Source organism: Balaenoptera acutorostrata, chromosome 9 (assembly GCF_949987535.1).
Source record: "Balaenoptera acutorostrata chromosome 9, mBalAcu1.1, whole genome shotgun sequence".
In the NCBI taxonomy this organism is placed as follows: domain Eukaryota; kingdom Metazoa; phylum Chordata; class Mammalia; order Artiodactyla; family Balaenopteridae; genus Balaenoptera; species Balaenoptera acutorostrata.
In genome coordinates this window covers 81,513,099-81,585,187 of record NC_080072.1, presented here as the reverse complement: position 1 = coordinate 81,585,187, position 72,089 = coordinate 81,513,099, and the positions used below count along the sequence as shown (strand labels likewise).

At 37.2% G+C, this 72,089-nt stretch overlaps 2 protein-coding genes across 2 annotated transcripts; both read left to right on the top strand.

Annotated features, from left to right (window-relative positions):
- The first annotated feature begins 2,696 nt into the window (after nt 1-2,696).
- Nucleotides 2,697-8,918, top strand: LOC103015358 (macrophage metalloelastase). Its single transcript, XM_007191239.1, is given in 8 exon segments — nt 2,697-2,801; nt 3,322-3,569; nt 4,105-4,160; nt 4,163-4,252; nt 4,350-4,475; nt 7,327-7,488; nt 7,799-7,903; nt 8,818-8,918. Coding segments are annotated over 8 exon segments (993 nt in total).
- A 29,717-nt stretch (nt 8,919-38,635) lies between these two features.
- LOC103010042 (stromelysin-1) lies at nt 38,636-45,204 on the top strand. The gene is made up of 10 exons (XM_007191226.3): nt 38,636-38,775; nt 39,547-39,791; nt 39,882-40,030; nt 40,158-40,283; nt 40,666-40,830; nt 41,017-41,161; nt 42,056-42,189; nt 42,482-42,641; nt 43,746-43,849; nt 44,779-45,204. The coding sequence occupies exons 1-10, from the start codon at nt 38,665-38,667 to the stop codon at nt 44,877-44,879; spliced, it is 1,440 nt and encodes a 479-aa protein (XP_007191288.2). The 5' UTR covers nt 38,636-38,664; the 3' UTR covers nt 44,880-45,204.
- Nucleotides 45,205-72,089: the final 26,885 nt, after the last annotated feature.

Genomic DNA, 72,089 nt, shown 5'->3' with positions numbered 1-72,089 from the left:
TCTGTACCTCAAGCATGACAACAACCAGCTGAAGGTGATTAAATCAGGGATATACCTTAGAATGTGCTGGTGTTTGTCAAGAAGGAAACAATATAATAGAGCTTTAGATACTTTTGGAAGCTTTGGGTTATAAAATCTGCCTTTTAATTAGGAAACTCAGTGCAAGTCCTCCCTTGTGAGGAACTCTGATCTAGGCTACTTTCTGCACTTTCATAGATATGCTCTTTTTCACCTAAAGCATTGCCAATGATCCCTTGATTATCACTTCACTCAGTGTGTCCCCTGGAAGCCATGTCTCTGATGGGACTCTCGGCTTCCATCCTGGGCCTAGATCATAATCTTATTGTAGCTCCTTCTACCACAGGAGATTGGTCTGGGCATGTAGCTGATCTCCTTTTCTCATCCTCATTACCAGCCTCTTTTAAATGTCTTACATAAGAGTGCAGTAAAGGAAGGAAGATACCAAATCACTGAATCTTTAAGGTGTGTCAGGCATTAGGCTATATAATTTCCCCTATAAGTTAAAGTAATTCTTATAACAACTCTTGAGATAGCTGCTATTATTGTTCCAATTTTACAAATGAAGAAATTAAGTCTTAAAGGGATGGCAATGATTGCCCAAGGTCATAAAGTGATGGAGCTAAGATTCTAAAGCAGATCAACTTGACCCTAGACCCTCAGTTTACAACCACTGACTGCAATGTTCTCTGGCTTCCAAAGGGACCCAAATTACCCATATGGGACATCTGATGAGCAAAGACCCAGAGACCATTAAAATTAGGGTGTCACTTTCTACTTTTAGCAACCTGTCAGTGAGGACATTCTTTCACTTCCTTTGTATCTTGGGCAGCTTTAACCATGCATCTTACATCCTACACTTTCTAGACTTCTTGAAAGTCTTCCAAGAACCAGATTCTTTCCTGCTGTGTATAAGACCAGTTTTGTATGCTTTCAGAAAGGTTTAGGAGCACAATCTCTTGTGTAATGATTGCTCCCATAAAGGAAGTTTACTACTGATGTCTTTAGGCCCTATTCTCCAACTAGATTCATTCACATATATTTATTGAGCACCTACTAATTTTAAGGTAGTTTTAGGCACCAGGAATACAGTGGAGGGCAACACTGACTGTCCCTGCCCTCACTGGGCATTGTTCTGCTGTTGGAGAAACAACCCCTCCCATATTTTCTAATAAATTCCATTTTCCATAATTTATAGCCAAACTGTCATACTCCTCTTATAATTCTCTAGTTAAATTCAATATTTGAAAGGATTACCTTACAATTCTTCTATGTTATCTTCCTCTTCATGAATCCTAGAGCCACATCTGGTTGCAAACTTACAGTGCATGATGTTGTCCTTTGAGGCCAAGGGGAAAAGAATAAATATTAATGAGCACCTGTAGTATGTGCTGTACTTATTACACATCGCTTCATTTAATCATCATAAAAGCATGAGGAGGCAAAAGTTATCATTCTCATTTTCAAATGAAATATCAGAAAATCCTAGAGGTTAAATTACAGAGCTTGAAAAAGGCAGAGTATGGAGGTAGATACCAGGTGCAATGCAGGGGACCCCCTTTCCTTCCTACTTAAGAAGGAAATCATTCACTTTGGAGCCTGAGCCTCAGGGAAATCCTGGGGAGCAGCCAGCATTTCCCAGGCCTTGAAGGTGGGTCAGAGCAATGATTGAATCATAACACACTGTTTTGTGCACCCCCCACCCCCCAGACTATTCATATAGAATCAGAAGGGAGCCCTATTTCTTGCATTTCTGTCTTTGTAATTTATTCCTTGAGTCTTAAATGCTTTCAGTCTTCAAACATTCTTTATCGAATGAGAGACAGATTCTGTGTTAATGGGACCATTAGGGAGGAGGCTGAGCTGATAGGGAGACAGATAGATTCCATAGGCAAACTTTTGCTATCTCCCAAAGTTGAAGTGTTGACCTTCATGCTACCAACATGAAGGAGGAAAGGAAATTTGCCTCTGGAATCTCTCTACCCAGCTATGCAGTTGGGATTAGGCCTCAATTTAGATGCCTGAAAATCTCAAGTTATAGAAACAAGATCTAAGCCTGCACAATACAGAGAACAAACATCAAACATCATGATGTTATAAACTTTTCCTTTCTAAACATGGAATCTCTATATTACAGTTCTCTAGGGAGCTAAATTCAGCTTAGAGAGTATTCTTCTATTCTAACAAAAGAACTTTATCTAACTTCTTAAATTTAGTTTTTTAAAAAAAGCTTATTTCACTTATAATAAATATAAGGAAAGTATTATAGTGAAAGTTCAGATCCTGAACATCCTAAAAATGTATTTTTAAGTTATTTTCATATTTTAGGTGCTTAATATTTCTCATATAATGGTTTATTTTATAAGGTAGATGGAAGTTGTGGCTTATTTATTTTGAAGAAATATACTCTGAGTTGTCTGAATGAGGGATGAGTTTGATGCTAATTGACCCATTGATGGGTTAGATATTAACTGACCCACTGTTGGTCCTAGAATAAGGTCATACATGTGTTTGCATTTGTTTGAGATAAATCAAAGGATGATATCAATTGTGAGTCATGCAAAGGATTTTGTATTTACAGAGCCTGGCCTAAGAGCTATATAAAGAGAGACATTTAAGGAACTTGTACTGAAAAGGAACAGGATAAATTGGGTTAAGCTGTTCAGAAGAGGTGTAGAATGAAGTTTCTTTTATTGATACTGGTTCTGCAGGTCACTGCTTCTGGAGCTGCTCCCCTGACTGACTATTCAAGCCCTGAAGAAAATGATGTGGTATTTGTTCAGGTAAGTATTGACGCTATAGAATTTATCTAGCCTGATTTTTGTCTTTAACATTTATTGCATTGACCAGTTTTATCTTGAAAAGTACTAGTTGAAAACTGCTTCGGGAGGCTATTTGCTTTTAGTATGGTTTTTTGATGTTGTTGTTTTATTTTTATATATTTATTTATTCATTTATATATGTATGTATGTATTTATTTATTTACTTACTTATTTATTTTTGCCAAAGAGGAATGTAAGAAAAAAGTGTCTGGGAAGAAGAAATTTTCCTCTACTTTTCTAGATTCTTCTGGCTGGTCTAAAAATTAAATTGACATGAGACAGATTAACAGGAGAAAAATCAAACAAAAGTTTAATAACATCTATATATGTGAGAGTTCAGGAAGAAAACTGAGTAACTCTCCCAAATGGCCAAAACCCTTGCCTTAAAAAAGCATCAGCGTGCATTTGAGTTATAAATACAGAGCTCCAAGAGAAACCTTTCCACATAAAATAATGTATTAATAAATATATTTTTTTCCAGAGGTACTTGGTAACCTTTTATAGCCTTGAGATGGAAACAACTCCAATGACAAAAATGAAAGTCAATAGGAACTTCATGGAAGATAAAATCCAGGAAATGCAGCAGTTCTTGGGGCTAAAAGTGACTGGGCAACTGGACACATCTACTCTGGACATGATGCACAGACCTCGATGTGGAGTCCCCAATGTTCATAATTTCAGAGTAATGCCAGGGAGGCCAGTCTAGAAGAACCGTTTTATCACCTACAGGTATAACATCATAGCCAAGTATTTTTCTAATTTCCCCCAGGCCTACAGGAAACCTCCCTCAATTGTTAACACTATTCCTGTGTAAAATAGTGTCTCTAGAGGGAGGATTATTCACTCAATGGAGTTGTTGGGCTTATCAGTCCAGAGCAGAGTAGAAAGGCTGTAAATAAAAGGAGAATAAAGCTGAATCTATGATAAATAAGAGGCAAGAGAAAATTTTATAGACTATTTAGATGAATAAATGCAGAAGTCTGGGAGCAGGGGCAAAAAACATGAGCTTCTACAAATGTAAATCCTTCATAATGATGACCTGTAAATCATAAATGAGTAGAAATCAAGTTAGATTCTGTTTAAGGACTAAGGTGTCCAAGGATACATATTTCTGCAGCTAATGAAGCAAGTTTTTCTCATCTGGCTTATTGATTTATGAAACGCTTCATTCTCAAATGATGTTAGCAGAAATGAAGTAGTGTAATAAGACAAAATTAACACATGGTTTCCATGTATTTTTTTCTCTTTTGTTCTGCTGGTAAAGAATTAGCAATTACACTCCTGACATGAAGCCTGAGGATGTTGAATATGCCTTCCAGAAAGTTTTCAAGTATGGAGTGATGTGACCCCCTTGAAATTCAGAAAGATTAATGCAGGCAAGGCTGACATCATGATACAATTTGCATTTGGAGGTAGAGAACTTGGACTTACCTCATCTGTTTCATCTGGCATGACCTATAGCATGTATAGATGTACTAATTTTCTTTTTCTTTTTTTTCTTTTAATAAGTGCATGGAAACTTCAGTTCTTTTGATGGCAGAGGGGGAATCTTAGCCCATGCTTTTGGACCTGGACCTGGTATTGGAGGAGATGCACATTTTGATAAGGCTGAAATCTGGACTAAAATCTACAAAGGTAGGTTCCCCAAACCCCAAAACAATAGGAAAATCCTAACAAATTCTAAGTTATATCCTGTTTTTGAAAGGCTACATTCTAAGAAAGGATTATAAGATAGGAAAACTTCTTCTGATTAAAATTTTTGCCACTAAATAAAAATTTAACACTGTTTCAATTTCACTGTCTATAAATGGAGCATATTGGACTAGATTATTTTAAAGGTCAGTTCTAAGAATCTATGAAGATAAACTAATTTATTAGTATAAATTCAGGAACCTGAAGAACAATAGTATGGAAAGAAAAAAGCCATTATCTAGGGAATCAATATTTGGCAGTACAATCCATAAACTTGAGCAAACACAGATACTAATTCTGTGTATGCCAACAATCTTAGGATAGAGGTGATCATTTGCATGATTCATTGTATGCTAACAATCTCTGTGATTCGTAGTGACACATAAAGATGAAATTATATTATAGAGAATTTAGAGATCCTTATAAAGAAACACAAGTTTATAAGGTCATGTAGTCGTTTGTGATTCTGGGATAACATTTTCAGAATGCCCAGTTGATCATTTAGCAATGATCTTGTTAAAGATCAATGTAAATACCTGTGTGTATTTACAGAGGAGCTATAATTCATCATCCATCCCAGACAGTTGGGGGATAAGGGTAACTAGTATCCCCTGTTATTTGGAGAAGTCACCATCCACCGGAAAATTCAAACCATCATATCAGAAGCCTTCCTAATCTTTCTATCAGAAATTCTAGATTATATGACTGACTCATGTGGAAAGTAAATGAAGAGAAAGTCATCAAGAATATTCTCTACTTAGCATTCCCCCCTCTCTTGTCGATATTGCATGCATTGGATGGAGATATTTTTATAGACCAGAAAGGCTATTTGTTTTAGTCTGACACGTGGCCTAAGCTTATGAAATCCTTGATTGAGAAGTGAACTTTTTCATCCTCAAAAGACAAATGATGTAGGATTAGGTCCTTGCTGAGCCTCAAATCCTTAGTAGACATGTTAAATTTGTCTAAATTTTATCCAAGGGTATTTGGGGTTTGTAATCTCTTCATCTAACAGGAGAAACTTATTCTGGTTAGCCTCGCAGAATTTTTAAAATTCTAAAGAAACTTAGGAAAGTCATTTAATACAGATCTTTACAGATAGAGAAAAGAGAATGTTAGCGGTTACCTTGTGAAAAAGCTGGGACCAGAACATTTATTTCCTAGCTCTTATCTTAGCCCAGTGTATACTTTCTACTTGGCCATGTTGCCTTATTTTAATTTGTTTGATTCTAAACTTTCAAAAAATTAAATTATCTATGAAAATTCTAACTTAAAATACTTATTCTCAGCCTAATTTTGACACAGTAAATTAAATGAACAAGTCCCACCATCTTTACTGAGCTTCTGTTAGGGTGTTAGGTGATGGGGGTGCTTGGATACAGAGATGAAAAAGACACAGTCCTTTCAGAAGCCCACAATCTAAAAGGAAAGAGAACACAAACAAAAATCCATTATTTTGAGATGAGAACCAATGGTGATCTTTTGTACAAAGTAGTATAGGAATTGGGAATAAGATAAATTCAGGTTTAGGCCAAATTGTAAAAGGTTTTGTTTACTCTTTCCAGTCTTATGCAGAGTGGAGAGAATCAGTGTTTGCTTCTTCTTTCTCGTTATTTGAGAGAAGCAAAAGCATCCCTGAGTTAGTTACTGGACCTGTGTGTTACAGGGAATGCTTGGAAGATTTGTGTTCCTAGACATCCCCCCAGAGAGGTGTGAACTCTTTGTTCACCTTGGATTCTGGAGAGTATTTCAAGATCAGACTCTGTAGCTAAGTGGTGTTTGACCCTGGGAAGTTAGCTCTGAGCTTCAATTTTGCTATAGAAAAAGAAATACCAAAATGAATGCATTAGAATAGAATGCAGATTAAAAAAAATAACAGTCAGGAATTTTCAAATCTTCTGAGAATTAGGAAATTTGAGAGAAAGGACACCCTCCTGTCTCTTACCTACAAAGGTGCATCCTCTGAGACATATATTAAAAAAAATGAACAGGTATGACTATAACTTGGTAGTGTAAATATGTCTAAATTGTAAATATAGTCTCTTTGATTTCATTTAGAATCATGTATAGGAAAAGGATGAGCCAAGGAATTTTTAGAGCCAAGAAATTTGGATTTGAATCTTGGCTCAAACCCTAATTTGGTCAGTTAATCTTACTGATACTGTGTCCTCATTGGAAAATAGAGAACACGATGGCTTTCTTTGGGTTGTATAAGGTTTAGACATAATGTGGTGTATTTCTCAGTGACTCATAGTACCTGGAATTTAATATGGCCCTAGATTTGGGTTTTGTAAAGGATGGTTACTAAAGACTTTTCTATATCCAGTGAAACTTGATTAAGAGTAAAAGCAGAACGGGTCATGTGGGTTGAGAATTATTTAGAAGCAATGAACCCAGCTGTGAGTTATTCCAGAAATTTAAAAAATAGAACATATTTCACTTGTCTGATAGTGCACTGGTCCTTAACCAGAGGCAATTTTGCCCCAAGAGGGCATTTAAAAATGTGTGGAGACATTTTTTTGGTTGTCAAAACTAGAAGGGGAGTGGTGCTACTTAAATTTAATGGTAAAACCAGAGATTTATAAATAACTGTAATGCACAGGACAGCCCTGACAGCAAAGAATTATCTGGCTTATAATGTGCCAAGGTTGAAAAAACTTGTGCATGAAGGAGGGGAAATAAGTAAAGTATTGCCAAATGTTTCCCTTTTCATTGTGTTAGATGTTGTGTCATTATTTTCTAGATGTCAATATATTTTGCTGTTCTTTCCCTCTTCTGATTGGTTTCCTCTTAGGCACAAACTTGTTCCTAGTTGCTGTTCACGCGTTTGGTCATTCCTTGGGTCTTGGCCATTCCAATGATCCAAAGGCCATAATGTTCCCCACCTACAGATATACTGACTACAACACATTTCACCTCTCTGCTGATGACATACATGGCTTTCAGTCTCTCTGTGGTGAGTTGAACTTCTTTACTATTTTGCCAAATAAAGATACTCATTCATGAATAATTTCATACTATCAGCATTTGGATAAAACTTTAACATCTATCTTCTCTTTGAGGGTTTGAGTCCTATAGAAACTTGGAGTAAATGAGTGAACTGTTTAGGTCCTTGGTTTTCTTATGGGTGAAGTTTAAACCCTTTCAGGAAGAGCCTTTCAGGAGAGAATAATGTGGGTTTTGTGATTCATAATCATGAAATGTCAAGCTTAGTGTCATGAAATCCATTTTCTGATGCAGTTTCTGCTGGTTATTTCTCTGCTCAGGTAACAATGAGAGGAGACAATCCATGGACCCCAGTTATCCCAAATTGATTATCACATACTTCCCAGGAATTGGCCCTAAAGTTGATTCAGTCTTCTATTACAACAGTAAGTAGATTAGGAAACCATGAAAATACTAGAAATTCCTTTTTAAAATACTGAACTGATTATAAAGCCTCTAAGATCAGAGAACAGGGATCCAAATTAGAAAAGAAAGGACTCTTCAGTTCTCCATAGGGCCACAGAGAGAAAATCCACTATGTGTCTAGCTCAGAATAGGTGGGCTAGAAGAAAGAGTTAGGTGGAACCAATGGTGTATTTCTGCTAGGGTGGTCTATCAGACAGGGAGAATATGATTATTGTCACTTCCATGTGTCTGAGTCTCTGGAATTTCCGATCACATCAAGCTGCACAGTACATATGAGTGAGCATATAGCAGTCAAGATTCAGGCAAGCAGGAGTCTTCTGTATGCTTTTATATCTTGAGTTCTTTACCTTCCTTTCAGTCCCTTCCACCCTTCATGGGCTCTCATGGATTGGGGCTGAGAGTGGGATGAAAGAAGCTTGAGTTTGTTTGAGTTTGTGTTTATGAATGTCTTCAAGCAAGGTCAGCATAAGCAAAATTGCTTGGGCCAAGATATTTTGGGTTTTATTCCCACCCCCGTGTCTTGTTTACTTTCCTCATCAAGGCTTCTATGTACCCTACCTGAGTCCACTCTCCTCTCTTCCACTCTGAGTTCTCCACCTGGATTGTGACTTTTCAAAAACATTTTTATTTTAAGAGTTGGCTTTAAAGACCAAACAACCTTCTCAATAAGGTTAATGAAGATATTTATGGTGAAATGACTAGAAGTAGGAAGATATCTGGGGGCAGGATACCTAGCCAAGGGACCCAACGTTTATAATCTTGAATTGGACTTTATCTAATCTAGATAACCTATAAAAACACAGATCTGTTATCTTTCTTTTTTTAAAAGAAATACAAGCAGCTACTTAAACTATTTATTTGTTTTCATTTTTAGGACACTACTATTTCTTCCAAGGATCTAACGTACTTGAATATGATGTCCTATCCCATCATATCACCAGAAGGCTGAAAAGCAATACCAAGCTATGTTGTTAGGAGTGATATAATTAATGGTGTTTGTCAATTCACATCTGTTTAACAAGTACTTATTGCATATTTGCTATGTGCCCAGTACCATTACATGGTGATATGTATCATAAGATAAGGTAAAATCTATAGGCCATAGATAAATGATTATATAGGTAAGTGATTATATAAAATACATAATAAGATTCTTCAAATTTGAAAACCCTCATTGTCGATTTTTACTGGACTCTACTACTAAGTCTGAAAAGAGACACCTTCAAAGGCCAAAAGAATATCTTGTTTCCTAACATCCTTGAACTGAGAAATTATAATTATTTCTCTGGCTTAAATAAATCAAGAAATGATTAGTTTCTATAACAATTAAATGTTTCAGTAAGGGTATCATTTTAGTTATTTTGGAGTAAAAACAGACTATACTTAGAATTTTTAAAATGATAATTAATGGAAGTAATATATAAGTAAATTATATAATTATGGTGATAATGTAATTTTATTCTATTGTCAGTGTTGATTTTTCTAATATCTTTTATAATATATATATTTTGCTCAAATCAAAACTTTGAAAGTGTTTGGTTTTTAGGAATTTTATTCTTGAAAAACAGAATGTGTTTTGAAAATAATTCTGGACTTACTCCTAAATAAAACAAGCCTCAACGTTGCTGTACCAAAGGGTGAATAAGAGATAAGGCAACCAGAAAAAGGAAAAGGTTATATTTGTTTTGGCCACTTGTCTAAGACCACCTGCATCCTTGGTCTCAAGTCCAGACAGCATTCTCCAGACTACATACAACCCCAAGGACACCTACAGTGTATGACCACAAGCCTGGAGAGAAGAAGGAATGAAATGGGAACTTCCCATTCCAGTAAAATTTTCATCACAGCTCATGTCAATTTCCTCCATGACCTTGACACACATTCTCCCTCTCTGGATTACACACATATTAAGGCTTTCACTGATAACTTATGGGTCTGTGGAATGCTTGTAGCTTTCTATGTATTTTCACACCATTGTTGATTGATATACCCAAGATCCAAGAAATGGTCAAGCCCATTTCAGCTCAAATGATCTTTTTTGACTAGTTCAATAAACTGAGATCAGGGAAAATATGAGGATCAGAAAGAATCAGAAAGATAGGGATGGAGAGTGCGGGCCTTCATAGGTTAGACCCATTCTCACATATGTGCTCCTTCAGTATAATAATACAAGAGTTGCCTTTACAGGGATTAGGGTCAAGTTACCCTTGGAAGAAATGTTATTTCTCCACGGAAAGAGGTGGGATCTATACAGAATAAGCATTACAGAAATTGAAAGGAGTCCCCTGGAGTCTGTTGATGAATACTAAGCTGCATATACACCACCAAGGGCTATGGACTGAACAATTCCCAGCGATAACACAGGGCTTGGAGCGGTTTGAGTTCCACCCAGCAAGAGTGGCAAGGTATTGAACACCTAGGGCAATCGGTAAAGTTCCCTTAATAAGAAGGCTAAATTAGCCCTAGAATAAAGGCTACACTAAATCCACCCTAAAAAGCTTAAAATAAAACTTTGGAAAGATCAAGGTGATCTGGAAATTACTTAATACCTGCCAAAATTAAATTAAACAATTTTTAAAGGGAAAATGAAAAATCTAAGCACCTAGCAGCATAATATTCACAATGTCTAACCTGCAATAAAATGCACTGGACATGCTAAAAGGTAGCAAAATGTGACCCATAATAAGCACAACAATTAGTCAATAGAAACTGATGCAGAAATGACAAATGATGAAATTAGCAGAAAAAGGACTTTTTAAAAAGGTGTAAATATTTTCAAAGATTTAGTGGAAAACAGGGACATAATACAGAGAGAAATGAAAGATATGAAAAAGAAGCAAATGGTTTTAGAGCTGAAAAATGCAAATTTTCATTTGATTCATATTCAAATCTGACTTGTCATGTTCTTAGTTTCTTATTGATTGCTCATTTTTGTGATTCTATCTTTTATTTATTTATAACTTAAATTCGTTGTTGTTATAGTATGGATTGATAATTAAAATATCCGAACACCTTGTGGGTTTAAATCTGTTATTTGCTGTTTCTATTGACTTTCAGTCCTAGAGCTTGTTTCCTTGTGTATTAGGTGAACTTTGATTGTGAGCTCAATTTTTAAAAATCTTAATTTTCAATAATCTAGAAGGTCTAAAAAGGGCATACTTTTTTTCTTAAGAATATTGGTATATTGGCTTCTATTAGGAAGTCAGGGGATTTTTCTCATTTGGAACTACTTTGCCCCTTTTCTAGGATTTGTGGCAAGAGCCTTAAATGCAGACTTTCCACCTTACAGACTGCTCGAAATTTAGTATCCTCAAGGTCCTTCTGATAAAAGCATTTGACTTTGGGGAATTTCCTCTTTTTTCCCCATTTGTTCTTGGCTAGCTGCTCACTCATCCTTAATCTAGCTTCAGCTCACTCTGTATGAGTGTATGTGTGCACACGCATGTTTGTAGGGGAACTAGGAAAGCTCTGGAGATTTCCATTATCTTCTATAAGCCCAGGAAAGCATTGAAAAGTAGGTTTTAAGACCGAAGTTGTTTTACAGTGAAATGACCCTTTGGAATACATCATCTGCTATACTGCAGGAAGTGAAGGGGTGGCTTCTCTCTTGACTTGTTGCAAATATCTTGGAAGGCAGAGTTGTGGGCAGTGACTGGTTGTACAAAGACCATGATATTGATGAGTTAGAAAATTTGCACTGTGACTCATCATGTGATCCTCAGCAAATTAGTTGACCTCTTTGAATCTCAGGGAAAATACTATATGCCTCTTAGGTATGTTCTGAGAATTGACATAAGTGAAGCCCCTAGCACTTAGTAGGCACTCCACTGAAGCTTATCTCTTGCCATCTCAACTTCCTCTTGACCCAGAGTTCCCCAGTTTTGTTGCTTTTCTCCCCAACAGGTATATTTACATCTCAATAAATACTCTGCCCCATGTGGGTCCTCTTCCATTTTTTCCATATTTCCCTCATTCCCAACTACTAAAGACCATCCAAAGTTAGAAATACAGTCACCTAATTTTTGCCAGCACTATAAATATCTAATTGTTACAAATAATAATGTTTATTAACTGTCTAGAAATTTATATATACATTTCTGTTACATATACCAAGCTCAAAGGTGAGACATTTTCCCCTCCGAAGGACTCTTAGTTTATTTAACTAAAATATAGTTGACATACAAATTATGTTAGCTGCAGGTGTACTACATAGTGATTTGACATTTGCATACATTATGAAATAATATTCACATTAAGTTTATTTTATTTTGGTTTTTTTTTTATTGGAGTATAATTGCTTTACAATGCTGTGTTAGTTTCTGCTGTACAGTGAAGTGAATCAGCTATATGTATATGTATACATATATCCCCTCCATCTTGGACCTCTCTCCTCCACTCCCACCTCCACCCCCACCCAACTAGGTCATCACAGAGCCCCAAGCTGAGATTCCTGTTCTTTATAGCATGTTCCCTCTAGCTATCTATTTTACACATGGTAGTGTATATATGTCAATCCTAATCTCCCAATTCGTCCCACCATCTCCTTCCCCCTATGAGTCCACATGTCCATTCTCTACATCTACGTCTCTATTCCTGACCTGAAAATAGGTTAATCTGTACCATTTTTCTAGATTCCACATATATTCATTAATATACGATATTTGTTTTTCTCTTTCTGACTTACATCACTCTGTATGACAGACTCTATGTCCATCCATATCTCTACAAATGACCCAATTTCGTTCCTTTCTATGGCAAGGTAATATTCCATTGTATATATGTACCAGATCTTCTTTATCCATTCATCTGTCATTGGACATTTAGGTTAGTTCCATGACCTGGCTATTGCAAATAGTGCTGCAATGAACATTGGGGGTGCATGTGTCTTTTTGAATTATGGTTTTCTTTGGGTATATGCCCAGTAGTGGTATTGCTGGGTCATATGGTAGTGCTATTTTTAGTTTATTAAGGAACCTCCATACTCTTCTCCACAGTGGCTGCATCAATTTACATTCCCACCAAGAGTGCAAAAGGGTTCTCTTTTCTCCACACCCTCTCCAGTATTTATTGTTTGTAGTTTTTTTGATGATGCCCATTCTGACCAGTGTGAGGTGATATCTCATTGCAGTTTTGATTTGCATTTCTCTAATAATTAGTGATGTTGAGCATCTTTTCATGTGCCTCTTGGCCATCTCTATGTCTTCTTTGGTGAAGTGTCTGTTTAGGTCTTCTGCCCATTTTTTAATTGCATTGTTTGTTTTTTTGATATTAAGCTCCATGAGCTATTTGTATATTTTGAAGATTAATCCTTTTCCTGTTGCTTCATTTGTAAATATTTTCTCCCATTCTGAGGGTTGTCTTTTCATCTTGTTTATGGTTTCCTTTGCTGTGCAAAAGCTTTTAAGTTTCATTAGGTCCTGTTTATTTTAGTTTTAATTTTTATTACTCTAGGAGGTGGGTCAAAAAATATCTTGCTGTGGTTTAAGTCAAAGAGTGTTTTTCCTATGTTTTCCTCTAGGAGTTTTATAGTGTCCAGTCTTACATTTAGACCTTTCATCCATTTGGAGTTTACTTTTGTGTATGATGTTAGGTAGTGCTCTAATTACATTCATTTACATGTAGCTGTTCAGTTTTCCCAGCACCACTTATTGAAGAGGCTGTCTTTTCTCCATTGTATGTTCTTGCCACTGTTGTTATAAATTAGGTGACCATATGTGCATGGGTTTATCTCTGGGCTTTCCATCCTGTTCCATTGATCTCTATTTCTGTTTTTGTGCCAGTACCATACTGTCTTGATTGCTGTAGCTTTGTAGTATAGTCTGAAGTCAGGGAACCTGATTTCTCCAGCTCCATTTTTCTTTCTCAAGATTGTTTTGGCTATTCAGAGTCTTTTGTGTTTCCATACAAACTGTAAAATTTTTTGATCTAATTCTGTGAAGAACGCCATTGGTAATTTGATAGGGATTGCATTGAATCTGTAGATTGCTTTGGGTAGTATAGTCATTTTCATAATATTGATTCTTCCAATCCAAGAACATGGTATATTTCTCCATCTGTTTATGCCATGTTTGATTTCTTTCATCAGTGTTTTATAGTTTTCTGAGTACAGGTCTTTTGCCTCCTTAATTAGGTTTATTCTAGGTATTTTATTCTTTTTGTTGGGATGGTGAATGGGATTGTTTCCTTAATTTCTCTTTCTGATCTGTTGTTAGTGTATAGGAATGCAAGATATTTCTGTGCATTAATTTTGTATCCTGCAACTTTACCAAATTCATTGATTAGCTCTAGTAGTTTTCTGGTGACATGTTTAGTATTTTCTATGTATGCTATCATGTCATTGGCAAACAGTGACAGTTTTACTTCTTCTTTTCCAATTTGTATTTCTTCTTTTCCTTTTGCTTCTCTGATTTCTGTGGCTAGGACTTCCAAAACTATTTTGAATAAGAGTTGCAAGAGTGGACAGCCCTGTCTTGTTCTTGATCTTAGAGGAAATGCTTTCAGTTTTTTCACCATTGAGAATGATGTTACTGTTTTGTCATATATGGCTTTTATTATGTGGAGGTAGCGTCCCTCTATGCCCACTTTCTGGAGAGTTTTTTATCATAAATGGGTATTGAATTTTGTCAAAAGTTTTTTCTGCATCTATTGAGATGATCATAGGGCTTTTATTCTTTAATTTGTTAATATGGGGTATCACACTGATTGATTTGTGTATATCAAAGAATTTTTGCATTCCTGGTATAAATCCCAACTGATCTTGGTGTATGACCTTTTAATGTGTTGTTGGATTCTATTTCCTAGTATTTTGTTGAAGATTTTGCATTTGTGTTTATCAGTGATATTGGTTTGTAATTTTTTTTTTGTAATATATTTGTCTGGTTTTGGTATCAGGGTGATAGTGGCCTTGTAGAATGAATTTGGGAGTGTTCCTCTCTCTGCAATTTTTTCGAAGAGTTTGAGAAGGATAGGTGTTAGCTGTTCTCTAAGTGTTTGGTAGAATTCAGACGGCCTGTGAAGCCATCTAGTCCTGGACTTTTGTTTGTTGGAAGTTTTTAAATTACAGTTTCAATTTCATTACTTGTGATAGGTCTGTTTATATTTTCTAATTCTTCCTGGTTCAGTCTTGGAAAATTGTACCTTTCCAAGAATTTGTCCACTTCTTTGAGGTTGTCTGTTTTATTAGCATATAGTTGCTTGTAGTAGTCTCTTATGATCCTTTGAGTTTCTGTGGTGTCCGTTGTAACTTCTTCTTCATTTCTAATTTTATTGATTTGCATCTTCTCCCTTCTTTTTCTTGATGAGTCTGGCTAAAGGCTTATCAATTTTGTTTATCTTCTCAAAGAACCAACTTTTAATTTTATTGATCTTTGCTATTGTTTTCTTCATTTCTATTTCATTTATTTCTGTTCTGATCTTTATGGTTTCTTTCCTTCTACTGACTATGAGCTTTCTTTGTTCTTCTTTCTCTAGTTGTTTTAGGTGTAAGGTTAGATTATTTGAGATTTTGCTTGTTTCTTGAAGTGACATTTAATTGCTATAAACTTCCCTCTTAGAACTGCTTTTGCTGAGTCCCGTAGATTTTGGGTCATCATGTTTTTGGTGTCATTTGTTTCTTTGTATGTTTTAATTTCTTCTTTGATTTCTTCAGTGATCTCTTGATTATTTAGTAGTGCACTGTTTAGCCTCCATGTATTTGTGTTTTTTACCGTTTTTTTTCCTGTATTTGATTTCTAATCTCATAGCGTTGTGGTCAGAAAAGATGCTTGATATGATTTCAATTTTCTTAAATTTTCTGACACTTGATTTGTGAACCAAGATGTGCTCTTTCCTGGAGAATGCTCTGTGTGCACTTGAGAAGAAAATGTAATCTGCTGTTTTTGGATGGAATGTCCCATAAATATCGACTAAATGTATCTGGTCTATTGTGTCATTTAAAGCTTGTACTTCCTTATTTATTTTTTTGTTTGGATAATGTGTCCATTGGTGTAAGTGGGGTGTTCAAGTTCCCCACTCTTATTGTGTTACTGTCAATTTCCCCTTTTATGGTTGTTAGCATTTTCCTTATGTACTGAGGTGCTCCTATGTTAGGTGCATAAATATTTATAATTGTTTTATCTTCTTCTTGGATTGATCCCTTGATCAATCCAAGTGTCCTTCCTTATCTCTTGTAGCAGGAGTGTCCTTCCTTATCTCTTTTAACAGTCCTTATTTAAAGTCTATTTTATCTGATAAGAGTATTGTTACTCCAGCTTTCTTTTGATTTCCATTTGCATGGAATATCTTTTTACAACCTCTCCTCTCACTTTCAGTCTGTATGTGTCCCTTGGTCTGAAGGGGGTCTCTTGTAGACTGCATATATATGGGTCTTCTTTTTGTATCCCTTCAGCCAGTCTGTCTCTTTTGGTTGGAGCATTTAATCCATTACATTCAAGGTTATTATCAGTATGCATGGTTCTATTACCATTCTCTTAATTGTTTTGGGTTTTTTTTCTGGGTCTTTTTCTTCTCTTGTGTTTCCTACCTAGAGAAATTTCTTTAGGATTTGTTGTAAATCTGGTTTGGTGGTGCTGCATTCTCTTAGCTTTTGCTTGTCTGTAAAACTTTTGATTTCTCTGTCAAATCTGAATGAGATCCTTGCTGGGTAGAGTAATCTTGGTTATAGGTTTTTCTCTTTCATCACTTTAAGTATATCCTGCCACTCCCTTTTGGCCTTCAGAATTTCTGCAGAAAAATCAGCTGATAACCTTATGGGGATTCCCTTGTGTGTTATTTTTTGCTTTTCCCTTGCTGCTTTTATTATTTTTTCTTTGAATTTAATTTTTGTTAGTTTGATTAATATGTGTTTTGGTGTGTTTCTCCTAGGGTTTATCCTTTATGGGACTCTCTGTGCTTCCTGGACTTGGTGGCTGTTTCCTTTCCCATGTTAGGGAAGTTTCATCTATAATCTCTTTGAATATTTTCTCAGACCATTTCTTTTTCTCTTCTTCTTCTGGGACCTCTGTAATTCTAATGTTGGTGCATTTAATGTTGTCCCAGAGGTCTCTGAGATTGTCTTCAATTCTTTTCATTATTTTTTCTTTATTCTGCTCCTCAGCAGTTATTTTCACCATTCTGTCTTCCAGCTCACTTATTCATTCTTCAGTCTCAGTTATTCTGTTATTGATTCCTTCTAGTGTATTTTTCATTTCAGTTATTGTGTTGTTCATCTTTCTTTCTTTGTTCTTTAGTTCTTCTAGATCTTTGTTAAACATTTCTTGTATTTTCTTGATCCATGCCTCCATTCTGTTTCTGAGATTCTGGTTCATCTTTACTATCATTACTCTGAATTTATTTTTCAGATAGGTTGCCTATTTCCTCTTCATTTATTTGGTCTTTCAGGTTTTTACCTTGCTCCTTCAGCTGTAACATATTTTTTGGTTGTCTCTCTTTTTTTAATTTTTTTTGATGGGTGGGTTTGTGATCCTGTCTTACTGGTTGTTTGGCCTGAGGCTTCCAGCACTAGACTTTGCAGTCTGGAAAAAGACCCAGAGCTGGGTCTTGGTGCTGAGATGAGAACCTCCAGGAGACCTCACTCTGATGAATATTTCCTGGGGTGTGAGGTTCTCTGTTAGTCCACTGGTTCTGACTAGGAGCTCCCACCACAGAAACTCAGGCCTGTCCCCCAGCTCATGAACCTAGATCCTGCAAGCTGTGCAGGGCGGCAAAGAAAAAAGAAAAAAAGGAGAACAATAACAAAGAGTAAAAAATAAAATAAGATTAGAGGGCTTCCCTGGTGGCGCAGTGGTTGAGAGTCTGCCTGCCAATGCAAGGGACACGGGTTTGAGCCCTGGTCTGGGAAGATCCCACATGCCGCGGAGCGACTAGCTCCGTGAGCCACAATTACTGAGTCTGCGCGTCTGGAGCCTGTGCTCCGCAACAAGAGAGGCCGCGATAGTGAGAGGCCCACGCACCGTGATGAAGAGTGGCCCCCGCTTGCCGCAACTAGAGAAAGCCTTCGCACAGAAACAAAGACCCAACACAGCCATAAATAAATAAATAAATTAAAAAAAAATAAGATTAGAAAACTAACAGATATGTTAGAAAAAGTAAAAATACAGATGAAACTACAACCAGAACATAAAACAGAACCACAATAGCAAAAAGAGGAAAAAAATAAAAGTCTGGAAAAGGCCTTAGCTGTGGGGGGCGGGGCTTAGGAAGAGGCGGGATTTAGACAGCGAGCAGATGCCTATGCTTAGGTCCCATGCAGCCGGAAAAGGACCTTGGGGGGTGGGGGCAGGGCATAGGCACAGCACGGCCAGAGGGGCCCAGGAGTGCCTCTGACCTCAAGGGTGGAAGACAAAGTCTGGCATCCCAGCAGGCTCCCTGGACCTGAGTGGGTGGGGGGAATGCTAGGTGTGTTCCCCTGATCCTCCAATCCTGGAGGGTCCCTCCCTTTTTGCCTCTCCTCTTCTTCCCCCCCCCCTTCCTATGCCCCTAGGACCAACGTGGCCAAAGAGGGCCCCAGAAGGTGGAGGACCCAGCCCAGGACCCCAGCAGGCTTACTTGGGCCCAATTGGGCAGGGGAAATGCTAGGCATACTCCCCCTGATCCTCCAAGCCCCCGAGGGTCTGTCCAGGTGTGGGAAGCCCTCCCCTCTCCCAGCCACCCCTCAGGGGTGCCAGTCCCATCTGGACTCCACTTCTCCTCCCCCTTCACTCCCCCCCACATCCTACCTGGTCGCTCGGGGGTTCCTCCTGTCTCCTTGGGCGTAGAGGTCCCCCACCAGTGTCTGGCAGGTGCTCTAGTTGTGGGGAGACGTGAACTCCGTGTTCTCCCACCCCGCCATCTTGACTCCATCCCCACAATAAGTTTAATAACCATCTGTCCCCATACAAAACTATGACAACATTATTTACCATATTCCTTATGCTGTATATTACATCCCATTAGTTTATTTACTTTATAAGTGGAGGTTTGTACCTTTTAATCCTCTTCACCTATTTCATCCACTCCACCAAATATCTCCAATCTGCTAAACACCTATTTGTTATTGTATCTATGAGTCTGTTCTCATTTTGTTTTGTTTCTTGGTTTGTTTGATTTTCAGATCCACATGTAAGTGAGATTATACAGTATTTGTCTTTTTTTGTCTGATTTATTTCACTTAGCATAATACCTTCTAGATCCATCCGTGTTATCAAAAATAGCACAATTTCACTTTTTATGGATGAGTAATATTCTGATGTATATATATACAACAACTTCCTTATCCATTCATCTGTCGACAAAAAGATTGTTCCACATTTGCCTATTGTAAATAATGCTGCAATAAACATTGGTGTGCATGTATCTTTTTGAACTAGCATTTTTGTTACATTTATCATCAGTTATTTTATTTTTTATTTTTTTATTTAAGTATAGTTAATTTACAACATTTTGTTAGTTTCAGATGTACAAAACAGTGATTCAGTTATATATATATTATATGCATTCTTTTTTTTCAATTCTTTTCCATTATATTCAACTATATTGAAAATAGTTCCCTGTGCTATACAGTAAGTCCTTGTTGTTTATCTATTTTATGTATGATAGTGTGTACCTGTTAATTCCATACTCCTAATTTATTTCTCCCCTGCCTGCCCCTCTGGCAACCATAAATTTGTTTTCTATGTCTGTGAGTCTATTACTGTTTTGTAAATAAGTTCATTTATACTATTTTTTACATCACACATATAAGTGATATCATATAATATTTGTATTTCCTTGTCTGGCTTACTTCACTTAGTGTGATAATCTCTAGGTCTATCCATGTTGCTGCAATTGGCAATGTTTCATTCTTTCTTATGGCTAAGTAATATTCCATTGTGTGTGTGTGTGTGTATACCACTATCCTTTATCTATTCATCTGTTGATGGACACTTAGGTTGTTTCCATGTCTTGGCACTTGTAAATAGTGCTGCTATGAACATTGGGGTGAATGTGTCTTTTTCATTTAGAGTTTTCGTTATTTCTAGTTATATGTGCAGGAGTGGGATTGCTGGATCATATGGTAACCCTATTTTTAGTTTTTTAAGGAAACTCCATACTGTTCTCCATAGTGGCTGAACCAATTTACATTTCCACAATAGTGTAGGAGGGTTGTCTTTTCTCCCCACCCTCTCCAGCATTTATCTGTGGTCTTTTAAATGATAGCCATTCTGACATACAACTACAACTACCTCATTGTAGTTTTGATTTGTATTTCTCTAATAATTAACAATGTTGAGCATCTTTTCATGTGCCTTTGGAGAAATGTCTATTTAATTCTTCTGCCCATTTTCTGACTGGGTTGTTAAATTTTTTTTTTTTTTTTGATATTGACCTGTATGAGCTGTTTGTATATTTTGGAAATTAAGCCCTTGTTTGTCACATCATTTGCAAATATTTTCAACCAGTTTGAATGTTGCCTTTTTGGTTTGTTTATGGTTTGCTTTGCTGTGCAAAAACTTATGTTTGATTAGGTCTCATTTGTTTATTTTTGTTTTTATTTCTTTTGCCTTGGGAGACCAACCTAAGAAAATATTGCTATGATTTTTGTCAGAGAATGTTTTGTCTATTTTCTGTTCTAGGAATTTTATGGTGTCAAGTCTTATATTTAAGTCTTTAAAACCATTTTGAGTTTATTTTTGTGTATGGTATGAGGGAGTGTTCTAACTTCATTGATTTACATGCAGTTGTCCAACTTTCCCAACACCACTTGCTAAAGAGACTGCTTTTCTCCATTGTATATTCTTGCCTCCTTTGTTGAAGATTAATTTATTGTGTGTGTGGGTTTATTTCTGGGCTTTGTATTCTGTTCCATTCATTTATATGTCTGTTTTTATGCCAATGCCATGCTGTTTTGATTACTGTAGCTTTGTAGTATAGTCTGAAGTCTAGAAGGGTTACGCCTCCAGCTTTGTTCTTTTTCCTCAGGATTCCTTTGGCAGTTCTTGGTCTTTTGTGGTTCCATATAAATTTTAGGATTATTTGTTCTTGTTCTGTGAGAAATGTCATGGGTAGTTTGATAGGGATCACATAAAATCTGTAGATTGCTTTGGGTAGTATAACCATTTTAACAATATTAATTCTTCCAATCCAAGAGCATGGGATGTGTTTCCTTTTCCCTGAATCACCTTTGATTTCCTTTATCAATGTTTTATACTTATCAGCCTATGAATCTTTCACCTCCTTGGTTAGGTTTATTTCTAAGTATTTTTTTTTTTTGGATGCAATTTTAAAAGGATTGTTTTTTACTTTCGCTTTCTGATATTTCATTGTTAGTGTACAGAAATGCAACAGATTTCTGCATATTAATCTTGTATTCTGCTATCTTGCTTAATTTGTTTATCAGTTGTGATAGTTTTTGTGCAGAGTCTTTAGGGTTTTCTATATAAAGTATCATGTCATCTGCATATAAGGACATTTATATGCAGATACAAAGAGGTAACACTTCCTTTCCAGTTTGGATAGATTTTATTTCTTTTCCTTATGTGATACTATGTACATAGTATTCCAATACTATGTTGAGTAGAAGTGGTAAGAGTGGGCATCCTTGTCTTGTTCCAGAATTTAGTGGGAAAGATTTCAGCTTTTCCCCATTGAGTATTATGTTGGCTGTGGGTTTGTCATAAATGGATTTTGTTATGTTGAGATATGTTTCCTCTATACCCACTTTGATGAGAGTTCTTTTTGTCATTAATGAATGTTGAATTTTATCACATGCTTTTTCTGCATTTATTGAGACAATCATATGGGTTTTGTCTTTTCTTTTGTTGATGTGGTGTATCACATTGATTAATTTGTGTATGTTGAACTATCCTTGTGACCTTGGGATGAATCCAACTTGATAATGGTGTATGATCCTTTTTATGTGTTGTTGGATTTGGTTTGGTAATATTTCGTTAAGGATTTTTGCATATATACTCATCATGGATATTGGCCTGTAATTTTCTTTTTTAGTAGTGTATGTTTGGTCTTGTTATCAGGGTGATGGTAGCTTCATAGAATGAGCTTGGGAGTGTTCCCTTCTCTTCAATTTTTTGGAAGAATTTGAGGATAGATATAAATTTTTTGTATGTTTGGTAGAAGTCAGCTGTACCTGGACTTTTGTTTTCAGGGAGTTTTTTGAATTACAGTTTCTATTTCACTGCTAGTGATTGCTTTCAAATTGTCTGTGTCTTCTTCATTCAGATTTTTCAGGCTGTAAGTTTCTAGAAACTGGTTTATTTCTTCTTTGTTGTGCATTTTATTGACATATAGTTGTTCATAATTTTTTTTTCTGTTGTATTTCTGTGGTATTGGTTGTTATTTCTCCTCTTTCTTTTCTTATTTTATTTACATGGGTCCTTTCTTCTTGGTGAGCCTGGCCAGAGGTTTTCTGAATTTTGTTTATCCTTTCAAGAAACCACTTCTTGCTTTATATTGATTTTTCTACTCTTTTTTAAATCTCTATTTTATTTATTTCTTGTCTGATCTTTATTATTTTCTTCCTTCTGCTGACTTTAGGATTTGTTTTTTCTTCTTTTTCTAATTCTTTTAGGTGGCCGGTTAGGCCATTTATTTGGGATTTTTCTTGTGTTTTAAGCAAGGTCTGTATGACTATGAACTTCCCTCTTAGAACTGCTTTTGCTGCATCCCATAAATTTTGTATGGTTGTATTTTCATTGTTATTTGTCTCAAGATATTTTTTATTTTCTCTTTGATTTCACTGTTGACCTACTGGATTTTTAGTAGCATGTTGTTTAGTCTCTAAGTAATCTTTTTTGTTTTTCTCATTTCTCTTTCTGTGGTTGATTTCTAATTCTATGTCATTGTGGTAGAAAAGTTGCTTGAAATAATTTCTATCCTTTTAAATTTGTTGAGGGTTGTTTCACAAAACAACTAGTATATAGTATATCCTAAAGAGTGTTCCATGTGCTCTTGAAAAGAATGTGTATTCTGGTTTCTTTTGGATACAGTGTCCTGTAGATATCAATTAAGCCTAACTGTTCTATTGTGTCATTCAGGATGTCTGTTGCCTTATTGATTTTCTGTCTGGAAGATCTGTCCATTGATGTCAGTGAGGTGTTAAAGTCTCCCACTATTATTGTATTCCTGTTAGTTTCTTCCTCTATGTCTGTTAGTATTTGTTTTATGTATTTAGGTGCTCTTGTATTGGGTGCATATATGTTAACGAGTGTAATATCCTCTCCTTGTATTCATTTTTTATCATGATATAGTGTCCTTCTTTGTCTTTCTTTATGGCCTTTGTTTTAAGTCTATTTTGTCTGTTATGAGTATTGTTAACCCTGCTTACTTGTCATTTCCATTTCTATGAAATATCTTTTTACATCCCCTCACTTTCAATCTATATGTATCTTTCATTCTAAAGTGGGTCTCTTGTAGGCAGCATATCGTAGTTTCTTGTCTTATTGTCCAGTCTACCACTCTGTCTTTTGATCAGAGCACTTAGTCCATTGACATTTAAAGAATTGATTGATAATTATGTATTTATGACATTTTAAACCTTCTTTTCCAGTTGATTTTTTATTTCTTCTTTCTTCTTCCTTTCATTTTTCCTTTTGTGATTTCATGGTTTTCTTGTGCATTATGCTTGAGTTCCTTTCTTTTTGGTTTTTGTGAATCTGTTGTATGTTTTTGATTTGTGGTTACCCTGGTTTTCAAGTATGTTAACCTGTAACTACACCTACTTGCTTTAGACTGGTAATCATATAAGCTCAAACACATTCTAAAAGATTTACATTTTCTTATTCCCTTCCCCAACATTTCATAATTTTGATGTCCTACTTTACATTTTCATCTTTATCCTTTTGCTGTTCCCTATAGTTATAATCACTTTCACAGAGTTTTTTTTTTATTGTTTTTTAACCTGTTTAAGTGATCTTCAATTATTTTATATATTTACCTTTCCTATTGTGATTTCTCTTTCCTGTAGATTCTAGCTTCTTTTCTATTTAGAGAAGACCTTTCAATATTTCTTTTAGGATAGGTTTAGTATTGTTGTATTCTTTTAGTTTTTGTTTGTCTGAGAAATTCTTTTATCTCTCCTTCTATTCTAAATTATAATCTTGCTGGGTAGAATATCCTAGGTTGCAGGATTTTCCCTTTCAGGACTTTGAATATATCATGCCATTCCCTTCTGGCCTGCAAAGTTTCTGCAGAGAAGTCAGCTGATAGCCTTATGGGGATTCCCTTATAACTAACTCTTTGTTTTTTCTCTTGCTGTCTTTATTTATTTATTTTTTTTATTTATTTATTTTATTTATTTTTGGCTGTGTTGGGTCTTCGTTTCTGTGGGAGGGCTTTCTCCAGTTGCGGCAAGCGGGGGCCACTCTTCATCACGGCGCGCGGGCCTCTCACTATCGCGGCCTCTCCCGTTGCGGAGCACAGGCTCCAGACGCGCAGGCTCAGCAACTGTGGCCCACAGGCCCAGTTGCTCCGCGGCATGTGGGATCTTCCCAGACCAGGGCTCGAACCCGTGTCCCCTGCATTAGCAGGCAGACTCCCAACCACTGCGCCACCAGGGAAGCCCTCTTGCTGTCTTTAGAATCCTCTCTTTGTCTTTAACTTTTGCCATTTTAAGTATGATATGTTTTGGAGTAGGTCTGGTTGGGTTTATTTTGTTTGGGACTCTCTGTGCTTCCTATACCTGGATATCTGTTTCCTTCTTTATGTTTGGGAAGTTTTCAGCCATAATTTCTTCAAATATATTTTGAATCCCCTTTTCTCTTTCTTCTTCTGGGATTCTTATTATGTGTAGATTGGCACACTTTATACTTTCCCATAGGCCTCGTATGTTGCTTTCTATCTTTCCATCTCCTGCTCTGATTGAGTAATTTCCATAATTCTATCTTCCAGATGACTGATTATTTAGTTTATTTATTGCCTTTAGCTTAGTTTTCATCTCAGCAACTTAGTTGTCTAATTTTGATTGGCTTCTCTTTATAGTTTCTTGTTCCTTGTTACAGTGAGCTCTGTTTCTATTGATAGTCTCAATACCTTCAGCATTTTTATCACTTTTTTTGAATTTGGGAACTGGTAGACTGGAGAGGTCTGTTTCATTGTTCTTTCAGGGTATTTCTCTTGTTCTTTTAATTAGGAGTAGTTCCTCTGCTTTTTCATTTTACTTATATTTCTCTGACTCTATTAATTTAGGAGAAACAGTTATCTCCTGTGGTCTTGAAGTGTTGTTTTTATATGTGAGTGACTCTGTGTAGACAGTATGTGTCCAATATTTTTGGTGCAAGGACTGCTTTTGGTATGGATGCTTGCCCCATCTTTCCATCAGGGTGTGCTGGTGTTTTCCCCCTTGATAGAGGGTGTGCTTTGTGTTGAGGAGACCAGAGCCTACACTGGATGTTGGGCAGGCTCTCCTCTTTGCTCTGTGGTTGTCACAAACCTGTTGGGGGTAGGGTCTGCTCCCCAGCTGTTGAAGTAGAAGCCCCCAGATCCAGGTCTAAGCTGTGCTGTGAGGAGGTGGTACTGGAGTGCTCCCTTTGGGAAAGGAGCCTGCTGCATATTCTTCCCCAGGAGTTCTCCACAGGGACATGAAAGTTTGTTATGCAGGCTGCCACCCTGTGTGTGCCCACAAAGATCAATGTTGCTGGCACTACACTTGGGGACTGCCTCTGCTCTGAGAGAACTGGAAAATAGCTCAGAGGCCCCTTAGGCATGCATGTGCACTCACAAAACTGCCTGCCCAGAAACTGCAGAAGCTAAGCCCCCATGCTTGCTATGGAAATGCCAGTAATTGACTCAGGTTTCAGCCCCACCTCTATGTATACATGCCCACAAAGTTCTCAAAACCCATGGCAGCCCTGAGCAGTGCCCTGCTGAGTGTGCTGATAATGAGGCTGCTATGGCAGATTCATGCATCTCCCTTGTTGTTTTGACAATGGGGCTCCTGTGGCAGACCTGCCTCTGTCTTTTACACACCCCCAGTTGTGGCCCAGGCCACACTTCAGGCCCTTCAGTCTGTCCTTGCACAGCTAAACCAAGTCCTCTCCCTGTGTCTATCTGCTGAAGCCCAAGTTTCAGCACCCACTCACTGTACACACCAGCAGGTATACCACTCGAACTTGGGAAATGTAGTGATGTGAAAAGGACCATCTCTGTTGGTGTCTTTCTGAGCCTCTGAAGCTCCCTGTCTGTCCCAGTGGACCTCCCAACCAGTGAAGGAGGTTCCCAAGGTGAGGGAACCTTCCTTCTTTCACAGTTCCCTCCCAGGGACACTGGTCCCATCCCAAATCCTCTTCTTCTCCCTTTTCCCTTTGTCCTGCCTGGTAATGTGGGGTTCTATCTTGAAGCTTTGCTTGTATGAGATCTTCTGCAAGCTTTCAGTAAGTATTCTGTGAGAATTGTTCCAGATGTGGATGTATTTTTGATGTATTTGCACTAGAAAAACATGTGCATTCTGCTGCTTTTGGATGAAATGTTCTTTATATATCCATTAAGTCCATCTCCTCCAATGTGTTGTTTAAGGCCATTGTTTTCTTATTGATTTTCTGTCTGGATGGATCTGTCCATTGATGTCTCTTTGGTGTTAAAGTCCCCTAATATTATTGCATCACTTTCACTTTCTCCCTTTATGTTTGTTCATCTTTTCTTTATGTATTTAGGTGCCTCAATGTTGGGTGCATATATATTTATAATTTTTATGTCATCTTCTTGGGTTGATCCCTTGATTATTATGCAATGTTCTTCTTTCTCTCTTGTTACGGTCTTTGTTTTAAAGTTTATTTTATCTGATATAAGTATTGCTACCTCAGCTTTCTATTTATTTCCATTTGCATGGAATACTTTTTTCCATCCTCTCACTTTCAGTTGTGTGCATCTTTAGATCTGAAATGAGTCTCTTATAGGCAGCATATATATGGGTCTTAATTTTGTATCCACTCAGCCACTTTATGTCTTTTGATTGGAACATTTAATCTATTAATATTTAAAGTGATTATTGACAGGTATGTACTTATTGCCATTTTAATTGTTTTGGGGTTGATTTTGTAGTGTTTTTGTTGTTGTTGTTGTTACTGTTCTTTTCTTCTTCTTTTGCCCTCTTCCATTGTGATCTGATGACTCTCTTTAGTGTTGTTTGAATTACTTTCCCTTTTGTGTGTGTATCTATTATAGAGTTTTGGTTTGTGGTTACCATGAGATTTATATACAGCTATATATATTTGATTATTTTAAGTTGGTGATGTTTTAAGTTCAAACACATTTTAACTATCCTGCAATTTTACTCCCCTCTCTTCAAAGTTTACTGCTTTTGTCATCATATTTTATATTTTCTTGTTTTGTGAATCCCTTCACTATTTATTTTGGTTATAGATGATGGTACTACTTTTGTCTTTTAACCTTCACACTACCTTTTAAATGATTGATCTATTACCTTTATTGTATGTTTGCCTTTACTGGTGAGATTTTTCCTTTTATCATTTTCATATTTCTAATTGTGGCCTGTTCTTTCCCACTTAGAGAAGTCCCTTTAACATTTCTTATATAGCCAAATTAGTGGTGCTGAAATCTTTTAGCTTTTGCTTCTTTGTAAAGCTCTTTAGCTCTCCTTCAAATCTAAATGATAACCCTGTTTGATAGAGTATCCTTTATTATAAGTTTTTAATTTTATCTCTTTAAGTATATTGTGCCACTCCTTTCTGGCCTGCAATATTTCTGCTGAGAAGTCAGCTGATAATCCTATAGGAGTTCCCTTGTATGTAACTAGTTGCTTTTCTCTTGCTACTTTTAACATTCTCTCTTTATCTTTAATTTTTGCCATTTAATTATAATGTGTCTGGGTGTGGATCTCTTTACTTTTATCTTGTTTGGGGTTTCCTGTACTTCCTGGACCTGGATGCCTGTTTCCTTCCCCAATTTACAGAAGTATTTTAGCTATTGTTTCTTCAAATAAGTTCTCTTCCACTTTCTTTCTTTCTTCTCCTGCTGGAACCCTTTAAATGCAAGTTAAGTATGCTTGATGTTGTCGCAGAGGTCACTTGAACTACCTTCATTTTTTCAAAATTCTTATTTCTGTTCAGCTTGGGTGATTTCCACTACTCTGTCTTCCAGATTGCTGACCCATTCCTCTGTATCAACTAATCTACTGTTGATTCCTTCTATCATATTTTAAAATTTCATTTATTGTATTCTTCAGCTCTGTTTGTTTTTTATTTTCTAATTCTTTGTTGAAATTCATACTGTTTTCATCCATTCTTCTTTCGAGTTTAGTGAGCATTTTATGACCATTGCCTAGAACTCTTTATTGGATAGATTGCTTATCTTCACTTTTTAAAAGATATTGTTACTTTGTTTGGAACATTTTCCTCTGTCTCCTCATTTTGCCTATTTCTTTGTGTTTACTTCTATGTATTAGGTAGGTCAGTTGAATTTCCAGATCTTGGAAAAGTGGTGTTATGTAGGACATGTCCTATGGGGGTCAGCAATATGTTCCCCTCTGGTTACTAAAGCTATATGCTGTAGAAATGTCCCCTATTGAGTTGTGTGTCCCCTAATTGAATTGTGTGCCCCCTTCTTTTGTGGCTGGCCCAACTACAGTGTGCACACTGGAAGGTGGAGCTGGTCCAAATGGCTGCTAGGTTCTGTCTCATGCAGTGGATGTGGGCCTGCTAGAGCATGGAGCCATGTCCCCGTGGAGCTAGCTGCACAAGCTGGGGTCCATGGGCCCTCTGGGCTGGTGTCAGCCCACGGGTAGTCAGGGGTAGGATAGACATTTTTATTGCTATTTTAAGAATAAAGAAAAAAGGACACAGAGAAGGTAAATAATTTGTTTGGTGTCACAGACCTAGTAAGTCCATATTAAGATTCTAACTGAGGACTGTTTCACCAAAACTCAAGCTGTTTCTACTATCCCACTTTGATTCTATTGACTGATAATTTTTCAACTAATAAGGAGCATGATCTGATACAATTTGGCTCAACTATTAGGGGCAAGATAAAAGAGTTAATAAATTATCAACAACAAAAAATCTTACTCTAATTCTGTACTTTTTTTGAGCAGTCAAGTTGACAATAATATATCTTGAGGGAGATGTGAATATAAGTGAGGGTGGAAATTTGAGAAGTTTTTCCACTTTTCCTCTAAATTCATGACTTGGAACAGTATGTTCCAATCTTGTAATTGCAGAAAATATGATTTTCAAAGGAAGGCAGGATTGTGAAATGTGTTTTGGGCCACAAAGATACTGAATTTTGTGTTTATGCTTAGAACCTTAGAGTTGGATTTTTTAATGAGCACTTAGGAATTCATGGCTAGCAAGATTTTTGCTGATGTTTTCTGGAATTGGAACTTTGACCAACCTTGCTGACTGAGGAGACTTTGGTTTTTTGAATCTCAATAACACATAGTCACTGCTCATATACATTTGTCCTAACTGGGTTGCATATGGACAGCACAAGTGAAAGATAATTGACAGGAAAGACTGGACTTAGAAAGAAGAGAGAGAAGTCAGAACATCAGAAATTCATGAGAGGAGGCCCTAATATTGAAGACTACGAGACATACACTGGGGTAATAGACATATCCAGTATTTAGTTTTTGAAAATATGAATATTTGAGAGAGAAAATTTTTGGAAAGGGTTAGGTCCAGGCTAAGATGGTGTTATAAATAGATGAAATGCAGAGATTGAATTTAGTGTGAAGACACTACAAACTCTTGTTTCTATTTGATTTATAGGTTTTGACTGAACAACATGTGCATCATCTCTGCTACTTACTGTGTATGTGAACTTGAACAAATGTTTTAACTTTTCTGAACTCCATTTTTTCATCTGTGAACTGAGGATACTGATATTTACCTTGTAATGTGGGTGTAAAGATTACACATAATATAACATGCTGGGTTCATAGTAGATAATCAATATATAGTGGCTTTCTCCTTTCTTAAAAGAGAGTTCTGATACATACCTGTTTGACCATACTACACATTCTGGGAAGAGTAAGAGACACTAATTACCTAAAAGTATATAAAATAATGAAAGTTCAGAACCTTTATTCCGTTATTCTAATGGTATAGCTTTAATGGAGAGTAAGCTGGCACATCAACACATGCTCTCTAGGTTTATGTGAGTTAGCTCTGCCTTGGTACATATCCAACTCTAATTTAGTTATACAATACAATTTCATTTTGTCCTTCCTACATAATATGACCCATCCAAAAAGGTGTGTCAACATTACAAATCATGACTCATAAGAAGGTGAAGTGTCTCAGCCGTGGCAAAGCAGTGCCTAGGATCATTACACAGATTTGTCAGGGCAATGAGTATCACTGGTTACAGATATTTGACCTAACCCGCAGAATAAAGCACTTATAAATTCCAGAATTTAATCAAAAAATATATGGATAACAAAAGAAAAAGTAATTCAGCCAAGTGTAAATACCCCAAACTTTCATCTATTTCAGAGGCGCATAAGGCATGGAGTAGAGACTTTTCCAGTGAGAGATTGAATAGACAGACAATGATTGTACTATATATAAAAATAGAACTTTGACCCACAACCTGTAGCAACCTGCCCAGGAAACCAATCTCCTTATCTTCAATAAACAACCCAGGAAGCCAGCTTGTTGTAAGTGCAGGAAGCTAGATTGATATCTCTAGTGACAATCCAGGAGGCTAAACAACAACTTCTGTGATTATCAATCTAAAATGCCTAAGATTTTCTGAGAAACTGACTGCCTTGTTTTTGTCTCATTTCCAAGTGAGGATCCAATTGGATTTCCTAACCAATTTCACAGGATACGCACTTCTAGTTAGCCCACCTACAGCATCCCCAGATCAATAGCTTTCAATCAGGATATACACGAAAAGTTCCCTTTTCCACACCGTAATGTTTCCCATGTGTCTATCTGCTTTGAGTCTCTGTGAAAACACACGTTTCGGTGGCTGTCTCCCTTGCTACAGCAGGCTCTAGATAAATAGCAATTGCTTGGTCTCATTTGGTTGGTCTTTGTTTTTCTCCACACCAGGGAGAGACCTGCCAAGTCACAAAGAAAGGAACTCAACCTCAACTGTAGATGAGCTAGTTTCAATTCTTCCCATTTTGCAAGATTAATGGCATCCATGCCTTTTTTTTTTAACATCTTTATTGGAGTATAATTGCTTTACAATGGTGTGTTAGTTTCTGCTTTATAACAAAGTGAATCAGTTATACATACACATATGTTCCCATATCTCTTCCCTCTTGCATCTCCCTCCCTCCCACCATCCCTATCCCACCCCTCTAGGTGGTCACAAAGCATAGAGCTGACCTCCCTGTGCTATGCGACTGCTTCCCACTAGCTATCTATTTTATATTTAGTAGTGTATATATGTCCATGCCACTCTCTAACGCTGTCACATCTTACCCTTCCTCCTCCCCATATCCCCAAGTCCATTCTCTAGTAGGTCTGTGTCTTTATTCCCATCTTGCCACTAGGTTCTTCATGACCTTTTTTTTTCCCCCTTAGATTCCATATATATGTGTTAGCATACTGTATTTGTTTTTCTCTTTCTGACTTACTTCACTCTGTATGACAGACTCTAACTCCATCCACCTCACTACAAATACCTCCATTTCGTTTCTTTTTATGGCTGAGTAATATTCCATTGTATATATGTGTCACATCTTCTTTATCCATTCATCCGATGATGGACACTTAGGTTGCTTCCATGTCCTGGCTATTGTAAATAGAGCTGCAATGAACATTTTGGTACATGACTCTTTTTGAATTATGGTTTTCTCAGGGTATATGCCCAGTAGTGGGATTGCTGGGTCATATGGTAGTTCTATTTTTAGTTTTTTAAGGAACCTCCATACTGTTCTCCATAGTGGCTGTATCAATTTACATTCCTACCAACAGTGCAAGAGGGTTCCCTTTTCTCCACACCCTCTCCAGCATTTACTGTTTCTAGATTTTTTGATGATGGCCATTCTGACCAGTGTGAGATGATATCTCATTGTAGTTTTGATTTGCATTTCTCTAATGATTAATGATGTTGAGCATTCTTTCATGTGTCTGTTGGCAATCTGTATATCTTCTTTGGAGAAATGTCTGTTTAGGTCTTCTGCCCATTTTTAGATTGGGTTGTTTGTTTTTTTGATGTTGAGCTGCATGAGCTGCTTGTATATTTTGGAGATTAATCCTTTGTCAGTTGTTTCGTATGCAAATATTTTCTCCCATTCTGAGGGATGTCTTTTCGTCTTGTTTATGGTTTCCTTTGCTGTGCAAAAGCTTTTAAGTTTCATTAGGTACCATTTGTTTATTTGTGTTTTTATTTCCATTTCTCTAGGTGTTGGGTCAAAAAGGATCTTGCTGTGATTTATGTTATGCCTTTTTTATCCTTCCTGTCCCTTTTCTGTCTGTATCATCTCTTTCCATTCTCAATTCTTTTTACTTATATCTGCAATCCTTCAGATTCCCCTTACAGCTCACTTAAATGATTATAATAAACCAGTCAATGTTACTTTCTTTTTATTCTAATCCACCTCAATCACTACTGCCGGATAAATCTCATAGAAGCAAGGTTCCAATGTTTTCACTTATCTTACAAAAAACATTAAATGGGAAAATTTTCAGTCTGAGAAAACAAATGGCCTCAATCAAAATCCCAGCAAGTTATTTTTTGGGTATAACAAACTAATACTAAAGTTTATATTGAGAGGCAGAAGATCCAGAATAGCCAACGCAGTGTTGAAGGAGAACAATGTGCTACAGTAATCAACTCAGTGTGGTATGGGTAAAAGAATAGATAAATAGATCAATGAAACAGAATAGAGTCCAGATATAGATTCACATAAACATAGTCAACTGATCTTTGACAAAGGATCAAAGGCAATGCAATGGAGCAAAGATAGTATTTTCAACAAATGGTGCTGGGACAACTGGACATGCACATGGAAAAAACTGAATTGAGATGCAGTCTTACACTCTTCACAAAAATTAGCTCAAAATGAATCACAGACCTAAATGTAAAACACAAAACTATATATAATTAGAAAATTATATATATGTATATTTAATAGTTCTTTTAAAAAAAGAAGACACTGGCTAGTAGCCACTGAAGTAGTCTTTCCCAAACTTGCACTACAGCACATAAAATGCAAGGAAAAAAAGAAGTTATAACATTGAAAACAAAGTTGCTCTTTTAGAATACATTTTTCCACTGTTTATAAGGACAGAGAAGCTATATTGGATAAAACAAAAGGTTGCTTAGCTATGTTTATCATATGAAACCTCAGGAACTTATGGTCATTTGAAAGAACTAGAAATATATTCTTTTCCTCAAATGTCTGATCAGAGGCGAGGACATTTATTTTTCTATGAATGAGAAAACACTGAAGCTACATCTCTATCGGATGGTTGTTGATTCTGGAAGAGAGAAAAGAAATTGTGACTGTAGAGTTGCATACCCATCCAAGATATCTTCCATAAGAGAGGTTAACAAAAGAGATGCTCAGATATGCTAGAATCAGTAAATTTCTCCTGAACCACCCTTGGAAAATTACATAAAGACATACAATTGCCAACTGACTCAAAATGAACAATTCCAGAATGCATAGTTCAGGCTCTAAAAAGTTTAACAGAGCTATCTTTTCTTGGTTTGTTTGCAGTTTTCTAACTGAAAGGTGACTTAGGTGGATTTGGCAGTATGGGGTTATGCTTGGTCCATGCTGCTTCTCACACCTATTTCCCTTCTGCTTCTACTCTAATCATCATATGAAAAAAAGTGTTTCTCGAGCAACATTTTATATCCTACAATCAGATGAAATATACTGCCCATTGGAGTACCACTAAAAACTTTGTTATTTGTTTGCACAATTGAAATAATTATGCCAAGAATATTACAAAATGCTCTCCTTCTTTCCATAAAATCAGAGTTGCCTGGAGCCACATAATGGCCATTGTCATTGCTAAGGAATTTGAATAATGGATTTCAACACATTTACCACTCTTGTTGAGTGATCTGAGTCATTAGGCTTTTATAAATGAAAAAGATAGTCATTCCACGTGCAAATATTATCTGTTCGCAATTCCCTCTTTCTACTCTAGTTCACATTCCAACTAAAATGTTTGAATGTTTCTGTGGAAAACAGACATAAAAATTAGCATATATGATCTAATTTCAACCATGAAAAATGTACATTTTAAGAAACCCGTAAGCAACATGTTTTATTCTATAATGCAGAGGGAATACATCACCTTATTAGTGCTTATTTTTGGCTGATGAGATTCAGTTTTGTGGGAAAAAAAAATAGATAAAATTTTATAACTTTTCCATGATCAGCATGATGTAAAAAAGTATACACAGGTATTAAAAAATCAAAAGTACAGTAAAGTGTTAATAGTGTTTTCCTCCTAGCAGCTTGAATGTAAATGATTTATTTTCCTCTAACTTTTTTCTATATTTTAAATTTTCTATAGTAAAAATACAAAATTTTATTGAAATGTAAAAAATTTAATTGAATGTATTTTGTAGAAACATGGCTTTCTATCACCAACAAAATCAACTAAACATCTACAGTAATTCCCCTTACATACTAACGAGTTCCGTTCCGAGAGTGCGTTCATAAGTCCGATTTGTTCATAAGTCCAACAAAGTTAGCCTAGGTACCCAACTAACACAGTCAGCTATATAGTACTGTACTGTAATAGGTTTATAATTCTTTTCACACAAATAATACATAAAAATCAAACACAAAAAATAAAGAAAACATTTTTAATCTTACAGTACAGTACCTTGGAAAGTACAGCAGTACAGTACAACAGCTGCCATAAAGGGGCTGGCATCGAGTGAATGGGCAAGAAGAGTTACTGACTGGAGGAGGGAGAGGAGGTGGGAGATGGTAGAGCTGAAAGATGGTCAGCAATAGGAGAGGGAGGGCAAGCTGCAATTTCACTCACGCCTAACGTTGATGGAACGCATGTTCGCATCTTTGAAAATTCGCAACCTGAAGGTTCATATGTAGGGGACTTGCTGTAAAATAAATTAAATAAACTAAACGTCTTAGCTGCAGGCTAATGGCTTTCCACAATGAGCTTCAATCTGTCTTCCCATAACTTTATTTTTCATTTTTCATTATTCCCCTTCACACATTTTTCACTTCAATAAAAAATTAACCCTTTGCCATTTTACGTATAGACTCTAAATTTTCTTGACTCTGTATGGTTGTTTATCCTGTTCCTGGATTTTCCTCTATGTCCAAATCATTTCAGGCTTCACTTATTTGTGGGTTTACCTTGGGCTTTTTCTAAACTAAACAGCTTTTCTTCTGCATATTTCTGGTACAGCTTCTTTCTTTATTTCTTATAAAATCTTATGCAGAGGTCATCTCCTCTATGAGATTATACCCTTTTCTCCTTCATTCATTCCTTCATTCTGTCATCTCATCCTTCCTTCTTTCCTATTTTTAAGTAGCTAATTTGGTCACTTTTTTTCCCCTATATTTCTCATTTAAATATTATCTCCAAATCTACTGTCTTACTTTGTTTATTCTGAAGCATTTAAGACTCAGACACTTGAGAAATGAATGAATACCTGAAAGAATGATATATCAGCTGGAGGTAGCAAGGATCATGTGTTATCTCATCTGATTAGTCATGGAGAATCATGATAAATAGGAAGACAAAAGTGAAAAGTTATGAGACAGAATGTTACTTGGAATAACTGCCTGCTTTTGAATCTAAGTTTGGATCAGATTTAAGTTTACTTCTAGACCTCTGATCCCTGGAGGTTAGATTTACAAAAGCACCCATTCTGACCCTTGTATATATTTCACCGTATGACAAACGATTGTTCTGTGGAACAGTCATTTTCCTTCCTGTGTAGGAAAAGCCCATTTTTTAACCTAGTGTTCACAACTCCCCTCTACATTTGATGTATTGGGTTGGCTAAAAATTTCGACAGAAAAATCAGAACGAACTTTTTGGCCAACCCAATATTTACTCTTTCTTACTCTTTTTCCTTCTTTTTTCCCTTTCCCTTTCTCCTTCCCTCCCCTCTTCCTTCCTCCATTTTGTCTTTCCTTCCTTCTTTCCTTCCTTCCTCTTCCCTCCCTTCCTTCCTCCACTCAGTTACTCTGTAATTTGCCTATTCCTTTGCATTAATCTGTTCTCTTTTAAAATTTAATCCACAAAATTCAAACTATCTCATTCATTGTCAGAAAACTCCTTGATTCCAGTCTTAGTTTGGGTGTTCAATAGATATAAGAATAAGTATCTTAAGTATATAAGTCTTTTATTTATTCTCTTATTAGAGAGACTTAAGAGGATAGCTTGAAACTTTTTCTATGAAAATAAAATAAAATAAATCAGTTATTAGGGTATTTAGTAAATATGACATGTAAGATATGGGAATTTAGATATGCATCATTTGTGAAATTTTTGACTTTTCATTTACCTGTTTGACTTTTGCTGTGAGCCTTTCATTCATAATTAATATATTAATTAATTCTCTACCAAATTTTGAGGTTCCTGCTGTATGCAAGGCCCCACCCTAAGTATAAGGAGTACAGAAATAAATGGGAAACAGTCCCTACCCTCAAGAATTTACAGTAATATGGGGAGGCAGATAAGTAAACCATTACACTACAGTTCAGTATGAAAAATCAGGAAGGTACATATACTGTTAAGAAATAAGTAATGAACTCTTCCTGGGGCTCAAGGAAGACCTCTCAGAGAAGTCTGTTTTAAAAGATGACAAAGTTCTGCATTGGCAAACTTGTGATTTTCTCAGGAAAAAGATGGCCTCTTTTGTCAATCACTTTTGAACAGTTTGGAAAATAAGCATAAAGTCTGTCAAGTTTCCCTCTAAATTTAAAAAATGTTTTTTAAATTATGCTAGCAGAGAAAATTTACAATGTAAAACCCTTAATTTAGAAGGAATTGACAATTGTGGATGTCACAGCTCTTCTTTTAATTTCTCACTGCCTTTTCTGCCTGACTTCATTGTTTCTTCCTGGTACAAGCCCTTACCACTCCAACCCCCTTAGCTGCCCTGACATCAGTGTAAACAAATATTTTACCCTTATCTCAGTCAAAATGAAACAAGACACTAAGGAATATAGAACTCTAGTTTTGAGGTGTCTTTGAACAGAATCTAGCCTAAAAATGGATACTTAAATGTACTGTATAACCCCCTGCCAACTGGTCATTAGGCATCTGGAAACCTCCAGCTACAGGTTACAACCACTGAGGAATCCTATTACCTCTTCTATAAATATTGAGTGAAACATCTCCAATATTTCTTTAAAAACACACAAAAAGTAAAGCAAAAAAGGAAAATGCAAAAGGGATGCAAGTGGGAGAAATCAAAATGTACACTTATTAAATGTTCATTAAATGCACATTTTTATTCATCATTTATTTAATTCTCACTCCCAGGATATTCTGCTCTTTAGTAAACAAATAAGCAAGCAAACAAAGAAAAAACAAAGTGTGGTGATAAATAAAAGTTTGTGCACTTAGTAAATGTTTAATAAGTGTAAATTTTGCTTCCTCCTACTTGCATCCCTTTTGAATTTCTTTTTTAATTTATTTTTCTAAGGATATAGGAAGTGAGGTTAGTGGGGAGATAGGTGGGTGGCAGGTGGCAGGAGGATTGTATGTAAAGTGTTTAACAAAGTTTCTTCTTCTGGGAAAGTTTAAGGTCTTCCTTACAAGCATTTATTTCACACAAGTGATGTGAGCAGTACTCTAGTTGACAAAGAAAAAGAAAGAAAAGGTAGGAAAGGGAAGAGAAGGAAAAGAAAAAGGAAAAAAAGGAGGAGAAGAGAAGAGAAAAATGATAAGCAAGGGACAAGAATTTAGGATGGATTTTTTTTAAACTTTAAAATATCTACAAATTTGAATTTAGGGAGGAAGAAAAGAGATTGAAAGAGAATAAGAAAAGAGTAGGAGATAAGACAGAGAAGAATTTCAGTCTAATGAACAAAGTAATTTATATCAATTCTTTGAGTATTTGTGGAGTAGCTATTACAGGTCCATCACCCATTAATAAATTGGGTACAGAATTAAGACCAACCAAAAGAAAATGGATATGTGTCCTTCTTCCTCAAAATCTTGAGGAATGAGCATCCTTCCCATGAGCATCTCCTCCTCAAGGACTAACAAATCCAAGCAGAATGTGACAATAGGTATTTCAAATCAAAGGCTCAAAAAGTGAATTTCCCTTTCAATTTTATTCTAGATAGTATTTCTTCTGTTTTTACAGAATTTAATAGTATAGACTGCAGCTATTTATGTACAGCTTTGCATTTACTTATATCTTATTACATTTGATTTTAAATATGTTCTTCTTAAATTAAAATTACATTTAAAAGTTCTACAGAATTCTGACTTTTTTACCATGTCATCCTACTTCTCAAATCCACAAACATAAACTCTCTAGTAAATTCCAGTCACTTTTTTTTTCCAGAATAAAAAAAAATGCCCCAGTTTTCTTCTTACGAAGACAGGAAGCATTTCCTGGAGATTAATCACTCTTTTGACTTGCAAAATTGGAAAGGTTGAGAGAAATTAGTAAAGTAGGTTGTATCATCCTATTTTGGATTTGGAGTTTTTGGAAATGGTCCTGCTGCCATTCATAGGAAAGCAATCATGAGTCAAGCTGTGTGTGGGTGATCTAAACAAACATTGTCACCCTATAAAAGTCGGACTCCAGACCGTTAACCTAGAAGAAGATAGGCAGAGAGCAAGGCATTAAGACAACAGAAAGCTAAGAAAAGTCAATGGAAATGAGGAATCTTCCAGTTCTGCTGTTGCTATGTGTGGCAGTTTGCTCAGCCTATCCATTGGACAGAGCTGCAAAGGACCAGGATGACAGCATGGACTTTGTTCAGGTAATTAAGGAGCCAGCCCTCACGCTCCCTGGCAGGGCCAAGTGGAAACCCTCTCTGCTTTCTATTTATAAAACTCACAGAATTTTTTGAACTTAATGTATAAGAAGTCCAAAGGCAGAGAGTTATAGAGTGTTGTACGTGGAGAGGGTCTCAGTATCACCTATTTGGACTCCTCTTTTGATGCCAGAAGAAACAAAAGCCAGAGATATTAGGTAATTTCCTAAGATCAAAGCCACCTTACTAGCAGCACTGCTTAAGACACATGATTAGCAAGTGGAGAGTATATGAAATATATCTTGCTTTGGAACTTCTGTAGGTATTTTAATCCAATATAAAGTTAGATGGATGTTTTTATTTCTGGTGTCATGTTTAGACATAGAGATTTGTCTAAGTTTTTTTCTCAAGCCAGGTCCTTGTGAGAAGCATAAAATGGAAAATTGAATAAATGTAGCTGAAATATACAATTATGCACAAGGAAGTTTGTTTTGTTTTTCTCCTTTAAGTTCCCTGGATAATTATCTTGATTTTCCAATTCATTGCAATTTTCATTGCTTTGGTAGTAAAATAAGCTGCAGAGATATTCTGTTACAAAGATAAAATGAAAGTGAGGAGGAGTCTGCAATTGAAGAATTAAACAAATATGACACTTACTTTGATTTCAATAAACTAGAGGAATATTTCAAATAGATTAAGTGAGCAACTGTACAAGTTTACCATAAACCACTAAAAATCATAAGAATGACCTAAAAACTATACTTATGTTTCTGCTAGCAATACCTCGAAAACTACTACAACCTTGAAAAGGATGTGAAACAGTTTGTTAGAAGAAAGGACAGTGGTCCTGTAGTTAAAAAAATACAAGAAATGCAGAGGTTCCTGGGGTTGGAAGTGACAGGGAAGCTGGACTCTGACACTCTGGAGGTGATACGCAAGCCCAGATGTGGGGTTCCTGACGTTGGTCACTTCAGCACCTTTCCTGGCATGCCCAAGTGGAGGAAAACTCACCTCACTTACAGGTAATGGGTCCAAAGAGATTTTGACATAATACTGAGGTTTATAAATCACTATCACAGGAGAAATAGTATCTTCAATTTTTTTTCATACAGGATTGTGAATTATACACTGGATTTGCCAAGAGATGCTGTTGATTCTGCCATTGAGAAAGCTCTGGCAGTCTGGGAGGAGGTGACTCCATTTACATTCTCCAGGATCAATGAAGGAGAGGCAGACATAATGATAATTTTTGCAGTTCGAGGTAAAAAACAGAAACAAGGAAAAAAAAAAAACCCATGCAAAATTTTATCTGTTGTTGTTTCATTAGAAAAGATTCCAGGGAGATCCTAATTACTAATCTTGCCAATAAAAATTTTTTTCTCTCTTAGAACATGGAGACTTTAGCCCTTTTGATGGACCTGGAAAAGTTTTGGCTCACGCCTATCCACCTGGGCCAGGGATTTATGGAGATGCTCACTTTGATGATGATGAAAAATGGACAAAGGATACATCAGGTTAGTTATTCATCTCTCAGAATGATTTCAGTGTTGATTTTTGTTTTAACTTGGAGAACTCTTAATAGCTAAGAATACTGAAGAAATGGGGTGTTATGGATTTCCCAATGGGTCAAGAATCAGCAGAATCAGGCTGGAGATGGGAGTAATTGGATATGGCTGGATATTTTGTCCCAGAGATTGATTTCAAGAATGAGCCTTGAAAAACACTTGGCTTTCCATTAAGTGTACTCAGTCAATTGATCAATTAACCAAAAGAAAAAAAAAGAGGGGGGAAGAACTGTGTGTTTCCAGGAAGTAAACAAATATAATACACAGCTGATCTGTGTAATGTACATGTATTTAAGGAATGAGTAACTATTATTTATGATTTCTTAAATAGGGATCAATTTATTCCTCGTTGCTGCCCATGAACTTGGCCATTCCCTGGGTCTCCAACACTCTACCAACAGTGAAGCTTTGATGTATCCAGTCTACAAGCCATTCACAGACCTGACTCGGTTCCACCTTTCTCAAGATGATGTGAATGGCATTCAGTCCCTGTATGGTGAGTGATGCTGGAAAAATTAGGCATTGTAACTTTGCAATGACGGTCTTCAGGAAAGCTTCAAAATGCTGCATAAAGCATTTGTAATTTAACTCAAAGCACTTTGAGAATGTTTGGAAAGGATATAAATTGACAGAAGAATCACATTTCTTCTAATGTTTGCATCCTCATATCTGTTCCCTTTAGGACCTCCGACAGCTTCTCCAGATGACCCTGTGGTGCCCACAGAATCTGTGCCTCCAGAACCTGGCACACCAGCCACATGTGATCCTGCTTTGTCCTTTGATGCAGTCAGCACTCTGAGGGGAGAAATTCTGTTCTTTAAAGACAGGTCAGACCAGAAAACTATATTTTCCTATCTATTCTTTTGATGTATCTATACAATGCTTAGCGAGGAAAACAAACAGAAACTTGATAGGGATTTTTAAATATTTAAAACGAAAAATTTTGCTCTGAACTTGGAATCTTTCTGATGCTTCACTTTCCACATTTTCCTAAAATTGTCAAGTTCATTTTCAAAGACTTAGGATGATTTGATTTTTACCCTGTAATTGTCATTCCCAAATGTTATAAGTTACAGTTGCTTTTCAAAAGGCACAAGTAGAACTTTAGAATCAGAATTTTATCTTTACTTCCTTTAAAAATGATACCAGGATACCATTACATTTAATCAATTAATTTACTCACTGCTGGATAAATATGCACATGATAAAACTGCACAAGTGGAAAGAAAGTTAAAAGGAAGTCATCACCACATCATTGACTCTTAGTTCCTCAGTTCTCCCTATCTTCATCCATAGTGATGAACTCTTAAATATCCTTCCAGAATTGTTCTGTGTATATATAAAAATATACTTACATGCACGTATACATACACACACATCTGTCTATCTTTTTGAAAATATAAATGATGGTATAATATATATATTGTTTTGCATGAATTGTAGATATTTAAAGGTTACAGTCAGCTGATTAATTTGTATTGTAAGATAAATTTCCTTTCACAGAAGACATTACTCTGGAATCCTACGGCAACAGGTCCAGTGCAATCTTCTGGAAAAAAAGGAAAGATTTTTCCCCAGTGACAACATACCTGATTTCTGTCTGTCATCGAGCCTAGATGATGTGGGAATGGGGGAAGATGTGTAAGACAGGACAATGAAGAAAATATGCTGAAAGGTGAAAGACTTCTTTCAATTTTCATTTCTTTTTACATATTTTTCAGACATTTTTGGCGCAAATCCTTCAGGACACTTGTACCTGAATTTCATTTGATCTCTTCGTTTTGGCCATCTCTTCCTTCAGGCATAGATGCTGCATATGAAGTTATTAGCAAAGACAGCGTTTTCATTTTTAAAGGTAATTATTATATAATAATTTCTTTAACTTGCTGAAATAAAGCCTCTCACTGGCAAATTGATTAAGAGTTTAATTGGAAATTGCTCAGAGTTGTAAATTCCCTCATTTGGTCTGTGTTCATTCATTCAAGCTGCAAATTTTTGTTTAATGTCTATTTTGAGCTGGTGACTAAATCTAAAATTCTGGCTTCCCTTTTACTATGAAAATTAAAGATGCTAAGAAGTATTTCTAAAACCAAAGATATCTGTTATAGATTCAAAGTGATTGTGATTTTTAAAAAAAAAACCCACAGGAAATCAGTACTGGGCCATCAGAGGAAATGAGGTGCAAGCAGGTTACCCAAGAGACATCCATACCCTGGGTTTTCCTTCAACAATAAGGAAAATAGATGCAGCCTTTTCTGATAAGGAAAAGAAGAAAACATACTTCTTTGTAGAGGACAAATACTGGAGGTAAAATTTGATTGGAATGACTTTGTATGATCCTAATTAGGGAAATTATTTTCTTTCTCTAAGGAAATCCCCCGCCTTACTCTTAGACCTGCGTCCCTCACAATAGGAATGGTGGGGCTTTAGACAACTGTGGGGAAGTACTTACTTTCAAATATAGCAGTGCCTGATAACAGGCATTTCTTAAGCTCTCCTGTTTTGAGTCACATGTACAATAAGCTGGAGCTTCCCTTTGTGTTGTTGACCCATCCGCCTGGAGTGTTCTCCTTTCTCCTCCACCGACACAAACCCTGCCCATCCTCCAAGTCCTGGCTCAAGTCCCACTACTTCCATGAAGCTTTCCCTGCTGCATTCCAAACCCAACTGTACTTTTCTTTTTTGAAAGAAGCCCTGCGAATCCAGGCCACAGGAAAATCATTCCTTTCCCTTTGTCTTATAATCCACTCATTGTTTGAGTGTCTGTCTTGATTTCCCAACTGTACTATGTGATTCTCAAGGGCTTCCCTTAGCCTCACCCATTCATTACCTCTGCCTAAGAGGATGACAGGTAATAACAGTCTAGCTATATAGGACTCTCAGAGAGGCTAATTCTTGGGCTATCTGCCGAGACTCTGAGATCTGGGCGGACCAATCAAGGTCCAGCCAACAATCAAAGATGCACTTACTGTGCTTTGCTTCTTGTCCCAATCCCTTTTCATAGGAGACTGCCATAGGAAATCCAGATGTGCAGGGTAGGGACAACATATATGTACAAAGTATGATAGAGAACTTCAAATTTGTATTTTAGATGAATGATTGAATTCACTTTATGTTCATATCTTTGTGATAGAAGGATGATTAAGATTCTTTCTGTCCAGACCTAAGAAATATGGTAACAAACAGCATCTGCTAGATCAGGGTGTTACCTCTGTTTCTGGTAGAGGTTTTAAGAGCTAAGTTTGCAGTACCATTAAAGTCACACATTTCTGTAGCACTAAACATGTCTGACATTTATTTGCAGTACTTGGAAAGTTTGTTAGAATTCCACATTAAACCTAACATGATTTACGAATTTTGGTAACATGACCTCCATGCAATGCTGAGCTTTTTTTCTTTTACTCGGTGCAGATTTGATGAGAAGAGACAATCCATGGAGCCAGGCTTTCCCAAGCAAATATTGGAAGACTTCCCAGGGGTTGACCCAGAGGTGGATGCTGTTTTTGAAGCATTTGGTAAGAGGACCCTTATTTTGTTGGCAGTGGGGCACTTGAAACAGTCTATAGTATCAGAGGGAAGAGGAAAATTGAAATATTTCATAACAGTTTTCTTTAACCAGGTTCCTCCTCTCAACCCTAAATTTCAACTTATGAATTTCATATCAGTTATATGACTACCTCATATAATAAGCTATATAAAAATTCCCTCAAGTGGTGTGGCCAAGTTTAACACTGACCAGCTGGCTTTCTCTATCCCACTGCTGCTACTAATTCCCAGGGAGATTTTCTCTGTCTTTCCTGAGTAGTCAGTCAGTTGCCAATATTTAACTTTCCATGAGCCCAAAGTCTAAAAAAAGATTTTTTTTCCTCCTCAGGGATAGATGGGTGGAGGGATAGATGATCTTTATTGAAAGGTAATCTGAGCACCATGATGGCAGAGCCATAAAGGATCATCTGGCTCTGAAAGAGTCCCTGTGCCTCTCTGAGGCCAGAAATGCCCCTCAGGCTGCCTCATGAGGAAAGGGGAGGAGGAGTATTGGGAAGGAAAAGCTTAAAGATACCACAGTTTCCAAAGATGCAGAGAATTTTATCTGACTGCAAGCAGAATAACCTAATAACTCAGAGCATGATTTTGCTGTCAGACAGAGCTGAAGATGAGTGCCATCTCCATTCTTTCCGGGTTGAGTGACCTTGGGCAAGCATCTAAATTTGTCTGAACCTCAACTTCTTCATCTGTAAAATGGAATTAGATATACATGCCTCTTAGGATTGTTGCAGAAATAAATGAAAAAACATCATGTAAAATGTTTAATGTAGTCCCTGGCAAGTAGGATAATTCTATAAACACTTTCTGCTTTTAGGTATCTATTATTATGAGTTTTGTACTTTGCCAAATTTATTTATTGGAAAAAATATCTCACTATTTCCCCTGTCTGTATTTGCAGGGTTTTTCTATTTCTTCAATGGATCTTCGCAGTTGGAGTTTGACCCAAATGCAAAGAAAGTGACACATGTTTTGAAGAGTAACAGCTGGTTGAATTGTTAGAAGAGATGCTTAGAAGGCATAACATGCGAATTCTAAATGAAGCTGATATCTCTTCACCTAAGTCTCTGTGAATTGAAATGGTTCATTTTCTCCTGTGTGTGCAGTGACTGAGAATAAGAGTGTGAGCTGGTGTGTCTTGCCCATTAGCTTCACAAATTTCAGGGCATTCAAATGGGCTGTGTGTTTGCACTTTGCTCACATGGGGTAGCCTCCCACAGGGAAGGAAGAAGCACTTGTGCAACAGACAAGTGACTTTATATAGAATATTTTCTTATTATTTAATAAAGACGAGTTGTCAGTTATTTTATTTTATTGTTTTGTTTGTTTCAAGGACGAGTTGTCCTCACAATCTTGGGCGCATTGTGGACTGAGCAGGAGACAGTAGAGGTGGCAGGATTAGGATCTCCACAGCTGGGACCTCACAATGGGCTCATCCAGAACTGGAAACAATCTGCCACTTGCCCTCCCCAGGTACCCTACAAAAGAGATGCTATTTCCACCAACCAGGCATCGTATGTGTTCCTGACATACCTAAGGAGAAAGATCTAGGGAAGTTGTCACCTTATAGGGCAGGCTCTGAAAAAAGTTGTGTCTTTATTCCCGTCTTGCCACTAGGTTCTTCATGACCTTTTTTTTTTTTTTTTCCTTAGATTCTAGGTGGGATAGGGAGGGTGGGAGGGAGGGAGATGCAAGAGGGAAGAGATATGGGAACATATGTATATGTATAACTGATTCACTTTGTTATAAAGCAGAAACTAACACACCATTGTAAAGCAATTACACTTCAATAAAGATGTTTTAAAAAAAAAAAGTGAAGCAGAATCCTATAATTATAGCAAATCACCTAGTTCACATACTTCATTATTCAGGTGGGGAAATAAACCTGTTGTTCATCTTTTGCTTTTACTTATATTTTACTTATATTCCATCAATGGAACCCCTTTCCCTGCCTTAGCAAACAAATGTGCTCATATTCCCCCTATTCGCACATGAAAATATCCTCCTGTACTCATTTTGTATCTGTCCATGCCCACAAGCCCATGGACAACTGCATATCCTAAAACTGGTTTGCCACTCCTAAGTAATAAGTGTAACACGGTATCTGCTACACAGTAAGAGTTCATTCATGCTGTAAATTATTAATTCATTTGAGAATAATCTTTTAATCATATTCCGTGTGTAAGGCATTGTGCTAGGTTGTGGGCATAGGAGCCTGAGAAAATGGACACAGTCCCTGCCTCATTGAGATTATAATCCAGCAAGAAAGAATATATGCAAATAGTGACAAACATGAACATGTAACTGTAATTTTAGTAAGAGTTAAAAAGGAAAAAAATTAGGCTTCTTTGATAGAATAATAGGAGGATCTACTTTGATCTGGGTGGTTTTAGAAGAAGTTTTGGGGGAATGGCATTGGAGAAGGTTTTGAAGGAAGACGTGAAAACTTGGTGAGAGGATGATGGTTTAGACTAAAGTGGTCACAGTGGAGAGTCAGAGACAGGAATACATATATATATATATAATTGACAACAGAACTCTATGACGGCTCAGATATGGAGTTTAAGAGAGGAAATGTTGCCAGAATAATTCCTAGATAGCTTCCTTGAGCATAAGGGTTGATGGGGGAAGACCTGAAGAGAAGCAGGTTTCTGAGGAAAGGGCAAGAGTTAGGAAGAATTGCTCAGTTTTGCCAATTTTTGAAATGTCTGAGAGATTTCCAAGTAAGAGCATGAGGTAAATTAGTCTAGAACTCAAAAGAGAAGATACAGTAATTATGTTTGGTGATGGATGTTAACTAAACTTATTGTGGTAATTATTTTGCAATGTATACATATAGCAAATCATTATGCTGTACACCTAAAACTAATACAATGTTATATGTAAATTATATCTCAATATTTTTAAAAGAGAGAGAAGATATAAACATATGGGATTTTTCAGCATTTAGATTGTTCTTAAAACCATGAGTATAAGACACACCATATGAGAGATTTTAAGATGGAACCCTAATAAATAACAATATTTTGCTGGGGATTGAACATTTCTTTATTTTAAAAATTAACTAAATTTTTTGGTTTATTTTTTTTTTGATAGGTACTATGTAGCCACGGCACAAATTCAAAAGGTAAAAAACATTTTGTATGAAAAGTTAATTTTCCTCACACCCATTTCATCACATCTAATTCCTTTTCTCAGAGCAACCAAGTAGATTTCTAGGAATCCTTTCAGAGCTATTTTATACATATACAAACAGTAATATTATAACATTTTTTAAGTTAAAATTGTAGCATGTAAATTTACACTGCTCTGCTCTTTGCTATTTTCACTTACTATAGTTTGGCAACAATTCCACATTAATACATGTGGAATTTGCTTCACTCTTTCATTGGCTCCATTCTATGAAATAAATATGTAATTTATTTATTCAGTCTCCTATTGGTCACTAAATTAGTGATTAAATAAATGTATATATCAAAGAAATAAAATTTAAAAATTAAAAGAATAAATTAAATATATTTAAAATAAAAATATATTAAAATTTAATAATATTTAAAATATTTACTTGAAAAATATATCATATACTTGAAAAATATATAATATACTTGAAATAAAAATAATGAAAAGTAAGTCAAATAAAATTGTGTGTATCAGTATTATTTTCAGTATTCAGTAGGTTATTTTAAATATATATTTTTTAACATCTTTATTGGAGTATAATTGCTTTACAATGGTGTGTTAGTTTCTGCTTTATAACAAAGTGAATCAGTTATACATATACATATGGTCCCATATCTCTTCCCTCTGGCATCTCTCTCCCTCCCACCCTCCTTATCCCACCCCTCTACCTGGTCACAAAGCACAGAGCTAACCTCCCTCTGCTATGCGCTTGCTTCCCACTAGCTATCTATTTTACGTTTGGTAGTGTATATATGTCCATTGCCACTCTCTCACTTCGTCCTAGCTTACCCTTCCCCCTCCCAATATCCTCAAGTCCATTCTCTAGTAGGTCTGTGTCTTTATTCCCATCTTGCCACTAGGTTCTTCATGGCCTTTTTTTTTTTCCCCTTAGCTTCCATATATATGTGTTAGCATACTGTATTTGTTTTTCTCTTTTGACTTACTTCACTCTGTATGACAGACTCTAACTCCATCCACCTCACTACAAATAACTCCATTTCGTTTCTTTTTATGGCTGAGTAATATTCCATTGTATATATGTGCCACATCTTCTTTATCCATTCATCCAATGAGGGACACTTAGGTTGCTTCCATGTCCTGGCTATTGTAAATTGTGCTGCAATGAGTATTGTGGTACATGACTCTTTTTGAATTATGGTTTTCTCAGGGTATATGCCCAGTAGTGGGATTGCTGGGTCGTATGGTAGTTCTATTTTTAGTTTTTTAAGGAACCTCCATACTGTTCTCCATAGTGTCTGTATCAATTTACATTCCCACCAACAGTGCAAGAGTGTTCCCTTTTCTCCACACCCTCTCCAGCATTTATTGTTTCTAGATTTTTTGATGATGGCCATTCTGACCAGTGTGAGATGATATCTCATTGTAGTTTTGATTTGCATTTCTCTAATGATTAATGATGTTGAGCATTCTTTCATGTGTCTGTTGGCAATCTGTATATCTTCTTTGGAGAAATGTCTATTTAGGTCCTCTGCCCATTTCTGGATTGGGTTGTTTGTTTTTTTGTTATTGAGCTGCATGAGCTGCTTGTAAATCTTGGAGATTAATCCTTTGTCAGTTACTTCATTTGCAAATATTTTCTCGCATTCTGAGCGTTGTCTTTTGCTCTTGTTTATTGTTTCCTGTGCTGTGCAAAAGCTTTTAAGTTTCATTAGGTCCCATTTGTTTATTTGTGTTTTTATATCCATTTCACTAGGAGCTGGGTCAAAAAGGATCTTGCTGTGATTTATGTCATACAGTGTTCTGCCTATGTTTTCCTCTAAGAGTTTCATAGTGTCTGGCCTTACATTTAAGTCTTTAATCCATTTTGAGTTTATTTTTGTGTATGGTGTTAGGGAGTGTTCTAATTTCATACTTTTACATGTACCTGTCCAGTTTTCCAAGCACCACTTATTGAAGAGGCTGTCTTTTCTCCACTGTATATGCTTGCCACCTTTATCAAAGATAAGGTGACCATATGTGCGTGGGTTTATCTCTGGGCTTTCTATCCTGTTCCATTAATCTATGTTTCTGTTTTTGTGCCAATACCATACTGTCTTGATTACTGTAGCTTTGTAGTATAGTCTGAAGTCAGGGATCCTGATTCCTCCAGCTCCATTTTTCGTTCTCAAGATTGCTTTGGCTATTCGGGGTCTTTTGTGTTTCCATACAAATTGTAAAATTTTTTGTTCCAGTTCTGTGAAAAATGCCAGTGGTAGTTTGATAGGGATTGCATTAAATCTGTAGATTGCTTTGGGTAGTAGAGTCATTTTCACAATGTTGATTCTTCCAATCCAAGAACATGGTATATCTCTCCGTCTATTTGTATCATCTTTAATTTCTTTCATCAGTGTCTTATAGTTTTCTGCATACAGGTCTTTTGTCTCCTTAGGTAGGTTTATTCCTAGGTATATTATTCTTTTTGTGGCAATGGTAAATGGGAGTGTTTCCATAATTTCTCTTTCAGGTTTTTCATCATTAGTGTATAGGAATGCAAGGGATTTCTGTGCATTAATTTTGTATCCTGCTACTTTACCAAATTCATTGATTAGCTCTAGTAGTTTTCTTGTAGCATCTTTAGGATGCTCTATGTATAGTATCATGTCATCTGCAAACAGTGACAGCTTTACTTCTTCTTTTCTGATTTGGGTTCCTTTTATTTCTTTTTCTTCTCTAATTGCTGTGAGTAAAACTTCCAAAACTATGTTGAATAATAGTGGTGAGAGTGGGCAACCTTGTCTTGTTCCTGATCTTAGTGGAAATGGTTTCAGTTTTTACCATTGAGGACGATGTTGGCTGTGGGTTTGTCATATATGGCCTTTATTATTTTGAGGAAAGTTCCCTCTATGCCTACTTTCTGCAGGGCTTTTATCATAAATGGGTGTTGAATTTTGTTGAAAGCTTTCTCTGAATCTATTGAGATGATCATATGGTTTTTCTCCTTCAGTTTGTTAATATGGTGTATCACGTTGATTGATTTCCATATATTGAAGAATCCTTGCATTCCTGGAATAAACTCCACTTGATTATAGTGTATGATCCTTTTAATGTGCTGTTGGATTCTGTTTGCTAGTATTTTGTTGAGGATTTTGCATCTTTGTTCATCAGTGATATTGGCCTGTAGTTTTCTTTCTTTGTGTCATCTTTGTCTGGTTTTGGTATCAGGGTGATGGTGGCCTTGTAGAATGAGTTGGGGAGTGTTCCTCCCTCTGCAATATTTTGGAAGAGTTTGAGAAGGATAGGTGTTAGCTCTTCTCTAAATGTTTGATAGAATTTGCCTGTGAAGCCATCTGGTCCTGGGCTTTTGTTTGTTGGAAGATTTTTAATCACAGTTTCAATTTCAGTGCTTGTGATTGGTCTGTTCATATTTTCTATTTCTTCCTGGTTCAGTCTCGGCAGGTTGTGCATTTCTAAGAATTTGTCCATTTCTTCCAGGTTGTCCATTTTATTGGCATAGAGTTGCTTGTAGTAATCTCTCATGATCCTTTATATTTCTGCAGTGTCAGTGGTTACTTCTCCTTTTTCATTTCTAATTCTATTGATTTGAGTCTTCTCCCTTTCTTTCTTGATGAGTCTGGCTAATGGTTTATCAATTTTGTTTATCTTCTCAAAGAACCAGCTTTTAGTTTTGTTGATCTTTGCTATTGTTTCCTGCATTTCTTTTTCATTTATTTCTGATCTGATCTTTATGATTCTTTCCTTCTGCTAACTTTGAGGTTTTTTTGTTCTTCTTTCTCTAATTGCCTTACTTGCAAGGTTAGGTTGTTTATTTGAAATGTTTCCTGTTTCTTGAGGGAGGCTTGTATTGCTATAAACTTCCCTCTTAGAACTGCTTTTGCTGCATCCCATAGGTTTTGGGTAATTGTGTCTCCATTGTCATTTGTTTCTAAGTATTTTTTGATTTCCCCTTTGATTTCTTCAGTGATCACTTCGTTATTAAGTAGTGTATTGTGTAGCCTCCATGTGTTTGTGTTTTTCACAGATCTTTTCCTGTAATTGATATCTAGTCTCATAGCATTGTGGTCGGAAAAGATACTTGACATGATTTCAATTTTCTTAAATTTACCAAGGCTTGATTTGTGACCCAAGATATGATCTATCCTGGAGAATGTTCCATGAGCACTTGAGAAAAATGTGTATTCTGTTGTTTTTGGGTGGAATGTCCTATAAATATCAATTAAATCGATCTTGTTTAATGTATCATTTAAATATAGTGTTTCCTTATTTATTTTCATTTTGGATGATCTGTCCATTGGTGAAAGTGGGGTGTTAAATTCCCCTACTATGATTGTGTTACTGTCGATTTCCCCTTTTATGGCTGTTAGTATTTGCCTTATGTATTGAGGTGCTCCTATGTTGGGTGCATAGATATTTACAATTGTTATATCTTCTTGTTGATTCGATCCCTTGATCATTATATAGTGTCCTTCTTTGTCTCTTGTAATAGTGTTTATTTTAAAGTCTATTTTGTCTGATATGAGAATTGCTACTCCAGCTTTCTTTTGATTTCCATTTGCATGGAATATCTTTTTCCATCCCCTCACTTTCAGTCTGTATGTGTCCTAGGTCTGAAGTGGGTCTCTTATAGACAGCATATATATGGGTCTTGCTTTTGTATCCATTCAGCCAGTCTGTGTCTTTTGGTGGGAGCATTTAATCCATTTACATTTAAGGTAATTATCGATATGTATGTTCCTATTCCCATTTTCTTAAATGTTTTGTGTTTGTTATTGTAGGTGTTTTCCTTCCTTGTGTTTCTTGCCTAGAGAAGTTCCTTTAGCATTTGTTGTAAAGCTGGTTTGGTGGTGCTGAACTCTCTCAGCTTTTGCTTGTCTGTAAAGCTTTTGATTTCTCCATCGAATCTGAATGAGATCCTTGCTGGGTAGAGTAATCTTGGTTGTAGGTTTTTCTCCTTCATCACTTTAAATATGTTCTGTTACTCCCTTCTGGCTTGCAGAGTTTCTGCTGAAAGATCAGCTGTTAACCTTATGGGGATTCCCTTGTGTGTTATTTGTTGTTTTTCCCTTGCTGCTTTTAATATGTTTTCTTTATATTTAATTTTTGATAGTTTGATTAATATGTGTCTTGGTGTTTTTCTCCTTGGATTTATCCTGTATGGGACTCTCTGTGCTTCCAGGACTTGATTAACTATTTCCTTTCCCATATTAAGGAAGTTTTCAACTATAATCTCTTCAAATATTTTCTCAGTCCCTTTCTTTTTCTCTTCTTCTTCTGGAACCCCTATAATTCGAATGTTGGTGCATTTAATGTTGTCCCAGAGGTCTCTGAGACTGTCCTCAGTTCTTTTCATTCTTTTTTCTTTATTCTGCTCTGCAGTAGTTATTTCCACTATTTTATCTTCCAGGTCACTTATCCGTTCTTCTGCCTCAGTTATTCTGCTCTTGATCCCGTCTAGAGTATTTTCAATTGCATTTATTTTGTTTTTCATCATTGCTTGGTTCCTCTTTAGTTCTTCTAGGTCCTTGTTAAATGGTTCTTGCATTTTGTTGATTCTATTTCCAAGATTTTGGATCATCTTGGCTATCATTATTCTGAATTCTTTTTCAGGTAGCTTGCCTATTTCCTCTTCATTTGTTAGGACTAGTGTGTTTTTACCTTGCTCCTTCATCTGCTGTGTGTTTTTTTGTCTTCTCATTTTGCTTAGCTTACTGTGTTTGGGGCCTCCTTTTTACAGGCTGCAGGTTCATAGTTCCTTTTGTTTTTGGTATCTGTCCCCAGTGGCTAAGGTTGGTTCAGTGGGTTGTGTAGGCTTCCTGGTAGAGGGCACTAGTGCCTGTGTTCTGGTGGATGAGGCTGGATCTTGTCTTTCTGGTAGGCACGTCCACGTCTGGTGGTGTGTTTTGGGATGTCTGTGGCCTTACTATGATTTTAGGCAACCTCTCTGCTAATGGATGGGACTGTGTTCCTGTCTTGCTAGTTGTTTGGCATAGGGTGTCCAGCACTGTAGCTTGCTGGTTGTTGAGTGAAGCTGGATCTTGGTGTTGAGATGGAGATCTCTGGGAGATTTTCATCATTTGGTATTACGTGGAGCTGGGAGGTCTCTTGCAGACCAGCATCCTGAAGTTGGCTCTCCCACCTCAGAGGCACAGCCCTGATGCCTGGCTGGAGCACCAAGAGCCTGTCATCCACATGGCTCAGAATAAAAGGGAGAAAAAATAGAAAGAAAAAAAAGAAATAGGATAAAATAAAATAAAGTTATTAAAGTAAAAAAAATAATTATTAAGTAAAAAAGAAAAAAAAATTTAAGTTAAAAAAAAAAGACAGACAGAACCCTAGGACAAATGGTGAAAGCAAAGCTGTACAGGCAAAATCTTTCACAGAAGCATACACATACATCCTCACAAAAAGAGGAAAAGGGGAAAAAATAATATATCTTGCTCCCAAAGTCCACCTCCTTAATTTGGGATGATTCATTGTCTATTCAGGTATTCCACAGATGCAGGTACATCAAGTTGTTGTGGAGCTTTAATCCACTGCTTCTGAGGCTGCTGGGAGAAATTTCCCTTTCTCGTCTTTGTTCGCACAGCTTCCCGGTTTCAGCCTTGGATTTGAACCCGCCTCTGCATGTAGGTCACCTGAGGGCATCTGTTCTTCGCTCAGACAGGACGGGGTTAAAGGAGCAGCTGCTTCGGAGGCTCTGGCTCACTCAGGCCAGGGGGAAGGGAGGGGCACGGATGCGGGGCGAGCCTGTGGCGGCAGCGGCCGGCATGACGTTGCAGCAGCCTGAGGCACGCCGTGCATTCTCCCGGGGAAGTTGTCCCTGGATCACGGGACCATGGCAGTGGCGGGCTGCACAGGTTCCCGGAAGGGGGGGCTGTGGATAGTGACCTGTGCTAGCACACAGGCTTCTTGGTGGCGGCAGCAGCAGCCTTAGCATCTCATGCCTGTCTCTGGGGTCCGCGCTGATAGCCGTGGCTCTCGCCCGTCTCTGGAACTCGTTTAGGTGGCACTCTTAATCCCCTCTCCTCGCACACCAGGAAACAGAGAGGCAAGAAAAAGTCTGTTGCCTGCTTGGCAGCTCCAGACCTTTTCCCGGACTTCCTCCCGGCTAGCTGTGGTGCACTAACCCCTTCAGGCTGTGTTCATGCCGCCAACCCCAGTCCTCTCCCTGCGATCCAACTGAAGCCCGAGCCTCAGCTCCCAGCCCCCGCTCGCCCCAGCGGGTGAGCAGACAAGCCTCTCGGGCTGGTGAGTGCTGCTCAGCGCTGAGCCTCTGTGTGGGAATCTCTCCACTTTGCCCTCCACACCCCTGTGGCTGCGCTCTTCTCCGTGGCTCTGAAGCTTCCCCCCTCCACCACCCGCAGTCTCCGCCCACAAAAGGGCTTCCTAGTGTGTGGAAACCTTTCCTCCTTCACAGCTCCCTCCTACTGGTGCCGGTCCCATCCCTATTCCTTTGTCTCTATTGTTTCTTTTTTCTTTTGCCCTACCCAGGTACGTGGGGAGTTTCTTGCCTTTTGGGAGATCACAACTTCTGCCAGCATTCAGTAGGTGTTCTATAGGAGCAGTTCCACGTGTAAATGTATTTCTGATGTATCTGTGGGGAGGAAGGTGATCTCCGCATCTTACTCTTCCACCATCTTCTCCTCTCCCTATTTAAAATATTTTATTGTTATTCCCAATGATACAATGAATATTGTTGAACACACTTGCATATCTGTTGAAGTTTAAACTTCAAACTTTGAGCAGAGATGGAGGAGCAGGGAAACTCTCGTTTGGATTCTCCAGCATGTGGGCCATTGGATGCTGTTTACAACAGCAGTATTGGTGGAGTGGTGGAGTTGAATTCTGATTGAAGGGGATTGAAATATTGATGTCAGGATACTTTTGGCTACAGGTAGCAAAAAATTCCAACTAGCTTAAAAATAAAAGAGTTTATCAAAAAGGCAAAAGATAAGTGTTGGTGAGGATGTGGAAAAAAGGGAATCCTGGTGCACTGTTGGTAGGAGTATAAATTGGTGCAGCCACTATGGAGAACAGTACGGCGATTCCTCAAAAAGTTAAAAATATAACTACTATATGACCCAACAATACAACTTCTGGGTGTATATCCAGAGGAATGAAATCAGATTCTTGAAGAGATAGCTGCATTCCCATCTTCACTACAGCATTTCCATAACCAGGACATGGAAACAACGTAAGTGTCTGTTGATGGATGAATGGATAAAGAAATGTGGCATATATACAAATGGATCATTATTAAGCCTTAGTGAAAAAAAAAAAAAAAAAAAAGGAAAATCTTACCATTTGCAACAACATGGATGAACCTTGAGGCCATTATGCTAAGTGCAATAAGCCAGATACAGAAAGGTTAAAACTCCATGATCTCACTGATACATGAAATAAAAAAAAAAAACAAAGTCAAATTCATAAAATCAAAGAGTAGAATGGTGATAGTCAGGGGCTAGGTGGGTAGAGGAAATAGGGAGTTTTTGGGGAAAGCTTACAAATTTTCAGTTGTGTAGGGAAGTAAGTTCTGGAGATCTCACATAAAGGACGGTGACCAGAGTTAGTAATACTGTACTGTATACCTGAAATATGCTGAGGGTAGATCTTGTGTTCTCAACACCTAAAAAAAAAAAAAAAAATTATGTGAGGTGATGGATGTGTTAATTAGTTTGATTATGGTAATCATTTCATAATGTATAGGTATAGCAAAACATCATGTTGTACACCTTAAATATGTACAATTATTATTTGTCAATTATATATCAATAAAGCTGGAAAGAGTTTTTTTTAAGTAATGAAAATAAAGGAGTTTATTGAGCCACATACTTAAAAGTACAGCAGTCAGGAAGGTTTTAGTTTCAGTGTGATCATGGTTCTGGCTCCTCTAGTCTATTCTTGTCTTGACTATGTCTTCTGTGTCAGTTTTATCCTCAGGCTGGCTTTCCTCATGGCAGCATAAGACCTATGGTAGTTCCAGGCATCACACCTATAAAAAGCACCACCCCTAACCATCAACCCATACTTCTGAGCCTCCCCCTTGTTTGGATCATCCCAATCATGTGGTCAATACCTAGAACAATCACTGTGGCAACAAGGACAGGCCATTTTTACCCCAACCAAGTTGCTGTCACATAGTGAGGTGGTGGAAAACATACTGAGGCAGCAATCTCTGTCCATCTACCTCAGAGAGAATTTGGGAGGTAAGAAAGTGGAAATAATAAGTCAGATAACTCTCAGGAGAAGTTGGGCTGGGAAGGAAGCAAAACATATTTTTTTGTATTGCCAGACCTAATTCATAGTTCTTATGCATGTCTTCATTTCATTGGGAAAAGAAACTAAACAACTTTTTATTTACTGAATACGTGTTTTTTGGTTAGGCACTGCAGTAGAGGTGAAACCAAGCAAGACCTTGTGGGGCCCTCCCGGGTGAAAAAGCCTTTCAGTGTCCCCTGTTTCTTATTTGTAGAAAAAGACTTTAGCCTCCTAGACCTTCTCTGGGTTCCAAAGAGCAGATTCAAGTAATCAGGGAAGTGAGGGAAACCAGAAACAAGGGAAAAGCAAGACCACCATAAACTTTTCTGTGCTTGTTACCTTAAACCAATGCTTTGATTTATGAACCCAAACTGTTGAGAGGTCCTGTGGCTTCAACCAGCTGGCCTCAAGGGGACTTAAACATTGATGACCCAGAGGATCAATTGAGAACTGAAACTGAACCATTATGTGGGCCCTAAACAAATGATAAAATGTCTCAACTATTGCTTTTGCTCTCTCCTAGAGGAAAGTTAAAGGATCACCAGACCATGATTTATGAGCTTGTTTTGCAGGAACATAAAGAATAATCACGACCACCAGCAACAAACAAAGTCACAAGGCAGTGTCAAAAAGTTTGCAGCTGAGATCTTATCAGGAAGCTGGGATCACAAAGCCCTCCACCCCTCCCCTTTTGCCTTTAAAAATCTTACACCTTGGCTAGTCAACAAGATGGATTTGAGACTAGTCTAGGTCTCCCATCTTCCGGATTGGTGCCTCCTCGACTAATAAACTTTTCTCTGCTCCAAACTCTGACATTTCGGTTTGTTTGGCCTCATTGTTCGTGGGTACACGAACCTGGGTTCGACAACAGGGGCTTGATGGGCACTGTTCATTTCGTCCTCATAATGACTATTGAGTTGGTGGTTTGCCTCGATAGTGCAGAAGTATAAGTTTAGAGTGATTCAGTAACTTTGCCACGGTCATATAGTAAGTAACATAGTCAGGATCTCATTTCATATCTTCCTGGTTTCAAAGATCATGGTCGTATTTAGTCTAGGATAAGAGAATAAATCAGCCTGGTTGACCTTATCTTACTTAGTTTTGACCCTGTTCTGAACTAGATGTTCTGTTATATCATACTGCATGACCACAAAGGGAAGGAGCTAATTCTTTCTCAATCCTGAAATTGAAAATCCCAAAGGACCAGGGTTCTTCTTTTCACATCTGACATCTGGCTTTTCTAAATTCCCCTGTGCAGTGCAAAATTGTAATGGACAACGGGGAACCTCACACCTTCTACTGTTCCCCTCTGTAAATTTCCCTAGGCAATCTTGTTCCCAAAAGACTCGAGTGCATTTGTGTGCTGACAAGCCATTCATTCGTGTTTCTTGACTCCAACCAGTGGCCAAGAACCAGAGACCAGACTTGTGGTTCATGTCAGGATGAGTCCAGCCTTAACGGTCATGTGATGCTGAATCCCAGAATGATGTTCAAGAACTGGCTCAATTCCTTTTGCCTTGGAAATTTGGAGTATGTTTCTGCATTTATAGGAAGTGATCTGGTGACAGTAGGTTGGTGGGAGGGGAAAGGAAAGCAAAAGCTGGGAATTGGGCTGGAACTTGGCAATAAACCAACAGAAAGGTAGACTTAACACAGATGAGAAAGTCAAAAATAAAGAAGTTACAGTTACACCAGAAGTTACACCAGTCAGGGAACAGATAGTTTACTATCTCAGAAGCATTTGAGAAGCTCATCACCAGAAACCAAGCAATGTGGAGACTTGTTGTGATCCCGTTGTGAAGAGAAATAATGGGAAAACAGTGCTGAATCTACTCAAATCCCGCAGGAGTAACGTGTGAAAGTAACTTTCTGTAAAACTGAAAAAGTTGGCAGGGGTTAATTATAAGAAAGTGTTCAACTTGCAGTGTAAACGTCCTTGTCATTAATTTACAATCACTGATAATAATCAGTATGTTTAACATTAGTGGCTGTAGTAGATTTGAAATAGCAATTATCTTCTCTTTGGTCGGGGAGCAAACTAGTCACTTCGAGAAGGAGGGTATTTACAGAGACTTTTATTTATATAGTGTTATGCTTTGATAGTCATCTTGTAGTCATCTTACTGTTTTGCATATGTTTTCTCTGTTTTTAAAGAGTTTGAAAATGTACGATAATTTTATTTAAGGCATTCAATTCTTTGGTTTATTATATTAATGAGTTACTTAAATGCTTCGAAATAACTTTCCTGTTTGATTTTAAGTCTACACAATAGATTTGGATTATTTGAAAGAATTAGTTATATTAAAATCATAGTTGTAATTTGAAGTGTTGAAAATATTATGAATACAAATTGTATTAAATGTTTAAGGATAATTCAATATTTTAACCAAATGAATCAATTAAATATTAATTTAAGAGCTATTGAAAGTGATTGTACTTATTTTTATATACTTTTACTAGATTAATAAACAAGATTAGAAAGGTAAATTTAAAGTCTTCAGAAAACAAGATTTGTCTTTAATAAATTTAACATTAATTATAATAAGTAAAACTGTATTAATTAGCATGCAAAAAAGCTGCCCTCAGACATTAACGATTTCAGCCGAATGTCTGACATACATTACTAGTCCTATTTTAATGCAGAAACAAATACTTTACATACACCATCTCACTTAATTCTTATTTGTGAGGTAGAGATTATTAAACCAATTTTACAAATATAAGGATTGCTGCTCAGAGAGGGTAAGCCATATCCTCAAGGTCATGCAGATAATAAATGGCCGAACCAGAGATCTAATTCATCTTGTCTGACACCAAGCTTATGTTTGATCCACTCTGCTGCATTCCCTACATGACATGAATTGATCTATAAATGTGATGAAAGGCAAAAGGGATAGAGCAAAGAAAAGACTGACAGAGGTAATAAATCAAGAGTTGTAAAAGAGACATAGGAAAGGATTGGCTATTTGTAGCAGGTTGAGTCAAAAAGCGTAGGTTGGAGTGACCTAGGAATGGCTGTATGATACAGACATTTGAAAGTCAAAGGTTCATAAACTGAGTAGTTCCTATAAGTGCTGCTTTATATTATTTTTCCATTTAAATAAGGAATGCTAAGTCATGCAATAAAATATTTCATGTACATCTAAGCATATAGGAATATGGTTTTGTTATTAATAAATAAATTAGCCATTTCATAATTCAAGAGTATTTCATGATTTGTCAATTGGGGTTAATCTGTTTAAAAAATCACTACAAAATCTGATATCAGAGGAAAGGGCATGGGTGATTCATAAAAGAACATTGTGGAGGGCTTCTACACTCCTGGGACAACATGTGACACATGAGACCACAAATACATTTTAAAGGCACGAAAATATTTTACAGATCTGTTAAAGAACATCAAATTAATATCCCTGAAACATTCTACACCTGAAAATGACAATTTAATCTTTAAATTTTTCTGCACGTTAACTTGTTTTGAATTTCTTTTCCCATAAAATCTTAATGTGTTACCATTTGACTCCGTGGAAGGTGAAAGAGTGTTTTTCTCAGTGCTCTTAGTCCATGTCAGTCTTGTGATTAATCAGATTCAGATTATATCCTCGTGAGCAAGTTAAAACTTGCAAGGAGAGTCACACCACAAGACTACAGTTGGCAGAAATCTAGGTCAAAATTCTGCAAAGAAAGGACAGAAGTGCTTCCTACTCTTTTGGAGCTCACAATTTGGGGATGATACCACCAATATGGAAATAAACATAAAGGGCAAACAGGGTAGGAGACATTCATTTGTTTCTTTATTCATTCACTCTTTGGCCAATATTTACTAAGGACTCACTATATGCTAAGCACACTGCTAAAAGCTTGGGTAAATTTCAATAAATCAGTGAGCAAAATGGACAAAGATGTTTGCCTTCTTAGAACTTACATTCACAAGAAAGGCAGACAAGAAACTAGAATTATAGACTATAAAGACACTACATTGTATGTTAGAAGGAGATACATGCTATGGAAAAAAAAAAAAGTAGAGTGAGGTAAGGGGATTTCAAGTGAAGAGGGCTGGGGGTGGTGATGGGTTGCAGTATAAATACTAAAGTGAACCTCACTGAGAAGGTGATATCCGAACAAAGATGAAGGAGGCAAGAGAGCTGGCCAGGTGAATTGGGGGGAAGAGCACTCCAGACAGAGAGAACAGCTAGTGTGAAGAAGTCTGAGGTGACCTGTGCTCAGCATATTCAAAGAGCAGCAAGAGGACTACTTACAGCAGTGAAGTAAGTGGGAGGAGGGTGAGAGTACTAGAAGATAAAGTCAGAGAGGTACAGGTTGAGGTAGGAGTAAATCATGTGGGGTTATATGGGCCAATGTAAAACACTGATTTGTACCTTGAGTGAAATGGAGGAGCCATTGGAGGAAATGGGTCAGAAGAGTCTCTGGATGCTCTGTTAGATTAGATTGTAGGGGAGCCTAGGTAGAAGCCCAGAGACCTGTTAGGAGGCAATTGCAGTATTCCAGGCAAGAGAGGATGGTGGCTCCAGCCAGGGTGATAGTTGTGGAAGGAGAGAGAAGTTATTCTGAATATATATGAAAATAGAACCAGCAGGATTTAATAATGCGAAAGTGTGAGTCTGTGAAGTGTGAAAAAAATAAAAGAGTTTAGAATGATTTCAAGTCTTTTGGACGGAGCAAGTAGAAGGATGAAGTTGCTGAGTTGCCATGACTTGAGACGCGTGAAGGCTGAGGGTGGAGCAGGCTTTGGTTGGGAGATCAGAACTTCAGTTTTGGGCTTGTTGTATATTGAGATGTCTATCTTACATCCATATAGTGATGCTGGATATATAAGTCTGGAGTTTAAGGAGAAGATCTGGATTGGAAATGTAAATTTGGGAGTCATCAGCACATAGATGGTTTTAAAGTCTTGAAACTGGATGAGCTTAACAACGGAGTAAGAATATAAAAGAGAAGTGGCCCAAAAACCAAGCCTTGGGGTACTAAGATATTGAGTTAAAGAACACATGTACAATAAATATATATTCAATCACTCTTCTTTAGTGCTGACTTGAAGCATCAGAGTCATTAATGAAATGAAGTAGGGTACCAGGTGTATCATAATCTACAATTATAGATTGACTTTTTTTGCTATTTGTGAGAGTCCAGGATGTGGATTATTATATTTATATAAGTGTGTCTGACAGAGAGAGGAGGATGTGATACGCTGGTAGTATGGACAGTTTGGGGAAGGAATCTGTAAACCCTCCTAGATATCCAATGATGAACAGATGTTGGGTGGAGGACTGTTTCAGCAGGTCAAGGGAGGAAATCAGGGAGAAGCGAGTGAAGAAGGGAAAGGATTAAGATGAAGAAATACAGAATCACATGAGGAAAGTAATTTAGATTGGTCACTTAGGAAGTGGATAGCCAACAAGGAGGAGAGAGGTGTCTGGAGAGAATTTTCATCCAGAGTCCCAGGGTTGAGTCCAGAGAACCTGCAGGAGAGCTTCTGTTACTCCTGGACTAGGGGCCAAGAAAGCGCTAACTGGCCTACCTAAGAAGCAAAACCAGACTTAACCTTTAAGCAAGGAAATGGGTGCTGCTGTGGTTTGACTTATCTCCATCTTATTCATGTATTGATTTATTCATTCCTTAAACAGATGTTTACTGGATGTCTAAGATTGCCAGTAGATGTGGTTGGACTAAGCAACCATGCTTGTACCAGCAGTCCCACAGTTGTGCAAAAATCTATTTGGATTACAGAGGGGCAAAAGAATAAAATAGAGCCTATCTAGTGCTCTCTCCCAGAATTAGAAACAACAGACCCAGAACATATGGTCGGACCATGTTGTAGACAGAACCTCTAAGATTTCCTAGGATTGGAAGCAGAATCAGGACCATGGTGTGTCAAAGTCCTGCATGGAATGATGTTATGGGGGATCATTATCCTTGAAGCAAAGCTGGTCTACAGAAAGAGAAAAAAAGAGTGAACATTCAGGCTAAGGCTGAGAACATGAGAGACTGAGAGGGAGAGACAGAGACAGAGCCTGTAATTGTCCCATTTTTCAAGAAGGCTGTCCTGAGATTGGATTCCATGAGATTCTCCAAGCTCCTTATTATAAATCCACTGTAATTATCCTCCCAACAAAATGATTCCTGTCTTAGACATAAGTTGGGAGTGGCTTGGCAAGCCACAGACCTTCAGAGAACATTTGGAATTTGCTGTGGGGGTCCCAGCAGGGCAGAGGAAAATGCCATGTCAAGGTGCAGCCAGCAGTCCATGAGAAAAGGAGAAAAAGCAGTTGGTTCAACTGCTATCTGTGTTAAACTGTCTCCTGAAACTCAAGCCAGGGCTTCCCTGAGATCAAAGTTTAGGGTCTTTTAGAATGAAAAGTTAAGTTGTCTGAAGTTGTTGGTTACTTCTTGTCGTCTAAAGTCTACAAGGAAAGGGATATATTACAGTCCAGGTTTCCTTCCTTAAAACAAGAAAAAAACTAAATAACTGTTGGCAGAAGCCCTTACAGTTTGTATTCATATTCAGATTATGAAAATGTGTCCGGAAATTAATCACGCACCTGGCTGAACCGTACCCTTTCCATGCTCTGCCCTACTGAGTGCTAACAGGAATGGTAGGGTTGAGTGGTGAGAAATGGGAATGGAGACTGGTGAGAAAAGCTGGTGGAGGGGTTGGAGGGGTGTAACTACCTGCCCAACCCATCCCTTCAAACCACTTCTCGTTATCAGAGTCTATGTGATCCCTCTGAGTCCTTAAGATAAACTTCCTTTTAATTCAGTTTATCAGTCTCTTCAATCAGATGGTTCCTGATGAAAACAAACATTCTGTTCTCCCAGCAGACTTGCTCTTGAAAAGCAGTGCTTCCTTCTGGATGTGAAGAGCCAGCAGGAGTCTATCAGGCCAAGTGTGGAGAGGAAGGGAACATCATGTGAAAGGGTGATGATATGAGAGAACACACCATATTTGGGGGTTAAAGAAAAGAAAATTTTTTTTTTATGAGTTAAGTTGTAAAGAGAAGAATATTAAGTATTCAGCTTACTAATTATATAATTAAGAACATTAAATTTCAAAAAAACATTAAATGTTATTTAATAAGTGTAACAACTGAGAAAATGCTCCCCAAAGCATATTAATTAATTCAGTCAGTGAATAATTCAGCAATAAATCTATTTTGGAAGTAGTCAGGCTATGAACAATAAATTAAACAACTTACTCAGCTAACAAGCATTACCTCCTACACACAAAGGAAATTTCATAAGCATATTTGAAGTAGATTAAAAGTGCTTCAGAGAGAGGCAAATAGTATAGGGGGATAAAAACCCTGGCCTTCCAAGGATTTACCAAAAGAGAGGTACTTGAAGATCTGTTTAAGCCATTCAATCCTTGTTGGTCAGTAAAAAATAAGCTACTTTGGGGGAAAATTCCACCCTGGGGTATGGTCCTGGTAAGTGTCAGACCACAGAATAACAACTGATTCTTAATATAAGTATCTTTATCAATAAAAGCTCCTCAGCATGATTAAGAGGAAATGTGTTTCACTTTCCTAAGATAAAACTAAAGGTGAGTATGTATGATACCTGACTTCCTGGCCATGGTTTATGCAACTAAGAAATTTTCCACCTTGACAGTAACGTCTAGCTTGTGGCAATGAAGGTGATGATGATGATACAGCACCTTATAACATGGCTGCTTCTTAGGCAAGGTTCCAAAATTAATAAAGGAGGCAACTCACTGTGTTGGTTAATGTTGTGCATTTAACTGAAAATTAAATTCCCATTGACTTGCTTTACCTCATGGCACAATAAGAGTTTCCTCAAGAATTGTATTTAATTTACATTATAGATAATTATTTACTATCAATATTTAGCATATTGATACATTCTTGTCAGGACTCATAGTTCCAGTAGCTCTGATAGTTTTGCTTCCAATGAAATAAAACAAATGAAAAGTTAAGGGCGCTATTTCCTCATCTCCAACGTAAGGGGGTTAAGGTAAGTGATTTTGGGTGTCTTTTCACTCTAAGAGGAATTAATACTCATTGAGCAGCTATTATGTGATGGCATGATGCATATTGCATTTGAGGAATTAACCATCCCCAAAAAAGTCATGGCATATCTTAATATTATTATTATTTTCACTTTATATGTGAGAAAATGAAATATCAGAGAGGTTAACATGTCTAGGGTTATAGGTCTAAAATGCTGCAAAATCGAGTTTTGAATCCAAATCTGCCTTATACAAAAATCAGAATGTTGTTTTGGTTCTATATTGTTTCTGTATACATCTAATAATTCTACATTTGCAGTCAAGCTGCCTATAGTATCAATCAATGAAAGTACATCAAATATTTATGCATGTACAGAATTTTGCTTAATATTCTAACGAAAAGTTTAACTTTTTATTTCAAGAAAATACTAACTATGAATCCAGAAAATGGGTTTCATGTCTGTGAACCCCTACTTAACTTGTATTGTTACGTAGTACCTGGTCACAGGGACAGTCTTAAAGGTCAGGAAGTAATAATTATAGTATGTAATCATTCAATTTATAAAGTACCTGTCAGTTCAGTTATATCATAAACAAATGGGCAAGCATTATTATTTTCTTTTTACAGTTGATAACATCCAGGATTGCTCAGCTGTGATTCAAACCTACGTCATTTGATTCAAAGTTCTGTGCTTTTTCCTACCACACCCTTTGGAAGGTAACTGAAAGAAAATTATCTTACACATCCCCTCCCCATGTACAAGGTAACTATCCTCACTCACTACAATTAGAAAACCACTGTTTTGTGCACAAAGTTATGATATTTCTATCAGAAAGTGCATAGACTTTTAAAAATATTTTAACATCTTTATTGGAGTATAATTGCTTTACAATGTTGTGTTAGTTTCTGCTGTAAAACAAAGTGAATCAGCTATATGTATATATATATCCCTATATCCCATTCCACTTGTGTCTCCCTCCAACCCTCCCTATCCCACCCCTCTAGGTGGTCACAAAGCACCAAGCTGATCTCCCTGTGCTATGCAGCTGCTTCCCACTAACTATCTATTTTACATTGGGTAGTGTATATATGTCCATGCCACTCTCTCACTTCGTCCTAGTTTACCCTTCACCCTCCCCGTGTCCTCAAGTCCATTCTCTACTTCTGCTTCTTTATTCCTGTCCTGACCCTAGGTTCATCAGAACCATTTTTTTTTCTTAGATTTCATATATATGTGTTAGCATACGGTATTTGTTTTTCTCTTTCTGATTTACTTCACTCTGTATGACAGACTATAGGTCCATCCACCTCACTACATATAACTCAATTTCGATTCTTTTTATGGCTGAGTAATATTCCATTTTATATATGTGCCACATCTTCTTTATCCATTCATATGTCAGTGGACACCTAGGTTGTTTCCATGTCCTGGATCTTCTAAATAGTGCTGCAGTAAACATTGAGGTACATGACTCTTTTTGAATTATGGTTTTCTCAGGGTATATACCCAGTAGTGAGATTACTGGGTTGTATGGTAGTTCTATTTTTAGTGTTTTAAGGAATTTCCATACTGTTCTCCATAGCAGCAGTATCAATTTATATTCCCACCAAAAGTGCAAGAAGGTTCCCTTTTCTCTACACCCTCTCCGGCATTTATTGTTTGTAGAATTTTTGATGATGACCATTTTGACCGGTGTGAGGTGATACCTCATTGTAGTTTTGACTTGCATTTCTCTAATGACTAGTGATGTTGAGCATCCTTTCATGTGTGTGTTGGCAATCTGTATATCTTCTTTGGAGAAATGTCTGTTTAGGTATTCTGCCCATTTTTGGATTGGGTTGTTTGTTTTTTTGATATTGAGCTGCATGAGCTGCTTGTATATTTTGGAGATTAATCCTTTGTCAGTTGCTTCATTTGCAAATATCTTCTGCATTCTAAGGGTTGTCTTTTCGTCTTGTTTATGGTTTCCTTTGCTATGCAAAAGCTTTTAAGTTTCATTAGATCCCATTTGTTTACTTTTGTTTTGATTTCCAATTATGTAGGAGGTGGGTCAAAAAGGATCTTGCTGTGATATATGTCATAGAGTGTTGTGCCTATGTTTTCCTCTAAGAGTTTATACTCTCTGGCCATACATTTAGATGTTTAATCCATTTTGAGTTTATTTTTGTGTATGGTGTTAGGGAGTGTCCTAATTTAATTCTTTTACATGTGGCTGTCCAGTTTTCCCAGCAGCACTCATTGAAGAGGCTGTCTTTCCTCCATTGCATATTCTTGCCTCCTTTACCAAAGATAAGGTGACCATATGTGTGTGGGTTTATCTCTGGGCTTTCTATCCTGTTCCATTGATCTATATTTCTATTTCAACACCAGTACCATACTCTCTTGATTACTGTAGCTTTGTAGTATAGTCTGAAGTATGGGAGTCTGATTCTTCTAGCTCCGTTTTTCTTTCTCAAGATTGCTTCAGCTATTTGGGGTCTTTTGAGTTTCCATACAAATTGTGAAATTTTTTGTTCTAGTTCTGTGAAAAATGCCACTGGTAGTTTGATAGAGATTGCATTGAATCTGTAGATTGCTTTGGGTAGTATAGTCATTTTCACAATGTTGATTCTTCCAATCCGCGAACATGATATATCTCTCCATCTGTTTGCATAATCTTTAATTTCTTTCATCAGTTTCTTATAGTTTTCTGCATACAGGTCATTTGCCTCCTTAGGTAGGTTTATTCCTAGGTATTTTATTCTTTGTGTTGCAATGGTAAATGGGAGTGTTTCCTTAATTTCTCTTTCAGATTTTTCATCATTAGTGTGTAGGAATGCAAGAGATTTCTGTGTGTTAATTTTGTATCCTGCTACTTTACCAAATTCACTGATTAGCTATAATATTTTTCTGGTAGCATCTTTAGAATTCTCTATGTATAGTGTCATGTCATCTGCAAAGTGACAGTTTTAATTCTCCTTTTCTGATTTAGATTCCTTTTATTTCTCTTCCTTCTCTGATTGCTGGCTAAAACTTCCAAAACTATGTTGAATATTTGTGGTGAGATTGGGCAACCTTGTCTTGTTCCTGATCTTAGAGGAAATGGTTTCAGTTTTTCACTGTTGAAACTGATGTTGGCTGTGATTTGTCATATATGGCCTTTATTGTGTTGAGGTAAGTTCCCTCTATGCCTACTTTCTAGAGAGCTTTTATCATAAATGGGTGTTGAATTTTGTTGAAAGCTTTTTCTGCATCTATTGAGATGATCATGTTGTTTTTATCCTTCACTTTGTTATCATGGTGTATCACACTGATTGATTTGCAAATATTGAAGAATCTTTGAATTCCTGGGATAAACCTCACTTGATCATGGTGTATGATCCTTTTAATGTGCTGTTGGAGTCTGTTAGCTAGTATTTTGTTGAGGATTCTTGCATCTATGTTCATCAGTGATATTGGTCTGTAGTTTTCTTTTTTTGTGACATCTTTGTCTGGTTTCAGTATCAGGGTGATGATGGCCTCTTGGAATGACTTTAGGAGTGTTCCTCCCTCTACTATATTTTGGAAGAGTGTGAGAAGTTTAGGCGTTAGCTCCTCTCTAAATGTTTGATAGAATTCGCCTGTGAAGCCATCTGGTCCTGGGCTTTGTTTGTTGGAAAATTTTTAATCACAGTCTCAGTTTCAGTGCTTGTGATTGGTCTGTTTATATTTTCTATTTCTTCCTGGTTCAGTCTCAGAAGGTTGTGCATTTCTAAGAATTTGTCCATTTTTTCCAGGTTGTCCATTATATTGGCATATAGTTGCTTGTAGTAATCTCTCATGAACCTTTGTATTTCTACAGTGTCAGTTGTTACTTCTCTTTTTTCATTTCTAATTCTGTTGATTTGAGTCTTCTCCCTATTTTTATTGATGAGTCTGGCTAATGGTTTATCAATTTTGTTTATCTTCTCAAAGAACCAGCATTTAGTTTTATAGATCTTTGCTATTGTTTCCTTCATTTCTTTTTCATTTATGTCTGATTTGATCTTTATGATTTCTTTCCCTCGGCTAACTTTGTGTTTTTTTTTGTTCTTCTTTCTCTAATTGCGTTAGTTGTTAGGTTAAGTTGTTTGTTTGAGATATTTCTTGTTCCTTGAGGTAGGATTTTATTACTATAAACTTCCCTCTTAGAACTGCTTTTGTTACATCCCATAGGTTTTGGGTCATCGTGTATTCATTGTCATTTTTTTCCAGGTAATTTTTGATTACCTCTTTGATTTCTTTAGTGATCTCTTGGTTATTTAATAGTGTGTTGTTTAGCTTTCATGTGTTTGTATTTTTTACAGTTGTTTTCCTGTAATTCATATCTAGTCTCATAGTGTTGTGGCCGGAAAAGGTACTTGATGTGATTTCAATTTTCTTAAACTTACCAAGGCTTGTTTTGTGACCCAAGATATGATGTATCCTGGAGAATGTTCCATGAACACTTGAGAAGAAAGTGTATTCTGTTGTTTTTGGATGGACTGTCCTATAAATATCAATTAAGTCCATCATGTTTAATGTATCATTTAAAGCTTGTATTTCCTTATTTATTTTCATTTTGGATGATCTGTCCATTGGTGAAAGTGGGGTTTTAAATTCCCCTACAATGATTTTGTTACTGTCGATTTTCCCTTTTATGACTGTTAACATTTGCCTTATGTATTGAGATGCTCCTATGTTAGGTGCATAAATCTTTACAATTGTTATATCTTCTTTTTGGATTGATCCCTTGATCATTATGTAGTGTCTTTCTTTGTCTCTTGTAATAGTCTTTATTTTAAAGTCAATTTTGTCTGATATGAGTAATGCTACTCCAGCTTTCTTTTGATTTCCATTTGCATAGAATATCTTTTTCCATCCCCTCACTTTCAGTCTGTATGTGTCCCTAGGTGTGAAGTGGGTCTCTTATAGACAGCATATATACCGGTCTTGCTTTTGTATCCATTCAGCCAGTCTATGTCTTTTGGTTGGAGCATTTAATCCATTTACATTTAAGGTAATTATCGAAATTTATGTTCCTATTACCATTTTCTTAATTGTTTTGGGGTTTTTTTTGTTTTGTTTTGTTTTTTAAATTATTATTTATTTATTTATTTATTTATTTATTTATTTATTTATTTTTTGGCTGTGTTGGGTCTTCGTTTCTGTGCGAGGGCTTTCTCCAGTTGTGGCAAGCGGGGGCCACTCTTCATCGTGGTGCGCGGGCCTCTCACTATCATGGCCTCTCTTGTTGCGGAGCACAGGCTCCAGACGTGCAGGCTCAGTAGTTGTGGCTCACGGGACTAGTTGCTCCACGGCATGTGGGATCTTCCCAGACCAGGGCTCAAACCCACGTCCCCTGCATCGGCAGGCAGATTCTCAACCACTGCACCACCAGGGAAGCTCTGGGTTTGTTTTTTGTAGGTCTTTTCCTTCTCTTGTGTTTCCTGCCTCGAGAATTTCCTTTAACATTTGTTGTAAAGCTGGTTAAGTGGTGGTGAATTCTCTTAGGTTTTGCTTGTCTGTAAAGGTTTTCATTTCTCCTTCGAATCTGAATGAAATCCTTGCCGGGTAGAGTAATCTGGGTTGTATGTTTGTCCCTTTCATCACTTTAAGTATGTGCTGCCACTCCCTTCTGGTTTGCAGAGTTTCTGCTGAAAGATCAGCTGTTAACCTTATGGGGATTCCCTTGTATGTTATTTGTTGAGTTTCCCTTGCTGCTTTTAATATTTTTCTTTGTAGTTTTTTTTGATAGTTTGATTAATATGTGTCTTGGCGTGTTTCTCCTTGGATTTATCTTGTATGGGACTCTCTGATCTTCCTGGACTTGACTGACTATTTCATTTCCCATATTAGGGAAGTTTTCAAGTATAATCTCTTCAAATATTTTCTGTCCCTTTCTTTTTTCTCTTCTTCTTCTGGGACCCCTGTAATTCGAATGTTGCTGTGTTTAATGTTGTCCCGGAGGTCTCTGAGACTGTCCTCAGTTCTTTTCATTCTTTTTTCTTTATTCTACTCTGCAGTAGTTATTTCCACTATATTATCTTCTAGGTCACTTATCCTGTCTTCTGCCTCAGTTATTCTGCTATTGATTCCTTCTAGAGAATTTTTAATTTCATTTATTGTGTTATTCATCATTGTTTGTTTGCTCTTTAGTTCTTCTAGGTCCTTGTTAAACATTTCTTGTATTTTCTCCATTCTATGTCCAAGATTTTGGATCATCTTTACTATCATTACTCTGAATTTTTTTTCACATACACTGCCTATTTCCTCTTCATTTGTTTTTTCTGGTTAGTTTTTACCTTGCTCCTTCATCTGTTGCATATTTCTCTGTCTTCTCATTTTGTTTAGCTTACTGTGCTTGGGGGTCTCCTTTTCCCAGGCTGCAGGTTTGTAGCCCACACTCTTTTTAGTGTCTGCCCGCAGCAGGTGAGGTTGGTTCAGTGGCTTGTGTAGACTTCCTGGTGGAGGGGACTGGTGCATTTTTTCTGGTGGGTGGGGCTGGTCTTACCTTTCTGGTGGGCAGGGCCTTGTCCGATGGTGTGTTTTTGGGTGTCTGTGAACTTAGTATGATTTTAGACAGCCTCTCTGCTAATGGGTGAGGTTTTGTTCCTATGTTGCTAGTTGTTTGGCATGGGACAACCAGCACTGGATCTTGCTGGCTCTTGGGTGGAACTGGGTCTTAGCATTGGGACAGAGATGTCTTGGAGAGCTCTCACCGATTGATACTACAAGGGGCCAGGAGGTCTCTGGTGGTCCAGTGTCCTGAACTCGGCTCTCCCACCTCAGAGGCTCAGGCCCGTCACCCACCTGGAGCACTAAAGCCCTGTCAGCACATGGCTCAGAATAAAAGGGAGAAAAAAAGAAAGAAAAAATAAATAAATTTAAAAATAAATTATTAAAAAAAATAATAATAATAAAAAGAAGAGAGCAACCAAACCAATAAACAAATCCACTGGTGATAACAAGTGCTAAACACTAAACTAAGATAAACATAAAAATCAGAAACAAATCAGTTGCAGACAGCAAACCCCAAGTCTTCATTTGCTCCCAAGGTCCACAGCCTCAATTTTGGGGTGATTCATTGTCTATTCAGGTATTCTTTAAATGCAGGGTTAATCAAGTTGATTGTGGGGATTTAATTTGCTGCTTCTGAGGCTGCATGGAGAAATTTCCCTTTCTCTTCTTTGTTCGCACAGCTCCTGGGGTTTAGCTTTGGTTTTGGCCCCACCTCTGCCTGTAGGTCGCCCTCAGACATCTGTTCCCACCAAGACAGGATGGGGTTAAAGCAGTGGCTGATTAGGGGGTCTTGCTCACTCATGCCGGGGGGAGGGAGGGGTACAGTAGTTATAATTGGAATGCGGGGTGAGCCTGCAGCGGCAGAGGCTGGCATGAGTTTGCAAAAGCCTGAACGCACTGTGTGTTCTCGTGGGGAACTTGTCCCTGGATCATGGGACCCTGGCAGTGGCGGGCTGCACAGGCTCCCGGGGGGGGTGCAGATAGTGACCTGTACTTGCACACAGGCCTCTTGGTGGCTGCAGCAGCAGCCTTAGCATCTCATGCTCATCTCTGGAGTCCAAGCTGATAGCCGTGGCTTGTGCCATCTCTGTAGCTCGTTTAGGTGGTGCTCTGAATCCCCTCTTCTCGTGAACCCTGAAACAATGGTCTCTTGACTCTTAGGCCGGTCCAGACATTTTCCCAGACTCCCTCCGCACTAGCTGTGGTGCACTAGCCCCCTCAGGCTGTCTTCATGCAGCCAACCCCAGTCCTCTCCTTGGGATCTGAATTCCCAAGACCGAGCTTCAGCTCCCAGCCCCATCCACCCCAGGGGGTGAGCAGACAAGCCTC

Excerpts from the sequence above, each read along its gene's own strand:
- LOC103010042 (XM_007191226.3), top strand. The coding sequence starts at position 38,665 with ATGGAAATGAGGAATCTTCCAGTTCTGCTGTTGCTATGTGTGGCAGTT. Across the intron at positions 39,792-39,881 it reads AAAACTCACCTCACTTACAG|GATTGTGAATTATACACTGG; the intron begins GTAATGGGTCCA and ends TTTTTCATACAG. Across the intron at positions 40,284-40,665 it reads ATGGACAAAGGATACATCAG|GGATCAATTTATTCCTCGTT; the intron begins GTTAGTTATTCA and ends TTTCTTAAATAG.